This window comes from Sinocyclocheilus grahami, unplaced genomic scaffold, assembly GCF_001515645.1.
Source record: "Sinocyclocheilus grahami isolate Dianchi unplaced genomic scaffold, SAMN03320097.WGS_v1.1 scaffold844.1, whole genome shotgun sequence".
NCBI classification, from domain to species: domain Eukaryota; kingdom Metazoa; phylum Chordata; class Actinopteri; order Cypriniformes; family Cyprinidae; genus Sinocyclocheilus; species Sinocyclocheilus grahami.
Window position 1 is genome coordinate 36,217 of NW_015506023.1, and position 66,553 is coordinate 102,769.

At 35.6% G+C, this 66,553-nt stretch overlaps 1 protein-coding gene, 1 long non-coding RNA gene and 1 pseudogene across 4 annotated transcripts; 1 reads left to right on the forward strand and 2 right to left on the reverse strand.

Annotated features, from left to right (window-relative positions):
- Positions 1 to 4,547: 4,547 nt before the first annotated feature.
- On the reverse strand, positions 4,548 to 7,980 carry bcl10 (BCL10 immune signaling adaptor). Of its 2 annotated transcripts, none has more exons than XM_016247603.1 (3): positions 7,718 to 7,980; positions 6,507 to 6,795; positions 4,548 to 5,338 (listed from the first exon to the last, which is right to left on the reverse strand). In XM_016247603.1, the coding sequence occupies exons 1-3, from the start codon at positions 7,766 to 7,768 to the stop codon at positions 4,944 to 4,946; spliced, it is 735 nt and encodes a 244-aa protein (XP_016103089.1). In that variant the 5' UTR covers positions 7,769 to 7,980; the 3' UTR covers positions 4,548 to 4,943. The 2 variants fall into 2 exon arrangements, with proteins under 2 accessions (XP_016103089.1, XP_016103088.1); XM_016247602.1 differs by having other exon boundaries at positions 4,548 to 5,341; positions 7,718 to 7,979.
- A 2,887-nt stretch (positions 7,981 to 10,867) lies between these two features.
- LOC107562844 (exosome complex component RRP41-like) lies at positions 10,868 to 12,462 on the reverse strand (annotated as a pseudogene).
- Positions 12,463 to 30,295: 17,833 nt separating this feature from the next.
- LOC107562855 (uncharacterized) lies at positions 30,296 to 50,142 on the forward strand. Of its 2 annotated transcripts, XR_001606038.1 has the most exons (4): positions 30,296 to 30,961; positions 36,623 to 36,668; positions 48,803 to 49,006; positions 49,765 to 50,142. It is a non-coding gene; the product is annotated as an uncharacterized lncRNA (long non-coding RNA). The 2 variants fall into 2 exon arrangements; XR_001606037.1 differs by lacking the exon at positions 36,623 to 36,668.
- The last annotated feature ends 16,411 nt before the right edge of the window (positions 50,143 to 66,553 follow it).

Here is a 66,553-nt window from a genome sequence, read left to right on the forward strand (position 1 = left end):
CCCCAGAACTTCTATCACAAAAGTCTTTGGTTTTTCATCTTAATGTGACAGATGTTTACTATTTAGAAAAGTGTGCACAATATCTGTTTCACTTCTGTCATCCTTACCAATAATCACATTAGATTGTGCAGCGGTATTATGATGTTGTACCTGTCTCTACACTGTAAACAATGACCGTGAATTTAACGGTAAAAGACTGTAAAAATGCTACAGTAAAAACCTTTTAAACGGTTAACGGTAAATTCCCCTACTGTATATACGGTGAAAAACTCTATTGGACATTACATGTCATTTTTATGGTAGTATACCGTTTTTGGAAGTGAAAATTTACAGTGAATAACCGTAAATTGACATTCCCAGAATTCCCTGCATTACATTTCAAATTTGATGTTTTTTTGTTGAAATAACTATGTATCAAAGGTCTCATTGGCTGGTAAAACACAAGCATGTCGATATAAGACTTGACAGATGGAAAGAGTTTTGTAGCTTTAGATACTAAAATAACAATCAGAGAATGAATCAGATGCAAACCGTAAAAGAGATTAAGTCATGCCACCCATATGAAACGTAATATTTACTACCACACATAGTGTTGTGATTGTTATTAAACATGTCCCTATGGAATAAAATAGATGTGACATAGTATGATGGGTATGTGTGTGTGTGTGTATAAATTCTCAAGGCATGGAAAGTGTTTACTAGTGTATCATCTACAATTTAAAAACTGCTTCTATTTTGCACTTTTTTTTTTTTTTCAAATCACATATGATATTATCAGGCTATCAACATAACGATTTAAGAGATCATGGAAAAATTTGCATCCATTTTGAGCAAATCTTAACTTGGAGATCCATGTTATCCATGATTTCAGAATATTCCAACGTCACGTTTGCAGTCGTAGGAGACGAGGTGTGGATTCAAGCTCAGAAAATCCTAAATTTTTCTGCTTATTTTCATATTCCAGTACTCACTGTACATATATAAATATGCACTGAAAAAACTGAAACAATGTCATTTATTTAAAGTGCATTTTTATATCGGTCGAATCAGATAATAATGGAAGATCATGGTTTTCGGTTTAAACCTGTTTTGTTTCGTTTGTCTAAAAGCAAATAAAACTCTTCCTAGAAAAATTAAAAGAAACAATTTTGTTTAAATACTGTAGTATTACACCAGAGTGTTGATGTGCAGCAGAACACATACTGGCTAGTTTTACAGACTGCAGAAATTACTGTAGGTTGGTTGGTTTATTTATGATTAGGTTTTATGATTTATGATTAGGTAAGTACATAAGTTAAGTTTATCTTAAGTAAAAATTCTACTGCCATGTTACTAATTTAGCTTTTGTCTATAGTGAAATTAAAAAGGCAATATATATAAGAAATATTTCAGTTTTCCACAAACTGAGGGTCCATGTGTGATCTGTGGCATGCCAAGTGATTATTTGGAGCACTACACGAAAAAGGCTTTCCGTCAGACATTTGTGCCAACTCACTCTGAAATCAGGACAGGGGACTGACTCAGCACTTAACACAGAAAGGGCTTTTCTATGTTTTGAGGAACTGAAGCTGTTGCCAAGCAGTTCTTCAAAACTGGTAGAACCAGAGCTCATCCTCAAATTGAATTATCTATCAGTGATGCTGAAAGTTCTATCAGATAATTCACATTTTTTAAAATCGCCCCGCGCTGTACAGTACATCAGATAACATGCAAACATTTCTCAGCAGGTTGTGCAGCATTCACTTCATTTGTCTGTCACTCTTTGTGGGTGTGGATGTAAAGTATTAAAATGCTGCAATAACTACATGATGTCCCATCTTTAAATAAGAGATACATAATTGTGTTATTTGTAGACATTTTGTAATAGTGAGTGGAGTCAACAAAGCTGAGAATAGGGCTTTTCACACTTGAATTATTACATTTGAATGATTGTTTCATTACCCCAGGTAAAATGCAGTGCTAACCCACTTCAGAATTAGGCCTACAAGTGTGAAACGTGCCTTTACCCGGGGTTAAAAGCGGGGTTTAGAGCGCCCATATCCCCAGGTTAAGTGCAGGGTGAAAAGCCCTGCAATTTTAAACTCGTCTTGCTCTTCAACTCATCAATGAAACGTGCAGTGTTGTGGGTAATGCATTACAAGTAACGCTAGTTACGTAATCAGATTACTTTTTTCAAGTAACTAGTAAAGTAACGCATTACTTTTTAATTTACAAGAGAATATCTGAGTTACTTTTTCAAATAAATAACGCAAGTTGACAGCTCTCCTGTCCCCATGTTGAGAGAAATCAGAAGATGCTACTGTAGTTCTAAAATAAATATGAATATGCATTAATTCATCTCACTCACAAAAAAAAACAAAGCACACAGATTCAATATTCCTCAAAATGAACAAAAATAATGTAACTCAGAATATGACGCAAACCTGCAATAATTAAATGTTAAACAACACAAATATCCTTTATGTATTTAATCCCATTCTATTAAGCAATGTCTTTGCTTCTGACCTTCGATGATCCAGTTCAACCGTACTAATAAGCACAAATTACTCTAGACACACATTTGTGTCTTTGTTTATTGCTGAAGTGTTGAAATGTATTCTTCTGCATTCTACTGTACGGACGTAAATGTACTTTCCCTTCAGCCTGAGGCTTATTCATTTCACTTTTGGTGTGAAAGGCTTTTATATCTGGCAGAAATATAATTTTTTTATTTTAAAAACAATTAAGCAAGCCCTGTCGTAAAAATAGTAACGTAACGCATTACTTTCCATAAAAAGTAACTAACATAATTAGTAACTTTTTTATGGCGTAATGCAATATTGTAATGCATTACTTTTAAAAGTAACTTTCCCCAACACTGGAAACGTGTTGTTTTTCAAACATGATGCTGAGATGTCACGAGCGTGGCTACCGGCGAAAACAATTTTCAAATTTCCAAACTAACAGTTTCATAAAATTGTGTTGACAGTCCATAAAAAAAAACTGGAATCTGGTTCTTTCTTTGCTTATTGTAGGTAGCGTTTAAGGTGTTTCAACACATTTTAGCATTTGTGTAAAATAAGTGAACAAATTTAAGTTTATATACGTTTGTGTGACTGTCAGAATGAAACATGAGATTTATATAATGTCCTTGAAGGAGGAGTAAAGTCAATTAATATACCTGCACAGATCAGTCAGTCATAATTCTCTTCATATTTGAAATCCCCATGTTGTTATTGTGTGGAATCAAATTATCAAATGAAGCTTTTACACTTAATAGGTGGAGTACTTCACATGTGAATTACTTGCACTTAACCGTAACCCTGCCATACTCCTAAACCTAACAATATTTCAAACTCATTAGCAGTAAAAATGGGAATTTTCCAGAACATACAGCTACACAGTAAATCCATAGCTGTGTATGTATTTCATGTTAGTTAAAGCCACCTAATAAAGTGTGACCAATTATCCTTTTATACTATAAGCTGACGAACTGTAACTAGGCCTATATATGAATATGTAACTGTTTAACAAAATATAAACACAATGTATGCACACGTATCATTATCATAATGACGTAATTTAATACTCTTAACACCAATACTCCATTTCCTCTTTTTAAAGGAATAAAGGAATACAAAAATAAAACTCAAATTATTACTTAACCTCATGATTTTTCTAATTTCTTCATAAAACAAAATAAAGTATAGCATAATATTCAGACTGCCCTTCTTCACAGAGTGAAAGTGAAACTGATCTAGAATGAAACTGAGGTAACAATTTGCACTCAGTTTGTTTGAGTAGATTTAATCCCATGTAAAATCCACCCAAGGCTGTCTACATTTAACAGCTGTAACACAGTAAATAAGGTGAAGTCTACCTAACATTTGTCAATACGTTACACAAGTATTTACTTATAAAAGTGAGTAATATGAACTCTTGATTTTTACTGCACGCTTAAAACATTGTCTGTAGTCAGCATAGCAAGTGTTTGCAGTGAACATGTGAGAAGTAACTCTGCACTGATGTCATTGAGTGGAACAACCTACTATAAACTTAAATCATGGATCCACCCACAACTTAACCACAAGCTCTGCTCTTCGGCACAATGGTAACCACAAAAACACAATTTAGAAACTCTTTAAATGTCAAACACAACAGCATTAAACACCAACAGGGTTTTTTTCCTTTACTCACAATAACACATTTGACTCTTCTATCAAATAAGCAACATTTACCGTCCTGATCCAGGCCTGTATGCAAAACAAAAAAAGTAAAACTTTACTTAAAGCATTATAAATGTATTAATTATGCAATGTAATGCACCTTACAATGCATTGTAGGATCTCATGAATAATCGTAACCACAGTTATAATACACTATAACACTTATCTATTCGTTGTTACACACTGAAAAAAATGATTCATTGAATTTACAAAATTTTTTGAATTCCAGTCCATTTATTTTAGCTACATTTAAATAAACACATTTAGTTCAAATGTGTTTACTTAAATGTATCTAAAATAAATTGATTGCAACCACTTACCTTCAAAAAATGTAGTAAATTCAATGAATCATTTTTTCCAGTGCACCTTTAGAAAATCGAATGCATTACAACACGACAAACAAACCTTCAAATATTATAATGCATTTCAGCTTTGATCACAATTATTTATAATGCATTACAATGTACATCATAAATAGCTTTGTAATGCATCATGCATGTACCTTCATAATGCTTCAAGTAAAGTGTTACCAACTTGTACATATTTAAGTAGATTGCATACAGCTAAAGTAAGCAGAAACATGTTCAGCAAGTGTGTTGCTTTGACTCATTTGAATTTAATTACATTTTTTTACAGTGTGACAATGCTTGTGAGAGACATTTGAAAGACTATTGTTTTGGAAAATGTTCTGAATCTCTCACATTGATGGAATGCAGGCGATTGTGTTGAAAGTTTGCGCTACGACATGTGCGAAGAACGTGAGCGCAGCGGCTGGAAATTAGCATCCCCGCTACTTCCTGTGCTTCCACAAACAGCAGCATCTAGATCCTGGACGTCCATATCGGGCTCCTCGGGTAGCGGCGGAGCTCCGGGGTCTCCAGGTTTAGGCAGGCTTGATGAGATGGTGGAGGACACATTCATGCTGCCAGTCCCTCCGCAGACCGACAGAGCCTCGTTCACTCGACTCGAGCCGTAACGCAGGTTAAAGGATCCCGTAGCCACAGAGGACGACCGACTTCCTTCCCCTTCGGGCTGATAACATATAGTGGAGTACTTGTCATAGTCCGAGTCCATTTTGGAGAAGTCATTGGTTGCTCCTTTTGTGATTGAATGACCTGAGTTAGCTGAGGACCCTGCTGCAATACATGAAAATATTAGAAAAGAAAACCCCATTGATTAACCACTTCTGCTTCACTATATGGCCAGAAAATCTAGGGCAGATAGTCTTTTTTAAGCCATGGTTCAGCAGCATCAGCTCATCTTTTTAAGCTTATAAAAGTCATTTCTAAATACCGCAAAGCTCACACTCTCAGTGTGAATGCTGTATTAATACAGAAGGAATATTTGGTCTTGTTTACATCTGGATATTAAAATATGATTTGGTTGATCCGATCTCAAATGTTAAATACAGGTGTGTAAATGGGGTCCAAAACTTTTTGAGATTTTTGGGTTCAGACAGACGGTTTACGTCTCTGCAACACGTGGTCGGTTTCATTTGAACAATAATCTTAGCCATTTGTCAGTGGATGTTTACTCTCAAGTCTTAAAGGAAATGAAATAAATAAATAATCAAGTAAATCAGATTTCATGATATGACCCCTTTAAATAATATGTGACCCTGTCTTAAGTCGCTGGGGTGTAGCAATAGTCAAAAATACATTGTATGGGTCAAAATTATTGATTTTTCTTTTATGCCAAAAATCATTAGGATATTAAGTAAAGATCATGTTCCATGAAGATATTTTGTAAATGTCCTACAGTCAATATATCAAAATGTAATTTTTGGTTAGTAATATGCATTGCTAAGAACTTCATTTGAACAACTTTAAAGATGATTTTCTCAATATTTAGATTTTTTTGCACCCTCAGATTCCAGATTTTCAAATAGTTGTATCTCGGCCAAATATTTTATTATCCTAACAAACCATACAGCAATGGAAAGCTTTAAAAATTGACACTTAAGACTGGTTTTGTGGTCCAGGGTCATATATATGACATACAGTATATATCACAAATAATATATCACACTTTAGTTTGGAGACCAATTCTCACTATTAACTAACTAGTAGTCTTTTGCCTCTAAAAACTCCTGATTTGCTGCCTATTTCATAGTTAGTAAGGTAATTGTTAAGTTTAGGTATGGGGTTAGGGATCTAGAATATAGTCATGCAGAATTACACATCAATATGTGTGTTATAAGTACTAATAAACAGCCAAAATGCTAGTAATATGCATGCGAATAAACAACGTGTTAATAGCGAGAATTGGTCCCTAAACTAAAGTGCTACCATTCTTTTTTACCTTTTAAAGCTTCCAGTCGCTCGTTTTTCACGCGCTGCACCTCATCCGTGATCTTTGCGATGATAAAGTTGAGCGTTCGGCCCCATTTGATGGACTCGATAAGCATGTCTAAACCCCGTGGGTTTTCTGCGAGGATATCCAGCAGCTTGCTAGTGCGTCTCCCTCTCGTGGTTCTGCAGCTGATCTCTTCTGTGTCCTCTCTGGTCAGGATCTTCTTCGAGCGCAAGTAATCAAAGTGCCTCTCTGCGATGATCTTATCCACCAGGTACGGCCGTAACCTGTCTATGGCCTACAGTGAAAAAGAAAAACCGAAGGGAAATATTTAAAGGATGATATTCATGAAGTAATATTTTCTGAGACAAACAAACGTAAGTGTGAGGGGAACAGGGTCACATCACAGGAGCGTGAACAGTCTGTCAGAAATCATAGCACGTCAGCTGTCTTAACCGCGGCTTGTGTACTGCATCATCACTGTGTCTGTCACGCGACTCTGTTGCCCTTTCGGGCTTGAACTGATGATAAAACTAACGACATTATTAACTGTCTTGATATTTATTTTGAAAGCTGACGCTCGCGATTATGGTAAGGGCGTTACATGCTTGCGGTGTTCGGCCAATCACAATGCACCGGGTCAGCTGGCCAATCAGAGCAGACTGCGCTTGTCAAAGGAGGGACTTTGTAAGAAGCGTTTGAGAGAGGCGGGGCATAGAGGACCTACAATAATGCACAGCATTTGAAAAATAATGTGTTTTTTTGAACATTAAAGCATGTCAACATATTCTGTTACACCAAATAATGATCTTTAAAATAGCATCATGACCCCTTTAAAAAAATAATAATAATAATGTAATGTCCATTTCAAGGAATGCAGGGTCTGAAGGGGTTAATAAACTAATCTAGTATTTTAACAGACTGTAAGTTTTGTTTATTTAACAGTATATTACATAACATATCATTTAAAAGACCTTAATAGTCATATCTACGTAGTTCAGATGACATAAAGCCCTTTCTGACAATATTATGTATTTATTTATTTTTTAAAGAGAAGCAGGAACAATACCCACTAGTCTCTCGTCTATGGGTTTATGGCTCACTAGTGAACTGCCTCTGTTTTCACTTCCACCTCGATACAGCGAAGTCTCTGGCGAACATGCTCACACACTCCCGGCGTCTCGATCTGTTTAACCCAGCTTCACACACAAGACACTTACTTCCTTCTTTATATCGGCCATTTCGTCCTCCGTCAGGTGAGCAACATCCATCCTGCTGTCTGCTTTTCACCTTTTGTGAGTTTTCTACTAATTCCGGTCAGAAAAAAAGCGACTACCAGCTCAACATTAAAGACGGGAAAAGCATGAAAAGACTAGACTTTTATAACCATGCGATGGCGAAGCCCGAGCTGTCTAATAGTGCTCCTAAAGTTCAGGGGAACTACCGGATCTCCAACTTCCTTATTTGATGCACTCTGACGTCACAATGCAGCGCATCATTCTTTCTCATCTAATAAAGTTGTTGAAGTCTCTCTCAAAATGATCCGTGATTGTAACAATAGTGTTCCCCCCAGTTGCTCCTCTCAGTCTGAAGAAACAATCACTCGTGTGTTTTGGGACTGTGCTTATTCTAAAGTGTTCTGGGTTGACTTTTCCAATTTTGTTAAAAAAGATTTATATCCAAACTTTTTATATCCAGTGTTTTTTGGTTACTCTTTGAATCTAGACCCTTCTCGCTGTAAATGTATTATTAATCTATTGCCATATCTTGCTAAATTTGACATCCATAAGTGTGCATTTTCAAAGAAAACTCCCTACTTTTTATTTTCAGGAAAGATTTTGATGTGTATGTAAACTCTTTAAGAAACTCTAATAATTCTATTGCATGTAAGACTCTTTCATGGTGTAAGTCTTATAAGCTAGTATGCTTTGGAGTATTGTTTGTAACCCTTATTGTCTTTTGTTCTGACTTGTCTTTGTAATTGTATTTGTTGTTCTTCTATTGCATAATAAAATAAATACAAATAAATATTTCGAATAATATTGTAACATCAACATCTGCATTTCTTGTGTGTTTTTTGCACATCATGAGGCACTGGAGCATTTCTTTGACACGGTTTGGCACACTTCTCCTTATTCCTTTTTATAACTTAATGATTCATTATGATTTATTTACATACTCGCTATAGGGCAGTTAGGTTACACTTTATTTAGTTACATTTTATTTTAAGGTGTCCTTGTTACAGTGTAATTATACATTTAAATACTGAGTAATATTAATTACCTACATGTACTTACTATATAGTTAGGATTTGGGTTTGGCTTAGGGTTACTAGCATAATTAATTGTTATTATAATAGTAAGTATGCAACAACACCTTAAAATAAAGTGTTACCCTTTCTTTGTTACAGTGTAATTATATAAGTACCGAGTTAAAGACTCAGTAACAAATTGTACTTACTATAGGGTTTGCTTTAGGATAAGTTGTTTGTAATTATGCATATTGCATTGTTATTACTATAGTAAGTAAATGTAACACTAAGTTGTTCGCCTTTGTTACACAAGTAAAAGTAGCAGACCAAAACTTACTAAAGATTCAGTCTTGGGGTAACACAAAAGGTATAGAATATAGAATCAGAAACTAATAAAGAAATATCTACAAAATCATCAATTCACCAGGAATGTCAATAATGTCTTTATCATTTACACACATTGTTCATTGTCTCGTTCAACATTCATTATTTTTACTTTGAGAAATGACAAAAAAATGATACATTGCTATTAATATTGCTGTATTTATTTTTAACAGCATAGCACACATGTTATGGCGCGTTATTGTAATTATAATTGCACCGTATAAACTATGTTTAGTTGAACTAAGCATAGTTGCTTAAGCGTTTATGCAAATTTGATGCAATAGTTCAGAAATGACACAATGTAAAAATCATTGACCTACAAACAGACGCTGTTGGGCTCCTCCTGCTGGGCTGTGAGTTACTGCAAGTTTGGGTTTTTTACCTTCACCATCATCTCATTGGCTGCTGTTGCAATCAATCAATCTCCATATCATGTCTAATCTTACTAATAGCACTAATAATAATTTCAGAATTGTAATATCCTATTCATCACTAGCTTGTTACTCATTAGTGGCTCTTGTGGTAGTGTTGGGGTGCGAATTATTTTATCATTCCTTGAACATGGCTAACTTGGTTTATCTGGATAGTGAAGATTTTAGAATTATGATTTCTGAAATGTTCAGGAAGTATATCTGCAAGTATTCAAGGACTTGTATCCAAGTGTGGTTAAATAGGATAATTACAGATTAGCACCTTATTGTCATATGCATGAACTTGTTTGTCCAATATGGTTAATATCATGCTTTATATTAGCTTTTCATTGATGCACTAAACAAATCTGGATTGCTATTGTTTGCATTGGTTTTTGCTTATATATTTGAGCAAACATGCACCTAATTGAATTCATAGTTACCTATGATGACACATGAACTTTTTAAATAATCACTTAGGACAGGGATTTTCAGACTTTTTTTGTCAGCCGAAGTACCCTGAGATTTCAAGAAAACATTTGCATGTTTACTTCAAAACATTAATTTTTTTATCAGAATTATTTTACATAGCTATCGTTCTTAGAGATAAAATTGTATGAAAGTTTCATATCACGATTATAGTGACCAAAAGGATCACAGTTATCAATATTATCACAATCAGTTCAAGACGTACTCAGACACACACTGAAATTATGTTGAAAACCAATGGATTTTAAACCAATATAAAATGTTGGTTTGGTGACTTACAACATATCATGATATCTATTAATATACTACATGTTCAAATAAAGTTTTGACAAAAAAAAGTTTTACAAAATAACAAACGTCACATTTCAGTTTTTTGAAGAAAAGGATGAGCCAAAATGATACATTACAGGCATTTTATCTGCTCCATAAACAATTCTACATAGGCTACTTTATTATTGAAGTGTTGAGATTTTTAGAGTGCACTATAGTTTATTTTCCATCTACCAGTTAAGATTTACTAAACTAAATTTTGGTCCTGTTTTCTCATTGGTCTGAACAAAAACAGCAGTCAGGCTGAATAAAAGCGTAAATCCACTGTCTGACAGCAGGTGGCGCTGACGGAACATCAGAATTTTTTTCTTTAGTTAATTTTATAATAAATAAAAAGAAAACAAATAGATAGAATACAAAAAGATTAGAGAAGCTAGTGTTTTTTTAATAGCTTTTCATAAACTCAAAAATCCCCTGAAACTTCCTCTCGAACCTTAGGATATGTTTATTCACAAACAGACAATTTGTAATTTTTACAAACAGACTTGCACATAAACTACTGGCAGTACACAATAGATGTGGAATAAATGTTTATATTTTATTAGTGTACAGAGGTACACAAAAGGAAAAACTGTTGTCAGCTGTTTAGAAGCATACCAAAACCTTTTTAATAAAACTGGAGATCTTTATTATTACAAAACGCAGATTTTCTGTAGATATTCTATATGGCGTGATTTTGTTGTTGCTCAAATCTTTCAGCTAAATGTAGGCTTCAGTTCTACAATGGGAGCACAGTCTGTTTCAGTGAGTTAATTTTCCCATCAAAGCCGCTCTCCTTCTCAATCTCTGGTCAGAACGAAAACCTCTTTGAGATGCTGACGCACAACGCCATCCAGGACTTTACTGAGACCTTTACACGCCGTCATGGCTGCCTATATTACAGCGTCCAAGTGGTCCTGGTGGAGCCGGGCGTCCATCTGCAGTAGGGCGATGTTTCTGCTGTGGGCAGCAGGGTCAGCGCCAGAGACGTTCCTCCTCCGCTCTCCTCAGCGTGGCACAGATCGGCCAGCGGCGTGTCCTCCACAAAGCCGGCAGTACAGGCGCACACATAGTCACGCATGGGAATACCAGCGTCCACCAGAGCCAGAGTAGCAGCATTCACACAAGCACTGTAGTTCCCACCGTCTGCCTGCAGAATCTACAGCACAGGACGAGAGACAGGGATAACGTGATGTGATCTGTACACTGTATTTTGAGTAGCTCTGGAAAGAGAGCATCTGTTAAGAAATGTCTTTACAAGTTCTATTTGATTTGTCAATCGCATTCATCTTTTAAACTAAAAAATTTATCAAAAAAACTAATTTGGAAGATAAACTCTGGGATATACATAAACCACTTTGCATTTTTGTGGGCAGTGCTCCTGTAGTTAATGAGCGGTGAAGTAAGGTATTATAAATCAATAAAGACTCTATGGATAAATTGTGGAGACCACAGTGGGCCGGTTCTTGTAGGAAAAAACTTTTGTGTGCTTTGTGTGTCCTTAGATATATTTTTGTTTTTGATCATTTTGGTAACATTTTTTAGTACATTTTGTTAATGCAAACAGCATACATTTGGTAATATTTAACCCTCATTTTCTTTAAGAATCTATTTTACACTAAAAGTGCAAAAAATAGTTACACTCTGGACATTAAGGAAAAGTGCACAAGAAATGATAATGCATCAAAATTAATGTTGTTGCTAATCACTGACATATCCAAGACCTTAATAACTCCCAAAAATTCTGCTTAGCATTGAAAAATAATTGATGTATTGTGTTTTTCATAAAAAAAACAAAAGTGGCATTATGTAAACAAACTGGCATTTAAAGGATTACAATTCTGAAAATGAATGAATTTTTGGTAGTTATGATTAGGACTGATGTTGGTAAAAATCTATGTCAGTGATAGTGGAATAAAATATTAATATATAATATCCAGTTACTAAAGGTTAGTAAAGTTGGACACACACAATTAGCACTTCTAGATTAGACAGACAGATGATGGATGGATGAATAGATGTATGGATAGATAGACAGCTTAACGTAGATGTCGATTTGTGATCGTGGGTAGAACTCGGTGAGCACCGCAGCTTCAAAGGTCTGTTTGAGATGAAGGCTCATCTCGCTGGACTTGCGGTCTCCGTGTGGACGTCTCTTCCTCTCAACCGTGCTGATCTAACAGTTAATGACCACGCAATCATGCAGCGATTTACTGCGAGAGCCTCACGTCTACAGGGAGGTGGAAAGCTTTGTTATGATACAATAAACACAGAGGATAGTATGGATAAATGACACAAAACACAAGGTTTTTTAAAGGTGTCTGGATCAGAATTTGTTTTTGAGTAACTGTTGACACACTGTCCTACACAATAGATGCAATCAAACCAACAAAAGAGCAATCATTTATAAGTGCTGTGACAAGTCCTGATTAGTCTAACGTACAAGTTATTATTATATTAATAATAATTAAAAAGAGATAGAATAGAGAGTAGGGCTGCACGATAAATCGTGCATATATATATATATATATGGTGACTGTGATTTCACCAAGTACAACATGTTCCTGGATCAACATCCTTGTTGACCCTGGAACAACATTCCAATCAACCAATCAGAATTGAGGGATAACTTTTCAGGAAATGTCAGTTTTAGGCTTACGGTCAGGATTAGGAGCTTCTACACCCTTGTTAATCAGCTATCATTTTTGAGCCAGGATGAATATATATATATATATATATATATATATATATATATATATATATATATATATATATGAACGTGGTTTTGCGCAGCTTGTCAGTGAACAACGGCTCTGTGTAGTAAATGCTGCTCCATGTGAAAGCACACACGTGATGGAGATTTACTGCTGATTGAAGAAGCGGCTTTACTGACAAGATGCGCATTAAATATTGCATGCGATTTATCGTGCAGCACTAATAGAGAGTGCTGCTGTTAGAGGGTCAAGTTTTATTTAATAAATAAAAAGAAAACAGGTAGACTAGATAGAATAGAAATATAATAGAAAGTGCTGGTGTTAGAGGGTCAATTTTCTAATAAATACAAAGAAAATGGGTAGACAGAATAGAAATATAATAGAGAGTGATGTGTTAGAAGGTCAAGTTTTTTAATAAATAAAAAGAAAACAGGAATATAGAATAGAAATAAAATAGAGAGTGATGTGTTAGAAGGTCAAACTTATTTTTTTATAAATAAATAAAAAGAAAACAGGTAGTTAGAATAGAAATATAATAGAGTGCTGGTGTTAGAGCGTCAAGTTTTTATATAAATAAAAAAACAAGTAGATAGAATAGAAATAAAATAGAGAGTGGTGTGTTAGAAGGTCAAGTTTATTTTTTTATAAATAAATAAAAAGAAAACAGGTAGACTAGATAGAATAGAAATACAATAGAGTGTCTTGGTGTTAGAGGGTAAATTTTCTAATAAATAAAAAGAAAATGGGTAGATAGAAATATAATAGAGTGTGCTGGTGTTAGAGGCTCAAGTTTTTTAAATAAATAAAAATAAAACAGGAAGATAGAATAGAAATAAAATAAAGAGTGGTGTGTTAGACGGTCAAGTTTATTTTTTATAAATAAATAAAAAGAAAACAGGAAGATAGAATAGAAATAAAATAAAGAGTGGTGTGTTAGACGGTCAAGTTTATTTTTTATAAATAAATAAAAATAAAACAGGAAGATAGAATAGAAATAGAATAGAGAGTGCTGGTGTTAGAGGGTCAAGTTTATTTTTTATAAATAAATAAAAAGAAAACAGGAAGATAGAATAGACGTAGAATAGAGTGCTGGTGTTAGAGCGTTAAAGTGTAGATGGAAGAGATTTGAACATAATTCACCAAAAATCACACAATGAAAAATAGTAAATAGCAACCACTGCAAATACCATATTATAAGAGTATTACGACAAAATTATGAGTTTACAAAACACATTAAACCAAAACAAATATGGGAACATATGATTAATAAAAAACCATCTGTATTTAAAAATACAATATTGTAAGCAATAATTAAAACTTAAGACTGAAAAATGTTAGGCTCATTTTGAGAACAGAATATAGTACGTGCTTTCTGCACATGTAATTTTTTTCATATCTGGTAAGCGTGGTAAGATACGTGTTTGTTAAATAAATGCAGTTCTATAGTACACACGAACTTCAGCTGATATGTTCGTATCGATCAGTGATGCGCTCACCTCACCACATCCAGCGCTTTAGTGCTGCCCTGCTCCTCATGTGCGCCTCATGTGCGCCTCTCCGGCCACTCTCTAGACCAGGGATCCTCAAATCTGGCCCACGAGATCCACTTTCCTGCAGAGTTTAGCTCTAACCCTAATCAAACACACCTGAGCATACTAATCAGTGTTTTCAGGCTCATTAGAAAATCACAGGTAGGTGAGTTTGATCAGGGTTGGAGCTAAACTCTGCAGCGCATTGGCCCTCCAGGGCAAGACTTGAGGAGCCCTGCTCTAGATGGTATCCCTGGTCTGACAGCAACTCGAGCCCCGCCATTGATCGCTACTCGTTCTAGAAACCAGAAACACGCGTGGACTTCTCAGATCTTCTTGCGTTGTTGATTTCGTCTCCGAATGTAAACAGCTCCGCCTGCTGGGCTCCGCTAATGTACGGGACTACAAGAGCCCATGGTGAGAGAACAAGGTTAAAACACTGCAAAAAATGCTTTTCTTACTTAGATTTTTTGTCTTGTTTCCTGCCAAAATATCTGAAAATTCTGAAATCAAGAATCTAGACAAGTAAAAATTATTGTCTTGTTTTCAGAAAAAAAACCAAGTCGAAATTAAGTGAGTTTTTGCTTAGAACAAGCACAATAATCTGCCAATGGGGTAAGCAAAATAATCTCATTTCAAACAGAAAACGACAATAATTTTTACTTGTCTAGAAAATCCTTCTTGATTTAATAAGATATTTTGGCTGGAAACAAGACAAAAAATCTAAGTAAGCATGTTTTGCAGTGAAGCCATGTGCTCACAAGAAAACATATTTATTGTATATTTAAATTTGGCCCATGGCATCAATTAATGTGTTCCCAACAACTTCATTATTCATTATGGTTCTAAAGAATACCTAAACCATTGTAAATGTTGAGGTATTGATGAGGCATCTTTCATTTTGGTAGTTGTAGTCCATTTCAGTTCTGTCAGATAACATGCTCTGCCTGAGGACGGTTTGCTTTCATGACAGAATCAGAATCAGAATCAGAAAGAGCTTTATTGCCAGGAATGTTTACACATACGAGGAATTTGTTTTGGTGACAGAAGCTTCCACAGTGTAACAGAATGACAGTGACACAGATAATTAAAACAGGATAAGTAAATAGGAAATAGAAATATACAAAAAATATTACAAAAACAATATACAAAGTAGAAAAGTGGGGACATGGGGTAATGTCCTGAAAAGTCACCTTCTCCTTGTAAGACCTGTCATACCTTTGTCATTATACACATTTATGTCCTCATTTGTCACAAAAACGCATACACAGACACACACACACACACACACACACAGACACGCACACACACTCCCACACACACACACAGACACACACACACACACAAATACCCAAATGTAATAACAGTTGCTTCCCTGGCATGATGCAGTTGTCGTTAGGATGCTGAAACTAATAATTTAGCCCAAGCTAATGAGGTGATCAGAGCTGCTGCTGATGATGGAATCACAACATGATAATTTAATATTGTGCATGATTATTAATATGATTAGAAATTATGCTAATTTTTGAGTGACTCCTAAAAATATTGACAATTGTCATTAATCATCCAAAACTAAAATTAAATTATTGGTAATATATATATATTTTTTCTAAATCAGAAGACACAATTACCAGTTAAGCTGTGCTTAGGATTTTTAAGACAAATAAACATTATCAGTTATTATAATATATGCACTCTCCGATGTTGACAGCTGATTTGAAGTCAATAAATGATGCTTTAAAAGTAAAATAAGTTCTTACTTGCTTACTTATCGTTTGCTTTTTTAAAAGAAGATATAAACCCGTTACCTAAACATACAATTTATTATTTTTTTTTATTGTACATTTTTTTTAAGTCTTTGTACAAACTGCCTTCTATTTACTTTACCCACACATTTTCTCTGCTATTTGTCTTGAAGCCTGTTTCTTCAGCATGTTTGTATGTATATCATAACAACATGTTTGGTTGGAAGAAGTCTGTCTGTTGCTCGCACAAGAAGGCGTATTGTTTCTGTCAGTGTAATGATTTGTGTAGCAGTGACTTGTAGAATATTCAACATTGTTATCTCTCAAGCAAGCTTGACAGAAGATTTGACAGTAATCTCGGTAAATGGGATATAGAATTTTGTGACATCCTTGCTGTGGTCATTTGGTTTAGCATCTTGCTTACATTACTCTGTTTATTTAGTTTTTTGTCTCGGTTGTGTTTTTGTGTACTGCCCGCTACAATCACGCTATTGACAGCAGTATTTACATGAAACCTGAACGTTTTGTAGATTTACCTAGTAAGCAATGCAGCACAGAGATTGAGGAGTGGCTGCTGACAAATAGATTATGTCACACGAATAATAGAGCGGCTGCTGCCTGGAAATTATACAGCATGCAGACGTGTAACGATACAGAAGGACAGGAACAAGCTGCCAGGGACGCCTCACATTCTGGGACTGTCCCCATACAAGACGGGATCAGTGTCAAGAAAAATTTGACTCACAATTATTGTGTTATGGTCACCATCTCCATGGCCTGCAGCTGTGCTCCACATCCCATCGCAATGAGCCATTTGATTGTGTTTATGCAAATGTTTCGAGGGCCAATTTTTAAAACTGACACCTTAACTTTTAAAAGTGTCATTATAGTTTGCTAATCTCCCATTAGCTTAGAGAAACCCGTTCGAGCAAGTATAAGAATTCAGTTTCAAATGTTCTGGCTTCCTGAGAACTTTGGCTTAAGAATAAACATGTAAAATCAGATTGTACAGATTAAAAACACCCACACTTCTATAACTACTGTTTCACACTGCCTTAATGATGATGTGAAATGTGGAGTGAAAACATTTCACCGCAGCAGCAAAAAATTAAAAGGACAAAAAAAAAAAAAAGAATGAAAAAGGGTACATCAGTTATAATAACTACAGAACTATATATATTTTTAATTCTCGTAAGACATTTTAATATTACAATATAAAATGCACATTGGCAAGTATAAGCACCATTAAGAATTCTTTTTATATGAAAATGTCAAAGGAAGAGCATATTGCTTTTTCAGTTTTTAGATTTTGATATTACTTCTACACACATTTTCACCATCTTCTAAAGTACTGTAAAAAAGAGACTTGCATTTGTGAATATGGAATTTGCATAAAAGTTTAATACAGTTTATAACGAAAGCAGCATAATTTGAGTAGCGATTCTCAATATAATAACCTACAATCACATGTTTACAGGATAAATGAAATGTTTTTAAAATACTGTCAACAATAACACCTTTTTTTCCAAAAACGCAAATTGTTTCAGTGGAACTTTCAAAGCCCTTTATTTCAATATCACTCTTAAATTTTGTAGAAATTGTCTGGTGTAGACTATGAAATATTTTGAATGTGATTTCCTTTGAGGCAGCGACCAAACTAGAGTCCAGTTTACATTATTAAAGAGATTGTTCAAGTAACAAATAACAGAGTAGAGATATTCTCTTTCTAGAACAAGGACAATATTGTATAGTAGTGAGACATTTAGATGCTGTTTTTTTCTGCTGGTATAATCAGTATTGCCATGCTTTAAAGTCATTGTAAACAGAAGTTGTAATAGAAATAACTGAGAGAGTGCAACATGACCATTAGGTTTGAGCCCCACACTTTTCAGCTCTCCAAAGCTGATCTTTTCGGAATGGAGTTGTCTCTTTCCACGCATGCTATTCTACACAAATGGACAGAAACAGCCAGAATACGTCAACAGCTCCGCTTTGGAGCCATTAACGACGGCCTGAGTGCAGATGATTTTTAATATATTTTTTGCTTTGTTTTGTGCAGGTTGCTTAAACAGTGCCGTAAGAAAATAGCTGAGCTGACACGTGTACATTCATCTAGCATATGCATGTGTGTATTACAGCCTCGGTGACTGCATTCATTCCAACAATTCGATTTAACCTTGACAACGATCTGTTGTGGAATAAAATAGACTACTGTACGTCCGTTATCCTTTCTAATGTTTCATCAGGGGACTGTTCAGAATCACCAGTCATCTTATCTTTTATTCTCTTTGTTTTACTGCACGTCAAAAGATGAGGACAAATATCCTTGACCCTGTGTGCAGCTTGTTAGAATATTAGATATGGCATATTTGTAGTTTTAATATTCAGTTTGCATGATGAGTTTTAGACGATAATAATGTAAAGGAGGTGGTCGGGGGGAATGGTGGTTTTACAAGGAAATGCTTTTTTTTTTTTTCAACAGATGGGGCGCCATCCCGTCACAGCCTCCCTCAATTTGTGTACTGTAGCCTATAGACCAATTCTGTATTAATGGTACACAGTATTTTAATGACCCAGTTGCATTTTTACATAGAATAAGAATTTATTTTTGTAAACTCACATTTTGTAAATCATATTGAACAAGAAATTAGACTAATAATCACCTCCTATACGTGATGCTCTTCATTGCAAAGTTTGGGATTAGCAAGATTTTTGTTTATTTGTTTGATTTTGAAAGAAGAAATACACTTTATTTTAAGGTGTCCTTGTTACAGTGTAATTATGTGCCATTTAAGTACTGAGTAATATTAATTAACCACATGTACTTACTGTATGGTTAGGGTTAGGATTAGGTTTACTTGCATGTAACTATGCATAATTAATTGTTATTATAATAGTAAGTACATGTAACGTGTAACAAGAACACCTTAAAATAAAGTGTTACCGAAGATTCTTATGTTATACAAACCATATTCATTTGAAAAATTATAAGCTACATTTTTAATCAGCTTGACCTGCTACCTATGAATGTGCAGTGTTTAGTGTGCTATGCTAGCAGGATTCTGCACATAAAGCTGTGTAGTGATTACAGCAAACTATAGATTTCAGTCCCTGGAGCACATTCACTTACAATCAGGGGCTTGGGATCACGCTTGGCTAAATCTAGTGAAAATGTGTTTTTAAAGGGGTCATGAATTGTGAAATCTAATTTGGCCTTATCTTTTGACATATAACAGGTCATTTATGATGCATTTATGGGTGCAGGTCCTGGGCTGATTCTTAGTCCCAGTTCATCCTTGGCTAAGACTGTCAGACCTGATTCTGTTCTTGGTCCTCGAAGGACACGTTCTAAAAGTGTGTTTAAAAGGAAAGGCAATAAGGTGGATTTATGGCTGTGGTGATGCCATATGAATCTAGAGTGCCTTACACACAGTGCCAGTAATGTTGTATAGTGTTACTGGGAATCTCTTCCACCTGCAGCATATGTTACGCTTGGCATAGTCTCTCGTAGCCAGAACTTCAGACTGACGGCAGAAGGCCTGGCAATATGGAGATAGAATTGTTGCATAATTCCAAATAAACAAATTATAATCCACAAATAAATGTAAAGAGATTAACAAAAAATGTAACATATTGACAAATAAATAGAATGAGATCCACAAATAAAAAGGTTTCACAAATATGAATTAAATTCACAAATTGCAAATAAAATCTTTTTATGTCCCAAACACAAATGTGCACCCCTGTAAGTATAACCCGATTGAATATCTACTGGGTCTGAGCTCATACGTACAAAGTTTTATTTATAATAGTATTTGGAGTCTGGGGTTCGGGGTCTCACACTAAACACAGAAAAAAAATGTGTTTATGTGTTTGTCAAACAAAAAAAGTGTTTATGAAATGTGTCTGCACTTGTATGCAATTCAGATCTCAATTCAGTCACTAACTGCTTGAATAAGGCACATACACAGAAATCAGTTTTAACCTTTAGTATTTGTATTCCCTGCTTCTGGCCAAAGTGGAGTAAAAGATTTGAAAGACTTAGAGTGGCATCTGGACTTGAATTACAGCCAGAAGAGAACCAAGTGAATACTCTCATTTATACAATGGGCGATGAGGCAGAGGCCTGCTAGGATGGCAGAGAAACAGACAGCATCAGATAAGTCCACTCCATGCAAGAGGTGTGGGAAAACTCCATCTCACAGCAAATTTCACTGCCCAGCAAAACCTTTGTAGGAAAAAAGGGCATTATGCTAAAGTTTGCAGGTCCAGAGGCATAAGTGAAGTGAATACGAGTCATGATGAACACGAGAGTGGCATAGCATTCTTAGGCACCGTCAGTACAGAGCAGAAGTGAATGATTCAGATGTGCTGTTTAAAGTGGACACAGGAGCAGATGTCACTGTGGCTTCAGAAGAGCTGTTCAAGGAGGAAAACTTCGATAAATTACAGAAAACTTAAAAGATACTATTGGGACCAGGTCAAGACTCACTGCAGGTTAAGGGTAGGTGCGCAGTAAAAAATCAGCACAGAAAGTAAAATCACGACCCAAGATATGTATGTGATCTCAGGATTGAAAATGGCTCTACTAGGGAGGCCAGCAAGCCATGCTCTAGGGATTATAGCGAGAATTGACAGTGAATCTCGATAGTCTTGAGTCAGTTAAAAGACAGTTCCCCGAATTATTTCAGGGTCTCGGGAAAATGCAAGGAGAGTATGAGATATCTCTAAAGCCAGATGCCAAGCCCTTTTCACTGTCAACTCCTCGTCGCATTCCACTGCCCCTAATGTCAAAAGTGAAACAGGAATTGGAACACATGGAGAATCAAAGCATGATTACCAGAGTAAAACAACCAACTGGTGCGCAGGAATGGTTGTTGTTCCAAAACCCAGTGGCGCAGTACGCACATATGTGGACCTAACAAAGCTCAACAACGCGGTAAATAGGGAAAGATAAATTGTTCCTTCGGTGGAACACTCTCTGGGTCAGCTCAAAGGAGCCAAAGTCTTTTGGAAATTGGACGCCAATTCAGCATTTTGGCAGATCCCTCTGTCACAGAATTCAGGCTCCCTCACAACCTTTATTACCCCTTTTACAAGGTTCTGCTTCAACCTCTGCTTTTTGGGATATCTTTAGCCCCAGAACATTTCCAAAGGAGAATGCCACAGATGCTGAAGGGTCTAGAGGGTGTTCTGTGCCACATGGTAAATATATTAGTGTTCGGAGCATCCCAGATAGAACATGACCAACGTATCTTCGCGGTGCTGCAAAGACTGCAAAAGGGCGGAGTGACTCAATCAGAAATGCGAATTCTCTAAGAGGAGTGTAGAGTTCCTTGGACAGATACTTGATATGTCAGGAGTTCATGCCGATCCTGAAAAGGTGCGGGCGATCACACATATGAGCGAACCAACAAACACGAGTGAAATGCGGAGATTCATGGGAATGATAAATCACCAGATCAGGAAGCTGATCCAGTTTTACAGCCGGTGAAGAAATACCCTCTAGAGCGCTGGCCGACCAAAAGCAAGAGTTGAAATCATGGTGCAGCCATACTTCCAATTTGCAGGGGAGTTAACGGTAGAAAACAGACTGTTGTTAAAAGGCTGTTGACTGGTAATTACGAAATCTGGTGGCGTGATATCTTGGAAAAAATGCACATCGCACACCAAGGCGTTGCTAAGTGTCGAGAACGTGCTAAGCAATCACTTTGGTGGCCAGGTCTCAGTGCACAGCTTCAGAAAAAGGTGCAGAAATGTGACATTTTGCAATCCATCGGAAGAAATTCAAAGAGACATTGATTCCCACTGAATTCCCTGAGAGACTTTGGACAAAGGTTGGAGGAGATCTATTTCAGTGGAGGGATGATCAATACCTGCTGGTGATTTACTATTTTTCCTGGTTTGTGGAAATAGCAACAACTGCCACATGTGTAGTAACCCATCTCAAAAGTATGTTTGCTCATAATGGAATTCTTACTGAAGTGATGTCAGATAATGGCCCACAGTTCAGTGCAGAATACTTTAATAAATTCACTAAAGAGTGGGGTTTCTCTCACACAACGTCCAGTCCCAGATATCCACAAGCCAATGGGGAAGCTGAAAGGCCAGTGAGGACTGTGAAGGGTTTTCTTAGCAAAGCAGCAGATACATGCCTTGCTCTTATGGAGTATCAGGCAACACCATTAGCCAATGAAATCGTCTGTAAGAAGAAGAAAGGGTTAGGAGAGAGAAACAAGGAAAGCAATTTAATAAAAGACACAGGGCACATGATATACCACATTTACATCCAGTAGAGCCTGTGTGGATCAGTGACACTAGAGAAAAAGTGACTGTGATTACTACAGCAGAGACTCCCATATCTTACCTTGGGGATTCACCTAAGGGTCTTCTTCGTCGAAACCGGAGTCACCTAGTGCCTACACCAGTAGCACCGCCAGCAGGAACCTCAAGATATAGACCGGCACCTGAACTGGAAAACAAGGCTTCTGTAGTGGGACCAGATGTTTTGTGTTCAGATAATATTCCAATACTTCTCAACACTCCTGAGAAAAGATATCCTTCTAGGGAAAGGAAACCCCCAAAGGACCTGAAGGACTTTGTACATAGTTAGCAGGTGCTATTGGAAAAACTGAGTGATTTGCTACTGGGCAGAATCTACCCCACCCCTCTTAGTTAAAAACTGTTCTGTTCGTGTGGATGTAATGTGTATTGAAAGGTATAGGTAGTGGTTAGGTAGTCTATGTATAAAGGTATAGGTAGTGGTTATGGTGGTAATATAAAGGAGATAAAAGATTTGTGGTATTGTAGAAACCCCCACCCCTGAACGCAATCGCAAACGGACCGAGGGGGGGTCTCGCTCCCTACCTCAGTTAGGGCCCCTGAGTCAGCTTGGGATTTTGGCTATATTGCCCATCTAAGTCATTCATCCCACTATCAACAGGCACGTCATGTAGGCTACACTTCTTGTATTTGGTTTGGGCACAACACAAGGTGTCACTGTGTCCTCAAAGCTTACAACTCGCCTACTCTTGCTCCATTACTATTCCTGAGGTAAAACAGCCCTCCTCATTACCCTGCGGACAAAGAAATATATAAATAAATAAATTTGAAAATAAATCAATGTGTAAATAAATAAATATAGAAATAAATACGTAAATAAATAGATAAATGTGGAAATAAATAAAAGTGGAAATAGAAAAATTAAAAGTAGAAACAAATACATAAGGAAATAAAAGTATATTTTTTACTTTTCTCTGAAAATTAATTTTTAGATTTATTTATTTAGTTTTTAATTTCTTTGTATAATTATTTATTTGTTTATTTATTTCTAATTTTGTCAGGTTTGGCATTCCATATACTCCAGCTACGACACAGATCCAGTCATAGGTCTAAATATTACTTTGATTATGAGTACATTTATTTCACACATACATTTTTATTAAAGATAAGCTCTTTATACATTACATTAAGTTAAACAAGTCTGGGAAACTTATGTCATTGTTTTGCCATAATAATTCAATATGTTTATAATGGATTTTCATATTTTAAGAGTGAATGTCAGTGACAAAGGTAAAATAATAAAATATACATAAAAGTGGAATGTATATACTGTACGTGGAAATTCAAATAGAGCTTATTAGGCTCTGAGAAAGAAAAACAAAATCGAAGAAACTTCCATCCATCCATTTTCTGAACTTAAGAGAGAACTTGCTCGTCTGTGCAGCCAAACACAGAACAGTTAGCATGTTTTGCTCAAACTATCGCCATGGCATTAGAGCTGCTACACCGTTGTAGCTTGCAAAATCAAAATGACGGCGCCGTGAGTGTAAATTTACAGATTAAGGGGCGGTAATATTATAAGGAGATCCCTTTGCCACGTCACAGAGGGAGCGAAATCAGACGCGCTCGTTTTCTCAGACGCTTGCAGAAAAAGGCTTACCAAAACAAAGTTACTGGGTTCATCTTTTTCACGTTTCCTTATTTGGTAGATGCACCGGAGACCTGATTATAGCACTTAAACCTGGAAAAGTCAGATTTCTCATCTTTGCTGCACAGAACAGCCAACTTAATTTGCCCCTCAAACCAAAACACACATTGCTGTGGGCATTTTGTATTTAGCAAATCATGCTGGTTGCATTCTAAATAAGAACAAAGATAGACCTTTAAAGCAAGGTTTGGCTGGGTAACAATCCAGCTTTTGTTGCAGCAGTCAGGAGCTCAGCGATGAGCGTCCCAGGAGCGCAGAGCGAGAGGTAAGATTGCAGCGTCCCGAGCGTTTTCATTGGTGTACACGTTCTCCAGTCCTCGGTCTGCGTCTGGCATTTTACCCACAGCACATCCTGTAGGAGAAGAAGCCTGGTTTGAAGCAGGGGCTCTGCGGCCACATCAAACAATGGCTTTTTGTTGTAAACAAAGACAGGGCAGGCTGCCTGGGGCCCCGTCTCCCTCTCATGCTTTTACCCCACACACCAGCCATTCCCCCTGTGCTCTCTGTTTCTCTGCTTCTAGCCCTCTGGATGGCGTCCAGCCTGCTTCCCCATATGCTACAAGTCCCAACTGTCTGTCAAACAGATTCACACTGGCTTTCCCTTTTATTTGTATATGCATAAGCCCAAAAAAATTATCCAACCAAGAGAAGTGCGTAGGGGTGGTGGGGGAAATCAGGGGAGAATTTAGCAAATGCAACAAAGAACTAAAACGGTGTTCAAAACTTTATTTTACAATATAGCTATTCTATTTAACTGGTTTGTGCATTTGTACATCAGTAACAAAACAGGTTTGTTTGAATCACGTTTGCTGAGACCATTTGTCGTATTTTTAAATATTGATTAACCCTTAATGCATTTTTAAGCTCTTAATGCATTCATATACGGTTTTTACATTCTGGGTCAATTGCAGTGACAACTTAATATTCTTCGAAATCCATATTGTATCTAACTTTAGTGTTACTATAGTTAAACCATGCATGGTAACTACAAATTAACCACGGCTTTGCTACACTAACTATTTAACCATGATATTTGTAGTAAAACTGGTTGTACAAATGGTAGTAGCGTGCATAAAAGTCACATCCTTTTGATTTTACATAAAAACCAGTCTTTACTGACTTTCATTGACAACTTAAGAAGACAGGGAAGTCTTGTTTTTTTTTTAGAAGTTTGATTACAAGCTGTTCACACATTGGCAATAAAAAAAGCAATTAATACGTGAAAATACTTACATATAGCCCCTTTAAGGAAAATCAATACAATTTCAAACAAATTGAAACATGGGGCAAATTAAATGTTTGTGTGAGATTATAATATGCTTTGCCTTAATGGATAAAATATAGTATTATAATCATACCCTAAATTGCAGAATGACTCATATTCAGCATAAATTATTTTTAAAATGCAGTGCCTGTGCACTTTCAGTGGACCATCATATTCATTAGAGCTGTAATCTGTTTAAGTCTCGATGTTGTTTCAAGTGAAAATATCAGCACAAATATATCTATGTACACAGTGTTGTGGACACTAGTAGCGATTCAGAAAAGATGAATCACTGTCTGGTTTCATTAGTGTTGAACGCTGCATCACTGTTTTCAGCCTCTCGTAGACCTATGAGCAGAGACGACTTCAGCAGCAAAGAATGTGATTCATTTAGAAGTGGGTTATGAAAGCTAGTTTGTGGGTGGAGTGCATGCCATGTGCTTTGTCTCCCACTAAAAGGCACCGAAATGTGTTTCATTAAAAAAAAAAAGTCTTGATGGAGAGTCAACCGTGCATCTTTTTTACCCCATCTAACGAGTGACTCATTTACCACAGATATATTTTGCCATAGTTCTTCTCCAGCGCTCTCTTATTAGCGGTGTGACACTTTCTGAAAAGTTCTCCGTTCTTTTTGAGGTTTTCCCAACATGGAGAACAATATGTCTAAAAGGGAAACACATGTACGAATGGAGAGAGTACAAAGACGAGGCTGATGAGAACATTGAAGCCTGTGCATGTGAATGGAAAACAGATATTTGCCTGCTGGAATTCTTCTTTAGCTGAACTGAAATGCATATACACATAAAAAATGCAACCAGTTTCAATGTAGTATCAGTGCATTTATTTTATTTAGCCGGTTGTTTATAGTGACAGATAAGATGTTTTTCAAAATGATAAAAAACAAAAAAACACATTTTATATGAATGTGACACGTTCTTAAAAGTGATATTTTTTTCTTTCTTAACAAATGTTGGATTTATAAGTTTATGGGAGAAAGAAAAAAAAATCTGTTTTATTTGTTTGTTTGGTTATAACATAAAATTAAGTAAAATTAAATACTTTTACCTTGAATACATATGCACACGTCTTAATTATTATTATTTTAAATCATTTTTTAAGTTTACCACTTGAAAACTGTGTCATGAAATGTTTAATTGTCAATGCATACACAGATGAATGTGAACCCAATTGCAGGGATATATTTTAAATATATGCTAAATAAATGTTAAAAGCAGCTCAATTAAATATATATATTTTTTTACTTGAAAAAATATTTAGTTTCATCCTTCATACATCTAGGCTAAATGCAAATGTGGATGGAATAGCCTACTAGAGATCAAAACTAGATTTATAATGATTTAATAATGTTTCTTTTTTATATATATATTGCGATTTATATTTGGAAATTGTAAAGTATATGCTCCTTGCTGATTTCAAATGATCTATATGTTCACATGTGCAAGACAAAAATGTGCTATTTTTTTACTTGAAAATATATTTAGTTTCATCCTTCATACATCTAGGCTAAATGCAAATGTGGATGGAATAGCCTACTAGAGATCAAAACTAGATTTATAATGATTTAATAATGTTTCTTTTTTATATATATATTGCGATTTATATTTGGAAATTGTAAAGTATATGCTCCTTGCTGATTTCATTGCTGATGTGCAAGACAAAAATGTGCTCAAGTGTGACATATGTGAATGTATTTTCTTGGACTGAAATATGTCAAATATGTGGAGGGCAAAATATATTTTTAAATACTTTAAAATATATATATATTTATGTTTTTTAAATATATTTTTAGAAATACACAAATATAGAAAATATATGGCAGAAAATATATTTGCATAAAATTATTTCGAAACATTTTGGCAAAACATATTTTGACCATTTTCTGTATATTTTGACATATATTTTAATATATGAAGAGAGAAAAAAATGATATATATATATATATTATTGTATATTCATTTGTTTGAAAATAAAAATCCTGAAAAAGTACATGCATTTCACATTCTGTTGCTAATTAATTTGCTTATAGAGTATTTTGCATTTTATACTATTACCAGAGTATATCAAATTTAGTTTTTTCAAATGTTCTAATTGTGCAACTGTGGATTACATTACAGTGGATACAAAATGTGTGTGTGTGTGTGTGTGTATATATATATATATAATGAATAGAAAATTCATATATCATGCAAATAAGAGTTTGCATTGCACATTACACAAGAAAACTATGTAGAATGAATGTCATCATCTCTTTGCATTTCTTTCTTATTGTTTAATCTACTGCTTAAAGACACACACACACACATCTATTTTTTTTCCTCAAATTGCAATGTTTCACCTGTTTTCACTTATTCTGCTATTCTTTATGCCTATTAATATGTGAGAGCCCAGCTCTAATCCACTTGCTTTGCATCTCGTGAATCTGACCCAAATTCATTGCTTCCCTTGTGTGCCTCCTTTCCTTTTTTAAAATATTATTAATATTGACGTGTAAGAGACCCTACTGACCTGCCTATATTCTTGCGATGAAAAAAAAAAAGATGGAAATCAATCTTTTTTTTCTGAAGCAGTGCGTAACTTTATTTATGTAAGCGCAGTATACTCTTAAAAATAAAGGTGCTTCAAAGGTTCTTCAAGCGATGCCGTAGAAGAACCATTTTTGGTTCCACAAAGAAGCATTCAGTCAAAGGTTCTTTAAAGAACCATCTCTTTCTTACCTTTTTATAATCTGAAGAACCTTCTTTCGCCACAAAGAACCTTTTGTGAAGCAGAAAGGTTCTTCAGATGTTAAAGGTTCTTTATGGAACCATTTAGACAGAAAGGTTCTTCTATGGCATCGTGAAGCACCTTTATTTTTAAGAGTGTATAGCAAAATGAGAAAATCTGTTGTTCCTTCAGATATACAGTATGCTGGTGAGGAAATGAAGATGGTGCCTTGAAACAAATCTCTTTACTTTTCTCATGCTCTCTTTGCAGCTGAGTTTGGGTGTACAATGGTAAAGTGATTACACGATTGAAATGTGTTTGTAATAATTGTCTGTAATGTTAAGATGTTCAAAAAGGCAATACTGTAATCAGGGTTATTAGAGTTAAATAAAACTAAAATTAAAACCATAAAAATATTTGTATTGCTTGAAGTCAAATAAACATGAACTGAAATCAACTAAAGTATAAAATAATTGTATTTATTAAACAGTTCTCATTTTAATTTAGTTTAACTCAATGCATTAAAATAACTAAAATGAAATGAAATTACATAGACAAAAACGACTAAAACTGACAAAAACATACAACAAAATTACTAAAACTTTAATTAAAATTAAAATGAAAACTTATATATAAATATATATATTTGTAACTGATTACATATAATCACATGTAATCTGGATTGTGTAATCAGATTCCAAAAAGTATGTACTTGTAATTACATTTTAAAATACTAATAATGTTACTTTTTATTAGATTACATGATTACAAACCCCTGCGGTTCAATCTCAAACCCCAGTTTGGGAATGGAATAGATTTTCTTGCGAGTTTGATCAATCAAAAAAAAAATAAAAAATAATAATAATAATAATAATAACTAACTAAATAAATAAATATGAATAAAAGAATAAAATAAAATAAAAGTAGCCCGAAAACATCACCTAATGTGTAATCATCCAATAGATCACGTTACAAACTACAATTAGTAATCAGTAACGGATTAAGTCATGTAAATAATACTTTGACTTTGAATTAAAACCAGTCCATTTGGATGCTAATGCTTGAGCCTTTAGGTGACAGCATGGGTTTTTGTAATGAAAAACGGTCCGCAAACTGTAACTAACTAGGACTGCAGTAGCTGTATTGAAAAAGTTTCAATTACTGTTGCTACAGTTCGTTTGGTAAAATACAATGTACAATGGTAAAGTGATTACACGATTGAAATATGTTTGTAATAATTGTCTGTAATGTTAAGATGTTCAAAAAGGCAATACTGTAATCAGGGTTATTAGAGTTAAATAAAACTAAAATTAAAACCATAAAAATATTTGTATTGCTTGAAGTCAAATAAACATGAACTGAAATCAACTAAAGTATAAAATAATTGTATTTATTAAACAGTTCTCATTTTAATTTAGTTTAACTCAATGCATTAAAATAACTAAAATGAAATGAAATTACATAGACAAAAACGACTAAAACTGACAAAAACATACAACAAAATTACTAAAACTTTAATTAAAATTAAAATGAAAACTTATATATAAATATATATATTTGTAACTGATTACATATAATCACATGTAATCTGGATTGTGTAATCAGATTCCAAAAAGTATGTACTTGTAATTACATTTTAAAATACTAATAATGTTACTTTTTATTAGATTACATGATTACAAACCCCTGCGGTTCAATCTCAAACCCCAGTTTGGGAATGGAATAGATTTTCTTGCGAGTTTGATCAATCAAAAAAAAAATAAAAAATAATAATAATAATAATAATAACTAACTAAATAAATAAATATGAATAAAAGAATAAAATAAAATAAAAGTAGCCCGAAAACATCACCTAATGTGTAATCATCCAATAGATCACGTTACAAACTACAATTAGTAATCAGTAACGGATTACAATGTGTAACCTAACTAAGCAGCACTGTATATAAAGTATCTGGACAAGGCTCAGAACGCAGAGCAGTGCTTTGGAGGAAGTACGCGTTTATATCAGCGTCCCAAGGCAAACTTTTGGCAGTGTTTGAACAGTTGTTGAGAAGAGAGGCTTCCTTGAGGTTTATGGCCCCTTGCATGGGTTTGACTTTGTAGGCCAGGTGCCGCTCCGCTCCGCGTTGAACCCCAGCGCGTGTTTTCCAGCGCGCCTCTGCAGTGAGACACGCAGCCGGCTCGACGCGCAAGCCGTCTTTCTGCTCCTGGATCGAGCTTCACTTCCCGCAGTAATACGAAACGAGTGGAATTGCACTCAAGTTTTTTGAAAACGACTGAGTGTGCGGAAAGTCCCGTCCCGGTCCCGCAAACGGGCGCTCAGAGGTAAACGGGTCGGGCCATCGCGGCGACGAAGAGGCGCGGGACTCTGATTTAAACGCGCATTCATTGCGCTCTGCCCGAAACCGAGTGTTGCATGGAGCGGGACAACCCCAGCTGTTGGAAACGACGAAATGCTCCTTTTTAATGTGCCCTGGGTGCTCGCTTTTCTCAGCTTTCCATATTCGTAGGCCTAATGTGGGTTTGTGGACTGCGCGGATCTGCGATCTACCTGAGCGCGCGATGAAAGTCTTTGTGCGCTGATTTAGAGGTGACTTAGAAACCCTCGCTTTTTATTGCGTCAGTAGATCTGCTGGGACTGTTCCTCAATCTGTGAGTATCATTCACACTATCCATATCGACATTTTACGCACTACGCGTCTGAATACCGTGGTTTTTTTCCCCCTCTCTCTTTTGCATTTCTACACATCCACAGACTCGGGTGTTAAAACACTGGGACAGGAGGATCAAGATCTCACTTAGTACTTTTTGAAGATGTAATTAAAGGGTTGAAAGCATGCAGGGTCGCCTAATTGTGCGTGCATTGTTTTCAGTAATGTAAAAACGGGGCAGTTTATCTTTGAAATACTTTTTTTTTTTTTTTTTCTTTGAAAAGAACAGGATGAAGGCCAGATGGGATTTCGGTAGGGGGCAATACATCATGCTTATCTGTCGTGCAGTTATCTCTATAGGACAAATGCAGAGACCAGTGCAATACAATGAAAATTTATGGGGCAAAAACACTAGCATAGCACAGAATAGTATCGCAAACTATAGCTAAAAGCCCACTTTAATTTTCCATTCTGGCTTTTGTGACTCACAATATGTGTGTGTGTGATTTGGCATATTACAATATTTTATTTATATATTGAAATAAATAAAATATTGTAGTATGCTATTTTGGGACAAGCCCTTTTTCAATAAAATTGCACAAAATAAATTTCAGTTGATTTTGTTTGCCTTTTGAAGGTCGATGCACTGCAGCTAAATTAAGATCATTTTACTGCACATGCATTATTAACCATGCTATGAGCTGCTCATGTCACAGTTATCTCCTGAGAAACACACTCATGGAGCTCGCGTTTGTCATTTGAATCTATGCAGAGCATTTGATGGTGTATCTTCTGCTGTTTGCCACATACAGGCAATAACACAATCAAATGCAAAGATTTGTAATGGAAACGAAGCATTTTCACATTTTGCCTCGATATATTACGTAACTTAAAAAAATACTTATGCAAGCTTCAGTTTGGATCTTAAACAGCAACACAGTTGTCACATTTGAATTCGGATTAGGTGTTCACAGAGGACGTTCAAAAACAGTACAATAGAGCACAGCTAAATAAACCTGAAAGCAAGCTCTCATGTACAACATGATGTGACACATGAGCACAAACAATAAAAAAAAAAACTGAATGCATTTGACTTTAATTAGCCTACCTAATTTGGCAAGTATGCAGATAACCTAAAGATATATAAATAAATAAAGGACTCATCCGCATGGAAACCCCTGCAGTTTACGTTTGAAATGTATGAAATGTTCAGCCTCATATCTGTATTATGAGTCATTGTTTAGTTCATTTGAATGCAGAGAGTGAACTCACATGAACAAATGCGCAGTTGTGGCGCGCTCCATTTGTTGTGCATGTCTTTAGAGGAAGTGCCATCTCAGCTCACATCAACTGTCTGTGATTTCTAGCGCTTCGTTTCCAAGCGTGCATTTACATAACAAAGTGCTTGCTAAAGACTTGAACCAGCATCACCACCACCACCACCCACTCTCAAAGTATGGCTAAACTGAGGCGCACAGTTAGTCTTAGATCTTAGAAATGTAAGCGTTTTGCCATTTATACTACACTTTAAAAAAAACAAAGACCGGTTCTTTATTGGCGTCTACACTCTAAAAATGCTGGGTTACATACAAACCAGTGCTGGGTAAAATAGGGACAAACCCAGCAAGTGGGTTGTTTTGACCCAGCGGTTGGGTTACTACCCAGATTTTTTCAAGTAACTAGTAAAGTAACGCATTACTTTTTAATTTACAAGAGAATATCTGAGTTACTTTTTCAAATAAATAACGCAAGTTACTTTTTTTTTTCCCAATTTATTGACTGACAGCTCTCCTGTCCTCATGCTGAGAGAAATCAGAAGATGCTAGTGTAGTTCTAAAATAAATATGAATATGCATTAATTCATCTCACTCACAAAAAACAACAACACATATTCAGTATTCCTCAAAATTAATAAAAATAATGGAACTCAGAATATGACGCAAACCTGCAATAATTAAATGTTAAACAACACAAATATATTTTATGTATTTAATCCCATTCTATTAACCAATGTCTTTGCTTCTGACCTTCGATGATCCAGTTCAACCGTACTAATAAGCACAAATTACTCTAGACACACATTTGTGTCTTTTTTTTTATTGCTGAAGTGTGTTGAAATGTCTTCTTCTGCATTCTACTGTACGGACGTACATTTACTTTCCCTTCAGCCTGAGGCTTATTCATTTCACTTTTGGTGTGAAAAGGCTTTTATATTTGCCAAAAATATAATTTTTTTTTTTGTAATAAAAAAACAAACAAGCAAGCCCTGTCCATATTTAAAAAGTAACGCAAAAGTAACGTAACGCAATACTTTCCATAAAAAGTAACTAAGTAACTTTTTTTTATGGAGTAACGCAATATTATAATGCATTACTTTTAAAAGTAACTTTCCCCAACACTGCTCGTAGAGCTGTTACAGGTACAGGTTAGACCGTAACCACACTTTTCATCAGTATAGTCAGCTCAAATGTATTTGTTTAGCACCTTTCACAATGCACATCATTTCAAAGCAGCTTCGCAGAAACTCAAGATGCTAATGTTTATAAGATCTTCATGCCTTATAGTTGTCTTTAGCACATTTTGCAGTGATAAAAGCAATCAGGCAGTATACCATTTGCTATTAGACATTACTGTCATCCAAAAAGAAACGAAATGACTGATTGTTGAAGATTCTTACACTTTTATTAAAAGAAATCCTGTATGATTTGACAGTTGTTGGTGGAAACTTTGGTTACCAAGGAGACAACAGTGATCTGAGAAATGTGTACGGTTTTATCAATATAGACTGTTTTAATCGCAGGAGTTGACCTAATTGATTCCCTTTCGGCAGTCCACCGGGATGATTAGACTATTGATTAGATGTTTTGATCTTGATCATGCTCTGTAACACACGTAATGAGTTGTGGCACGCATTGAATGTAGTTTCACACTCTGAAAGAAAGCTGTTGTCGGAGTCGATAACATTGTGGGGTGTTTCTCCCACACTTTGCATTTTGTTCAAGTCTCTGCTTGTGGTCCTTTTCTTGATCCCATCCCACTGCACTGTCAAAATAATGCTAAAGAAAGCCAATGCTTTGAACATGGACATTCAGAAGAAAACTGCATTGCAAAGAGCATTCAGCTATATCGTATTACACCACTGGTTTCTTTAACCGCTATTCACCGACTCCATCCGCCAAAAGACTTTGTCTGTCGAAAGCAATAATGGCTCAAGAACTTGGGGCGAAAGGCAGAAGAGGTTAGTACTCGGAGCTGGTGGAGAAAAAAATGGTATGGAGCCGTCTGCAATGAGGAACGATGCATCTGGAAAAATTCAGTTGATGCACTTCATGCATATGGAATGTTGATAATTTTTTAATGCTTCTCATATTACGTACATAGATCATTAGTTTACAATCATTAGGGTTATGAGCTGACAAACGTGTGAGTGAGGATTTCTTGACCTAACTTGCCACATGTCTGTGAGTCCTGTCCTCGTACATGTGTTCACAGCAACCTTTGACTGCGCTGAAGTAATTAACAGTTTCCCCACAGCGCTTTTTGAATTTGTTTCACTCCTTAAAGTCACAAGTCTAGTCGATGAATGCATGGAGACTGATCTCTAGTTTGCTAAAGTTCCCACAAAAATGATGCTCAAGTGCTTTGTGTATCTTATTTCTGCCGTCCTAGAAAGTCTTGTGTCTTTCTCGCGTTACTGCTTAAACTTAAAAGCTGCCGCTATTATGTGCTGTCAAAATAAAAATAATTCTAAAATGTGATTTTTATGGTTCACTCTCAGAAGGCAAGGTACAAACGCTGTCACTGGGGCGATTGGCCTTTTCAAAAGATGCTATGTACCTTTAAGGAACCGATATGCAACATTTAGCGTTAAATAAGGTACAAATTTGTACCATTTAAAAAGGATACCACCTCAGTGACAGCTTTTGTACCTTCTTTCCAGAGTGTAGTTGCTAATACTAGTACGTAGTATGTATGACTAACTACTTTTTCTTTAATGCACTAAAATTACAGTTCTGGTTAATCCGTACACATTAGGAAGTATATTAGAGAGCAAATTGCAAACGAAACCAGAACTGTATGCATTAATCTTGTGGTGTATTCTGTAAATGACGGACCCAGAAAAACTTTTACAATTTTTATCACAAATACTTTTAAAGATTTGTTTATAGAGATGTATGTACAAAATCTTGAGTTTTATAACATGCTTGTTTTTATTATAGTGCATGTTGAGTGTTTAATCTGCTGTGTAATAGCTGATATGTCGATACATTTTAATGCAACAAGCAACCGTTCTGAAAACGACAAAACATACTGAAATGTGAACATAACTTAAAGAAAGTGTATGAGTTCAGACTGTCTTATCCCTATTTTGGATGTATATTACAATTTAATGCTTTTGAAAATGTACAAAAATATAGCAATATTTTCCCATTAGGTTTAAGCAGATGACGTGAAATAAAAATGTAATATTTACAAATTAAAGGATATGAGAATTAATCCATACTTATGTCAGGAATAGACATTATAGAGAATATCAGTAGCCAAAGTGCTTTGACCTCCACGAGAAGTCTATAAAGGAAATAAAAAAAGGTAAAGAAAAGCCAAGTTGTAATGGTGTGTTTGTATGTGCCAGCGTTTTTATCCATGCAAGTTCAAGTCACTTTCTGCAGAAAAATGAATTCATAATATAGCTAAATAACCAAAGGGAGCATGAAAGCTTACTTTGCATTTACCAATGCATACTGTGAATGAAAATATACACCTACCAATAGCTTCTGCAGATCTTCACAAATCTTACTTTGCTTGTGCAAATACTTTTGCAATCTTGTAACTTTCATAAAAAAAAAAAAATTGTAAGAGTCTTTTTTGTAAGGAGCTGAAAAACCCAGAGCTTTTTGAGTGACAATGATGAGAACTATTGATCATCTAACAACTTTTATTTTGTGAACAAAGGCAATTAAAATAGAGTTTTCAAAGACAGCTCTGTCAAAACCCTCTCGTCTTGATTATTAGACTGCTTTGTATTCCAAGAGGCAGAACAAATCTCTACAGGTCAGATTTCTTACAAAAAAGAAGGCGCGCTAGTGTCCGCTGCGTTCCTGTCGCTGTGTTCAGCTGGTGAGGTGTGCTGGAATGCCACAGATTCCTCTGAAAACACAAACCGCTTGCATGGCCATCGTCACTCATCGATTCACTAATGAAGGCTAAAATGTTGGAGAGGAAAAAGTGCATGTTCCTGTAGAAGTGTTTCTCAGCAGATAATCTGTGTGAAAAGAGATGGCAGAAATGCTCGCTGCACAGATGACTGTCAGACGATGAGTGTGCATGAATGTTTTTGTTCAGTGCTTTAATTCTAGATTCATTCAAGATTTTTTTTATTTGTCACATACTCAGTTATATATATATATATATATATATATGGTACATAACCAGTAGTGAAATGTAAGTTAGGTCCGCTCCATAGTTTGTGCAATTTTAGACAAGTATAAGACCAGACGTTGAGAAGAGTTGACGTGATTTTGGTGACGCTGGAATTGAAAATAATACACTTGTTTGGACTTTTTTGGAAAGACACTGAATGGAAATGTGAGACTTTGAATGGCACATGTATCTCTAAATGAAATTTGGATGGGACTTTTAATGAAAGTCATTTGTGCTCTAGATGGATGGATGCAGGGACTAAAATTAACACCTGCCAAGCACCAAATGTGAGTAAAAATCAGCGTGGGTGAGTAAATGAAACCGTGTTACTCGCCAGTTGGCCGGTAACTTTTAAAAATCAATTCTAACAGTTCTTGAGATGATATGGTTTAGTGTTATTATTATATATGATGTGATATAAATATGTACTGCACTGTGATCTTTTCACATGAGCTGTTCATGTGCAATTTTTTTGCACATGTGTCTCGATCGCAGTAAATGTAATTCTACAAACTTTAAATTATTTGTTATTAAATATTTTGTAGTTCAGTAGTGTTAGTGATATTTATTGATTTAAATTTTTTATAATAAAATTGATTAACTAATTATTGCAAAAAAGATCTGCCTGTTTTTATTTTTATGATATTTTTTTTATGAAACAACGCACATAGTTTCATGGCTGGTAAAAAAAAAAGGTAGGTCCTGGAATAACACAATAAAACTTAGATTGTCTCATTAGTCATCTTTAATCTCATTTATTATCAGTACAGTACAATAAACCTAAATGGAATTTGTACATGTGTGTATGTTTCTGAAGCTGTGCATGCATAAAACCCTTTGTTACATGCCGTTACTATGTTAACTTTGTACGCTTCAGTGGTGCTAAAGCGACGGTTCATACAAATATCTGTGAATCCTAATAAACCATGTTAGTGAAATGAGCTTGGTGGATTACAGAGAAATGCAAGCGTAAAACCAAGCTTCGCAACCGCACCCTTTTTCTCCATCATAATCCTGACATTTAAAGTCATGCACAAAGACACTGTGCATGTTAAGTGAAGTGTTAGCAGCTGTGTTGCACACCTAATGTAAGTGTTGGTGAACGGGACACATTAGCAGCGTTTGAGAGAAGAGTGTTTTAAACACACAGGTGTGAGTGATGGATGGCAGCGAGAGGCCTTCTGTTCTGTATGAAGTGCTGTGTTGGAGCGGTGGATAGCAGGCTGATGAATGGTTAAAGGTCTTGTAGCTCCATCTATCAGGGACTAGCATTGACCTGTGAGACTCTCCGGCGGCCCCGGGCTCCTGCACCAGAAGAAACGTCTGCATTAACATACATCGAGACCACAGGCTCTTCAGAGGCTAACGAGATCATATATTTGTGCTCCTCTGTGGGAATTTCTAATTAATTTGATTGTTTTAGCTGAGAGGAAGTGCACGCAGATATTGGCAGGGAATGTTGCATATATTGTGTGTGTGTTGGTCAAGATAGTACTAGAGTCAGCTGTCTTGAAGTACAAGTAGGGCTGGGCTCTATGGCCAATTTTTTTTCTCGCCATATCATACTATATATTGATATTTATCAGGATATTCATTTACCTTTAAAGGGACGGTTCACCCAAGAATGAAAATTGTCATCATTTGCTGACCCTAGTTGTTCAAACCTGTGTGAGTTTCTTTCTTCTGTTGAACACAAAAGAAGATATTTTGAAGAATGTTGGAAACCAAACAGTTGATGTGTCCTGTGTATTTTTTTCCCCCCATACTATGGAAGTCAATGGCTACCGTCTATATTCTATATACACCCCTTAGGGGTAAAAAGGTACAAAAGTGTACCCTCCGAGTGACCGCTTTTGTACTTTTTATTTTATTTATTTTTTTTTCCTGAGAGTGTTGAACAAAATTAGCTGCATTTAATGTTTTCATTGCAACTTCCCCCCCAACCACCCCCCGCCCCCAGATATTTGCCCCTTATGCTTTTCCATTTCCCTAAATTGATGATGAAATCAAAGGTGCCCTCTATTTCTTTATGGATGTGAACATGAACAGATGCAGAAAGCCACATGGCTGTGGTGTTTAATTCTTTCCCTCCCTCTTGATTGGCACTGATTCGTTCCATTTTAAACAGGCGTGTGAATAAAGAGGCATGACCGTCCTGCTATAGATGCGATGCTAAAGCGAGTGTGTTGATCATCCAGGCGAGCAGGAGCATGGTTGCTGATTGCTCAGGGTTTTAATTATGGAAATCAGGAGCTCTTAAGAGTGCTCAAATCTTTGAGCTATTTGTTAATGGTGAAAGTCATAAAAATTATACATTGAGTTTTGTTGCACTGCAGCCAGAGATTTGTTTAACACTTGTGGTCGTATACAGTAACATTTAACATGCATGGAATTGAAAAACAATTTCTGCATTATAAGTACAGACAGCACATTTTATTGGCATTTATAATGTCAAATTAATACATAACAAAAACGGGTAGCCTTTAAAAAGTAACAAATGTTCATTTGCTGTGAAAAAAAAAAACTCTTATTTTTTTGTCCCCCATTGCCAGTAGGTTATCACTGCACAAATCTAAGACATTCTTTTTCGCGTTTAGACCGGTTTAGACAGCGTTTCCCCACAATTTTATCAATAAAATTGCTTAATCGCTGAAGAGCTACATTATCTTTCTCAACAAGGAGCTGGAAACATCATCGTTTCTAAAGCAATTAAAGCTACAGCTTCACTGTTAATAAAGAAACGCGGCAAAACAGTGGTAATTCATACATGCACAGCCCCCCCCCCCCCCCCCCCCCCCCCAAATAAATGTGGGCTTATAGGGTCACTTCCATTATTTACTGTTGCAGGCGAGGAGTATTTCTTGTTTTGTGTGTTGTGATGTTTTAAAGACCTTCATTAACTGTCAAGATGTTGAGAACAAATTAATACATTTACGCTTCCCCCCCCCCCTATTTTTGTAAAACTGCTTTAAACATCCCTCAGGAAGCTTTTTTGTTGTTGTATGCATTATAAAATTGGTTTAAAATATAGGTTGTGTGCTTTATCACTGCCACCTATTATTGGTTGTCGACTGACACTGCAAAGGCCGATATATCGGCCGATATTTGGCATTTTGTAGTTATCGGCATCGGCCGATAATGGAAGCGAAACTTTTATGCTTCCTTTTTATTATTATTTTTTTTAATCTCAACTTGTGAATTTCTCTAATTCTATAATAGAATTACGGAATCAAAAAGTTGCATCTAAAAAAAATCTCTTCATTTTAAATTTTTATAATTTTTGTAAATATATTATGTAAAATAAATATAAATTTTATTTCAGCAATTGTTATGCATGTATTTTAACTATTTGTAAATTAAATAGTAGGATATCATATGTATCGGCCACAGATATCGGCAATCAAAAAATCCATATCAGCTTTTAGCATTGCTACATGCCATATTAACACATTTTTATGCTATTTTACACACTTACGAAGCGAGATTAATTAAAAGGTCTCCTAGGCAGTTTTTTTTCCCATTTAGCTGTTCTGTGTTTTTTTTTTTTTTTCTCTCCAGAAAACACATCATCATCTTGTATTGCTGAAGCAGAAAAAGCTCTTGAAGCGGCAGGTACTTGGGTTGGGTTCACCGTGCCACTCTTCAGTTGAAAAACCTTAAGTCAGACATTTTTATTACTTTGCAAGTTAATTTAATCAGTCTTGGTCACACTCATGGGTATCTTAGGAAATAATGAACTATACTAAATGTTAGAGTTTTCAGCTCAGCTCTACTTTTCTGTAGTGTAGAGAAAGCGCATGGTTGCCAGGTTGGGAAGATTAAGTAAACCACTGGGCAAAAAAATGTGTCTGTTTAAGAGAAAAGCTCTGATTGGAGGATTTGAACTCTTGACATCTACCATGAAAGCTTGTGGAGGCTTGTACCCAATGCAAGATAATGCAAATGCCAAATTAAAATGAAGCGTTTTCAATATAAATAACCAACAGGCAAACATCGCAGACAATTATTAAGCTTAGTAAATCGAGAGAAGCAGAAATCGCGATTAAAATGCGATTCATTGTGCAGCCCGACTAAACAAATGGATCTGCTCTAAAGTCTAAAGATGAATAGTGCTGATCGCTTCCTTTTTTATTTTTATTTTTTTTCTCAAAACACAAACCTTGTTCCCATCTTGTCCTCTTCACCTAAGGCTGGTTATAATGCTCTTTTCCTGAGCTGTCACAGGCTATGCTAACAACCAAATAGTTATCTTGGAAAACACTAATAATGACTGTGAAATATTTAATAATTTGTTTTTGACTGGGACCCGCAGCATTGCCTTGTTCTTTCTGCGGTAACTAAGGGAAGCTGCACGGATACAAGAAGGAATTGTGTTCTGGGGGACAGAAGAGGGAAAAGCAGGAGTGGAGGATTGGGAGCAGAAAATGAATTCGAGTCTTGCCATCCAGCAGAGGCTTTTCTTTTGTCCATTTGTCATGAAAGTTATTTTCTTTCTTTTTGAATTTCAACTCAATAGATATAAATCTAGTGAAGTTGTGGTGACTGCACTTTTGTTATGCTTTTCTTTGGCATTTATGAACGGAACATTGGTAAAAGAGCAAAGTAACTGAAGTACATTTGAAAGAGTAGTGTCTTCATTATTAGTGTGAAATGTAATGCATTGCTTATTCATGTTAAGAAAGATGGATGTTAAGAAAGTTTTGGTTACACTTTACAAAGAGGTTTTTTTTTGTCAACATTAGTTATCATGAACTAGCGAAAGCTTCTAAAGCATTTATCATTCTTAGTTTGTTAAAGGGATGGTTCACCCAAAACTGAAGATTTGCTGTTAATTTACTCAGCCTCAGGCCATCCAAGAGGTGACTGTTTTTCTTCAGTAGAACCGTAAAGAAGATTTTTAGCTAAAACCGTGCTCCTTGGTGATTCAGAAAATGCAAGTCAATGGCTACCGTCACTGTGAGAGTCAAAAAAAACATATCGGACAACACAAAATGAATACCCGTGACTCCTGAACATATATATATTGAGGTCTTATGAAGCAGAACGATCTCTCTGTGTAAGAAACTAAATATTATTTACAACATTATTACCTCCAGAGCCTCAGGCAAACGGTCCAGAGTGATGAATCCCGAACGAATCATTCTTTTGAACCGGTTCATCGGACTGAACAGTCTGAATCAGTTCGGGGCTCAAGCAGCACAGATCTACAAGTTACTCAATTAAAAGTCTCTTTTGGATGCCTGACAGTCACTCGAATTGGAAACAAGCCAAAATACCGGCATATAAACGGTTCTAGAAATAGTTTAGACTCGAACCACTTTTTATGGTTTGTCATGGGTTATGTAAAAAGGTGGGTTGATTAAAATTAATTTATTCACTTTATATGCTATGGACATGTAAAACATCCATGTTTCACATCATTATTGGGTGCTTTAATAATATTGTGTATGCGTGATGTCGTTGCGTGCGTTGCGATGATTGCGTAAACGAACTGGTGAATCTGTTATTTGAACCAGTTCATTGAAACGAACTCTCCGAAAGAACCAGTTCGCCAAAAAGAATCACATTTCCCCATTTGTCTGAGGCTCGGATTACAGGTAATAATGTTGTAAATAATGTTCAATTTCTTGCACCGACTGATCGTTTCACTTCATAAGACCTCAATATATCGTCAAGACAAGAGCGAGACACGTACTGTATAGATTCCATAGTTGCACACAAATGGCTTAATACAATTGGAAACAATTCAATGCCTTTGCCAAAAATCACTGATGTTCACCTGCTAAAGTGGAGCTGGGGATTCATAATGTATGAGTGAGTAAGAGTAAATTTAAAGGGCCACTGTAACAAGTGTCTAAAGCGGATTGGAAAGCATCAGATCAAGGTTGAATAATGTGGTCCATCTGAGCTAACGCAATGCTTGATATATATTACAAAAGAAACAATACAGTTAGAATCCAAACGCTATATCACCAGTGTGAAAGCACTTAAATTTGTGCTGAATAAGACGGGTCAGCTCATAAATTTGGATTAAGTCTGCTTTGTGTTCTGTTCGCGATCTGCTTACACAGTTTCCCACGAACCGAGCAATATTTCATGAGTTATTCCACTGGAATGCACATCTCTCATTTGTCTTCCACAATCCTCACTCACATCTCACCAGCTGTGTTTTTGGAGGGGATTTATTTATATGTTTATTTTCTTCCTTTCATTCACTTTTGAACCCAGTATTAGCATTGTTTAGTGTGGTAAAGTAGAAAAACGCCATGGAATCGGTACCTTTTTACTTGCCAACACAACAAAGCATGATCAAATAATGTCTGAACAAAAACTGAGCAAAGAACTGTGAGCTTTTCAGAGCTTGAGAGTGTAATAAATGCACAACTGATGGCTCTACTAATGCTGAGATGTAGTACTGATTATTGTATATTATTTGCTGTATAAAGGTTCTCTGCTGAGCCCGTTGTATGAAACCGTTGAATATTGACGTATGCACATTTCTACATCAAAGATCACATCTATAAATGAGGTTAAAATAACAGAATTTCTCTGCAGCAGGCGCAGTTTTGAGCTATTTTGCCACATGTGGCATCTGTTTTTAAATATGTTTGTGTTGTCATGACATTTTTCTTCAGTGTATCTTTTCTTCTATATTTATTGATGGCATATTTGATTGTTTCACTTGTTTGAACACTATCAATAACTTTGATATTTTAATAACAGAAGCTGTCAGTGAGGTGGTACCTATGCCTTATTTACCCCTAAAAGATGCATGTTAGTACCATATTGGTGCGTTTTGAAAGGGTGCCGCCCCGTGACAGCTTTTGTACTTATTTATTTATTTTTTTTCTCTCCCTGTGTAGGACCGGAAAAGATGCATGTTAGTACCATATTGGTGCGTTTTGAAAGGGTGCCGCCCCGTGACCGCTTTTGTACTTATTTTTTATTTTTTTTCTCTCCCTGTGTAGGACCGCTTTTTGTAATAAAATAAAACATTTGCTTACTTGCAGATCAATACTCTAATCTTTTTTTTTATTGACTAATGCTGGCTAGTTGACAACATAAATATAATGATGTCAGGCTGATATTTAATCTATTTTTGTTCTTAAAACCTAAAACGAGTACTTATGGTAGGCTTATACATAAATAATATTTCATTTTACTCAAGGGTGTTAAAATACAAAAAGCTTTAATACATAAAGGAGACATTTTATTCTGAGGAAAATAGAGATGCACATTTTTTTGGTAAATTCTTCTAACCAGTAAACCAGGTATTATTAAATGGTTAACCTACAAACAATAAATCAGGGTAAATGTATAGACTTTTCTTTATAAAAATTAAAGCAAATGCCATCTGTCAAACAAATAAAAAATGCATTATAAATAAATGAATAAAAGCTGTGTAATTGTTAGCTGTCTATATAAACCACAGTCAAGTGACTGAATGTGTTGGGCATGCTGATCAAAATCACATTGATCTTTTGAATTAGTTGTGATTAATTTTAGAAATCCATGATTGATAGAGAAAGGGATTTCAAAAATATCTTGAATAGAATCTGTGTTCTATCAAATGTGAAGTTATCTTGTGAATCTTATGACAGTTGGGTTACTTTTTGACACTTTTATAATCCTCTTTGGAAAAAAAAAATACAGCTTTATGTCTTTAATTAGCTGCGTTTGAGCTAAATTTTGGATGCAGCTTTCCATCTCATTTGTGCCTGTTTCACTTGCTATGCTTGCATGTATGCATTCTTTATTTTCTCCCATCTTGGTCCTGGCAATTGAAAATAAATTAACATTCCAGCTCTTTTATGTTCTGCTTCTTTAAGCCTGTCAAGAATACTTGGAGACGAACCCTGAGAGGTCAAGCGACACTCACTAGTTGTCAATCATCCTGGTTGACCCGCCCACCCTTTTCTTTTGCTTTTCCATTCTTTTCTTCCCACGTTCATTCAGTTCCTCCCTGTCTTAGAAACTCTCAGGTAGCTCTGGGATGATTGTCACACTCACAAACAGAGCCATATTTGATCTCAAGTCCTCCAGGCTGCCAAAAATAAAAGGAATGGTTTAATTTTCATTTGATTACATTTTAAGAGTAAATTTTATTTTTCCTATGCCTTTGTATTATTACCACCACTTTTGATGAATACATTTTTATTAAATAATAAATCCAGAAAAATTAAAGCACACAACACAGAATTTAAGAAAAATATTTAACATTTCATAGTGCCTTATTATCATAAACAAGTAATAAACTATTAAGTTGTTAATGTTTTAAAGCTTCAATTGATTAGACATGCTGTTTGATTATTAAAATTTAATTAAACCATTAAAATTGAACCCCAAAAATTAAAATAGAAGAAAAATAGTGGAATTTGAAGAAAAAATAAAATGTATTTCATAGTGCCCTAAAAATTCATTTTTTGCTATTCTTTTAATAAATTGCTGATTTGATCTAATCACTTGCACTTGCGAGTTAATGTATTCCTCTTATCGGCAAGACATATGAGCATAATTTTTCATATTGGGCCAATGCCGATATTTACATTTTCTTTTTTAAATTCATCATCGGCCGATTCCGATAATATCGTGCATCCCTAGTATGGAATCAAATGCTTGATATTGTCTCACTGTGCATGTTTCTAGTATTTCAGATCTCTCCTTCATGGAGAAGTAAATAAAAATTCAAGCCTCAGTCAGGAATGGCGCAAAGCTCTCTAAAGCTATATAATCCTTTTATTTCAAGTCAGAACAAATCCAGTCTGAAATCTGCCAAACAAAGTGGTGTTTATGGGGATGAGAATGGTGGGCTCCTGCGATTTAAGCCTCCAGACATACAGTGAGCATGTTTCTCAGCGGTGTGAGCGTTTGAGCGCGATGATGAAGAGAAATAAAGCATGTTTATCCCAGTCTATCAGCGTCTTCAGTCTCAGCAGGCTGAGGGATTTTTATATATCCGATATATCGGCTGATATCTGCCATTTCTCAAATATCGGCATCGGCCGATAAGTTTTTCTGTTTGGCCGATGTGTTCGAGGCGGGACTTTTACTGTGACGGCGCCGAGAACGGCTGCGGCAGCGCCTGAGCACACAGTGCTCACATTCTCCCTCTTGTTCGCTGTTGTCATCCAGTTCTGTCTAATATGGGTAGAAGTCTATCTAATAATCAGATAGAACTGTTAAACAAAGGAATTAAATTAAAGGTGTTCTGTGACGGTCGGTCCTATGGTCCGTGTGAATTGAATACGGACCGGAGGAGAGTTCAGCTTCACTGGAAGACGCGTGATCGTCAAACTTTAAACTCGTGACTGATTTCAAATTATGCTGCGCTTTATGCATTTGCCCACTGTCATATTCATGTCATTTTCACTGTGTGCTGTGTGTAAAATGAGTGTTACTTTGGCTTTATTTGAAAAAATATGATTCCCAATGCACACAAACGTCCCAGAATACTCAGTGCCCTGTTGGTTACAGTGTTTACTTCCATTTTAATTATATTTTTATTAAATATTTATTTATTTATTTGTGAAAAATATTTATAATCCATTTTCAAATTTCTTAAATATGAATTAAAATAAATAATTATAGTTATAGTAATTATAATAATAATTATAGTAGTGGTTTATAGTTTAATAAGATTAGAATAATAGTATTTTTCTCACACACACCTATTTTGCTTCAGAAGACATTGATTCATCATCGCGTGGATTACCATCATATTCATTTTGTGTGGTTTTTTTAAGCGTCAACTTTGAGGAACCCATGCACTTGCATTTTATGGACTAACAGAGATGGATTATTTTTTCCAAAAATCTCAGTTTGTGTTCATCTGAAGAAAGAAAGTCATACATTTGTGGTGATTTAGATGAGGAGAGAATTCGTTTTTGGCAATTCTCTGGGTGCTTCAGAATTTGCGGTGTTGTTTTTCGGTGTTCAATGTGCCCTTGCTAATTATTTAACAATAAATGCATTTAATTAAGTACAAGCGTTTGATTTCTAAAACCACACTGCTTCGGCATGCCAAGTGTGACATTGCACAAAATTGTTTTTGTTCTACACGGATGTCTGATCTGATGCTAAATGCATCTGCAAGAACATTTTGTGCTATGAAACATAATTAAATTTAGTCTACTGTATGGAACGTTTTGTTCAGACTTTTTCTGTCTCTTTTCAGCAGAGCTGTGAATATGGCACAGTGTTTATATTTGGGTTCATTATAAAATAATCAGTGCACTTGATGATGAAGGAGCTTTGATGAAGCACTCTTCAAAGTGCACCATTGCACAGGATTCCTACCTGCGTTATAAATGCTGAGCCAGTGCATTGTAAGTTTGTAAGTTGATGAAGTATCTTCTGCAATTTTAAAATAACTTAAAAGAAATACCAATTTAAAAAACTGTTTATATATGAATATATTGTAAAATGTAATTTATCCTGTGATGGAAAGCATCATTACGCCAGTCTTCAGTGCCACATGATCCTTCACAAATCATTCTAATAATAATTGGTGCTTAATTATTAATAATGCTTCTTATTATAATCAATGTAAAAACAATTTTTGCTGCTTAATATTTTTGTGGAAACGTAACCTTTTTTTTTTTTTTTTTTTTTTCAGAATTCTTTGACAAATAGAAGTTTTAAAAAATATATATATAAATCTTTTGTAACGTTCAAAATGTCCTTTCTGTCCCTTTTGTTCAATTTAATGCGTCATTGTTGAGTTAAAGTATTATTATTTTTAGTCTTATCCCAAACTTTTGAATGGTAGTGCATCACAGTTTCCACTAAAATATTGGGCTGCACATCTGTTTTCAACATTGATAATAATCAGAAATGTTTCTTGAGCAGCAGATCAGCATATTATACTGATTTCTGAAGATCATGTGACACTGAAGACTGGAGTAATGATGCTGAAAATACAGCTTTGATCACAGAAATTACATTTTTAACGTATATTCCCATAGAAAACAACTGAAGACTGGAGGAATGATGCTGAAAATACAGCTTTGATCACAGAAATTACATTTTTAACGTATATTCACATAGAAAACAGCTATTTTAAACTGTAATAATATTTCACAATATTGCTGTTTTTACATCAAATGTATTCAGCCTTGACAACTTCTTTTGAAACATGTGCAGATAAGATATGATTCTGCAGTAGGGCATTTCAGTAACACAACCTTTTCTTTTAAAATGGTGACCGAGTCACAACAACCGAGTACTTTGGCTATGAGTTTTGCAAATCTGTGCACATTTTTGTTCAAAAATCTGGCTTGTAATTGACATCGATTTACACTCTCCCAGCCTGATGTTTTGAAACATTTGATTTGATATGAGATGGCTGCTTTCATCTTGCATAAAGAAAAATAGCTTTTGTTGAATTGGTTGACAAAGTGAGGACTGCACAGTATTTCTGTAAGCCATATTGGTTTTTGGCTGCTAATAAAGGTTTTTCTGTATCACTGATGTTGGCTATTTAATTTTGCTCAGACCCCAGATTTCACATGTAGTTTTATCTTTGCAGTCATCTAATGCTCACTCGTGAAGTGGCTTGATGAATGCAGTTTTTCTCAATGTGTTGATGCATTTCCAACTGAAACAAGAAGTCAGGGTGGTATTGAAGATCTTGTTCCTTTTTTTTAATTTTTTTTTTTTAATAAATATCCAGTTGCATTTCATTTACAGTTAGAGCCAGGCAAATCTGCATTTGATAGCTTGTGACAGCCACTGTTGTATTCAAATGGATTCCCTCTTTAGGTTTGATATAAAACTGGTATTGTGGCTTTATGTGATCATCAGACACTTGTATGTGCCATTATAATATTAACATTTTATGAAAATCAAGCTCAAATGAAGTTACAAGGTTTTTGACCAGCGAATGCCAGAGATCTGTGTTTGTCCGTCATTAACGGCTGCATTTTCATCAACTTACAGGTTATAAAGTTTATTGTAGCTATATGGTTGCACAGTTTTTTGTTGCTGTTGAATACATTTGGCCAAAATCTCATGGTATAAAAGATGAAGTGCTATGCACAGGACAGTATATTAGCTACAACTTCTCTTCGAACTCGCTCTTCAAACACACGCACACAAAAACATTCACTTTTATAGACCGTGTTTCCGGAGTAAAGAAAACGCTGTACTTATTCAAACATCAGTTCTTTATTTATCCTTGCATTGTGAATAAGCAGAGATCGGAGTTACGAGGTTTCGCTGAGAGTCTGAGGATCCGATGGCGTTACGAGGTTTAGTCACAAGCTCTTTTGAGCCATCAATCCCATTACCAACACATCGGTCTGATTACAAACCTAGCTACTCGGTGTTTTCAGATTTTACAACTTGATGTACAAGCGATATGATTTCTGTTTTGGTGATCCCAATTCACAGTGCTAATTATTTGTCTTTAATGTGCTTTCAGACGGAGCATGAATGGTGAAAGGTGGAGAGCGGCATATTGCTGATGTCTGCGTGGCCTGCATACTGTCTAGATCCTCTTTACAATCTGAACTATTGTCCAGCATCTGGAGACGCTCTTGAATAACCAACATGGCTACTTCACTGTGGAAACGTCCCTTGGTGCATGGGCTTGTGTTAGCCGTGATTTTTATACAAACTTCAGAAGGTAAGACCCTCTGCAATGATGATGGCATTTTTAGAGATATTGTACAGCTGTATTCAGTGAATGTGGAACACTTTCCAGCACAACGTGTTAATGGAGGCTATGGAGACTCTGCTGTAAAACGGCTCTGAAAGACAGTAGTGTCATTTTTTTTTAGCTCACGTCCGTTCAGATTAATAACAATGTCAAGTTCATCTGTTTGAAATATTGGCGTTTTTGGTTTTAGCTTGCAAATTGAATACGTTCTGCTTTGATTCTTCGATGTGTTATTTCATAGTCCTGCGCAGTCGATCCTGAAATTGTAGACATGTCTGTTGAGTGCATGAACTCAATTGGCAATCAGAGTTAAGTTAGTCAGAATTCACTCAAAACGCCAGAGATCTGTGCTCTCGTGGATCCTCTCATTATAACAACGAGGTTTGAACATGATGTAAATAATTAATTTTGCAGTGTAGGTCAAGTCATGTTTCACAGCAAAATCAAAAATGTGTTTTTCATGAGGGATAAGTGAAGTTATTAGCGCCTCGGTAGCTTGCTTTACTTTGAAAACCTTTTTAGTGTAATGAAAAGAACATGTCAAGTACATTTTTTAAGAATACATCAAGTGTGTTTTTGCTCTACAGAATTTAATGGCCTAAATAACAAAACAAAAAGCAATCGCATACTCTCTTTTGAATAAGTAATTACGACTGTTAAAAAGTATGTTCTGTGTTGTATGAATGTAATCCGGCTGTACTACATTCCTCATGTTGTCATTGCAGTGATCTACCTGCGTCACTTTGCTGTCCTTCACAAATCCTCTCCCATGGCCTCATGGGATAGTAAAGTGTCCTTTGGATTAGGACCGTAACCATCATAGACATTGAGGAGGACAAGCCCCCCCCCCAATAACTACTAATGGCCAGACTACCCAATATCTGAAAGTCTTGCACTGATCTGCTGAACTCCATTACGCAGCACGCTGTTTTTAGGATGACAAAAAGTGTCATTTTTAGGCTGGTCACAGTATCAGAGCGTGACTTCCAGCGCAAAGCATCAGTTTAATGTTGAAAGAGATTTGACAAGGTTTTTGAAGTTGCAAATCATTTTAATACTAGTCAACTGTTTTATGATAGAAATGTTAAATGGCTGACAGCTATATCCAGTGATGCAAACTACTAATATGGCCATTTTGAGAGAGAGATGAAAGTTGCGTGTGAGTGACCTGCATCAGCGTGTCTGTCTCTACAAACTGTGAGTTTAGTTACTTTAGTTGATTTTACCCCCTTGTTGCTGAGAAATATAAAGTAGTGATTCCGTATAGAAGCTATTTTATTAATAAAAGTCAGCTTTGACAAGAAGTTTCTGTGCTCCTGGATGTTTCTGTGTGTGCGCTGTGCGATCTCCGATCTGTGTGTTTGTGTGTGCGCTCACACGTCAGTTAAAGGATTAGTTCACTCCAGAATAAATAAATATTTCCTGATAATTTACTCAACCCCATGTCATCCAAGATGTCAGTCTTTCTTTCTTCAGTCGAAAAGAAATTACGTTTTTTTTTAGGAAAACATCTCAGGACTTTTCTCCATTTATAATGGACTTCAATGGGGATCAATGGGTTGAAGGTCCAAATTGCAGTTTCAATGCAGCTTCAAAGGGCTCTACACGATCCCAGCCGAGGAATAAGGCTCTTATCTAGTGATCTGCCAGCGTCAGTTGCATCACTTAGCTGTTCTTCACAAATCCTCTCCCATGGCCTCATGGGATAGTAAAGTGACATGATTACGCAGTTCAGTATCTTGCCTACTGTTTTATGAATACTGTGCATTTGGACATAGTACTATATTCATGCCTACTATATAGTACGGGGGTGGCGAACGTCAGTCCTGGAGAGCCGCAGCCCTGCAGAGTTTTGCTTCAACCCTAATCAAACACACCTGAACAAGCTAATAATGGTCTGAAGGGTTACTAGGAAGCTACAGGCAGGTGAGGTTTTATTAGGGTCAGGCAGGTGAGTTTTAATTAGGGTTGGAGCTGAACTCTGCAGGGCTGCGGCTCTCCAGGACCGGAGTTCGCCACCGCTGATATAGTAGGAAGGTATGCATATTCGGATGCAACCAATGTGTTGGTTTTCTTTCTGATTTTAAGGTGAAAACGGCCAAAAAATGTGGTTCTTGGCACTTCACGATCCAGTTGCCCCCCTTTCTCCCCATCATGTCCTGCTCTTACTCTATTTTGCTGCACTATATTATGAATAAAGCTGGCAAAGCCAAAAATGAAAAGCTACAGAATCCAGTGCGTGTTGATGTTTGCATTGCAATTGAGATAATTCACTGGATTTGCTGATTTGACCAACTCTGAGAGAGTATGCAAAAAAAAAAAAAAAGTGTTAACTGTATTGTGCATATTGTCCAATGGAATAACAGTCCTGATGAGGCTGATTTGGTGAGGCTGATTGTGTGTGAAATGCTTGTCTTGTTTTGTTTGAGCGTTTAGCTCATGTCTGAATCATGCATATGTGACAATTATGAATTATCAGTGCATTGCCATGGGAAAAATGTTCACAAGCACACCAGAGATATGATTTATCCATCTGACACACAGCTTTGCCTCAATTTCAGTCATCCATGGAACAAGAAAAGCCATATCTCCAGCCACAAAAGCTGGCCAGAAATAATATTTCTCAGAACAACACGTATTTGCTTTTATGATCCGGATTTTAATGTGTCTTGGTAAATTCATTTACGTTGCTTCTCCAGAAATGTATTGCATGTCGCAGGTCTTTTAGTGAAGGCTCTACTAACTACTACTACTTTTGGCAGTTGGAGGATTTATTTTCCCCTCAAGATGAGTTCAGAAGAATTTTTCTTTCCCTTAAATGCGCCACTTTGATCAGCCGACACATAATCAATTTTTAGGTTTTGATTTTGGTTTATCTTTTATAACTTTGTGAATTGGGAGGTTTGGCTCTGCACTCAGATCTTTGTACATCACTGTTTGTTTTCATCTTGCATTCATCTTTGAGCAGCGTGGCGCGTATTTCTGTGAGTTTCTTGTGTTCTGAATGACTTCTGGAAATACGAGATGATTAAAAAAAACAGCAAATTTTTTTTCAAAATGTTCCACACCATTAACCTCAGCTGAGTGTGCATTTGATTTATCTGTTGAGTACTCAAATAGACAAATTTGGCGCAATTAAGACCACAGCGTTTTACTACGGGAAAGAGTAATCATAAAGGGTCATGATCCTGCGGAAATTTTCCTTGATTTTTTGACATGTAAGAGGTCTTTGTACCAGTACATGCTTTTTTATTTACCAACCAAAAAATTGGTAAAAAAAAAAATTTACACCCATCATTTTTAAACACATTTTTAATTACATTTTAACTTTCCTATTTTTCCTTCAAAAAAGGCATATTTGATTTTTTTTTTCTTCTCTGTGGTATTAAACTTCTCATATGCCACTGTTATTAGTAATACAACTTTTAATGCCAACTGACAAATATAACACAGACAAATTCATAAAATGTATGAACACACATAAGAAAAGAGAGAAAGTAGGGATTTTCTTTTCTTTTCTTTTTATTTATTTATGTTTATACATCTATTTAAATGTATTTTTTGGGCTATCAAGTGTCAGTCACTCTCAGTGCCAACTGGCAGGAAAACATTGTAAATTCTAACATTGTTTTTTTACAATAAAGTGCAGACAATTCTTAAAACTATTTCCACAAAAGCTATTTTTTTAAGCGTTGCAGTTCTGTGTGACGATCCTGAACTTCAGACTGAGGCTGTCGACTTGTGTTATTGTTCTCATCTGAGCTATTCTTCAAAGTGTCTGAAATTCGCGGTCTTTTACTTGATATTAAACAGCGCTCCATCGAACGCTAATGCACACTGTACAGCGTGCCCAGGGTTGCCAGGTCCCAGAAAAATTTCCAGCCCAAAGCCTTACTCAAAACCTGCCCAAAAGGATTGAAAACTAACCCAATTTTTGCCCTGTCCAATCACAGCTGACAGCTGCTTTATTCCATTAATGCCCTTTAAAATAATAATTTTGATTTTATTTATTCTAGGCCTGTGTTTTGAATCTTAGCAAGGCAAGTTTATATATAGTATGTGCATATTAAATTATTTTATTTTACCCTTTCTTTCATTTGAATTTTAAGCACTTTTCAAGATAAAATTAAAAGGGCTGGGTGATATGACCAGAAATATTATGACAATATATATATTTTTTCCATATCATAGCAATATTTATCACAATATTCATTTACCATTATTATGGAAATAAATGCTTTGAGAATGCATGTAAACATAACTTTTTATTTTATTTTATTTTTTTTTATTCTTTCAAGCCAACGTTTAATTTAGGGCCCCATAAAATTCACTTTATTTTCTCCTAAATTGTGTTTTCCATTTTATTTATTTTCTGATTTATGATATATTACAAATTTATCATGAAAAATTCTGTCTAATGAAATTGGTAATAATATAATAAACATATAACAATTAATTTACAACAAAAACATTGCATTTTTATTTTTGTCAAGTAAGATGATGCACGACAAAACTCTGTTTAATATTAAAACATGGATGAAAAATATTTGGGTTGAATGATATTCCTTACAAGTAATAGTATTAGCCTATTATTTTGAGATGCACATTATGCTAAAGCATTGTAGCTAATATATTTCTGTAAAAATGTATTCACGTTTTTGTTATTATAAAAGTAGCCCAAAACACCACAACCCATGGCTCTGCAATTTTTCCCGTGAACTGTATTTTTAAAATAGCTATAGCTACCAATTATATTACTTTATTTTATCATTGATTCTTTAACTGTGAAATATTATAACTGCGTCATGGAAACACTGAGCACACCTAATTGACCCCTTCCCCATAATGTCAATTGTTTATAGGCCACATATTAGGCACTTTTTTTTTTCTTTTTAATGTTTATTTTTCAATGTTAATGAAAGTGACACTGGGAGTTAAAAACCGGAATATCATTAGGAAAGTTTTTGACAGGGCTATAGCCCTATCAAGTGCCGCCACTGGCCTAAATATATATTTTTAAAGTTTTTGACACTAATTTAACTTCGCAGACAATTTATAAACATGTAACATTTTTTGAAATGGCTATATCTCAGCAGTCAAGATATTTGTTTGTTGATAATGTTGTGCCGTGTCGTCTACCACAGCTGCATTCATGGTGAGAAACAAGTGAAAAAAATAGAAAAAAATAAATAACTAAACTACATATAAACAACATTTAAGAAAGTTTGTCTTTGACAAAAAAATAAATAAAAATTTGAGAGTCTTGAGTTTATTTTGAGTTTTGTTCCTTTAATAAAACCTTTGCATTTATTAGAAATCTCTTCTGGGTTAAAACAGACCCAAATGCATTATGAGGGTTAATTATATGTATCCCTAGTATGTTTTTATTTATTTATTTGATACAATTCTGCAGAATGGGATTTTGAGTTCATTTTAGGGCTGTCAAAATGACTGAAAAACTAAATTCGAATTTTCTACTTAAATATGATCAAAATTGGAATTATATTCAAATTTAAATGCAATAATTTCAGTTAGGGGGAAAAAAAGCTTTTGGCTTCTCTCCCGACGCGAGTGCAAAGCTGATAGATGTCCCTCTAGAAAATGAGATAAATATGCGTTCTGTGTGAACGGCTTGGTTTCAGTTTTGACATAAACAACATCTTCTCCGCATCTTCTCCATCTATCAGCCTATTAATCGAATGCAACGTTTTTGCATTCGAATGTGGATTTTTTTTTTTAATTCGACGAATATTCGAAATTCGCATTTTTTTTTTTTTGACAGCCCTAGTTCATTTGGTTTTCAAATGGTTTGTTCCAGTTAGTAGAGCTGGGAAAATATGCATCTACAGTGTTTGTCAGCAGCAGGGAGAGAAGAGCGCTAGTGAACGGATTGTGTTTTGAGTGGAAAGACACGAGGTTACTACCAGTGAGGGCTAAAACTGTCTCTCTTAAATAGACAAAGTCAGACAGCGTTCCATATCATTTTGAATGATTTGGGATCTTTTTACAAGTGTGCACGTAATTTGGGCTACTTATCGAACTGACTCAGTTTAACTACAGTAAGCCTGAATGAACCATTCATTATAAAGCCATCTCATTTCCCGGAACACGTCCAGTAATTGTAAATTCTTCCTTTGTGTTATGATGAGCCTTATTATAGATTACTGCTGTAATCCTTTGAGGGTTATGAATATCTGCTTCATTATGATTACGCTCTCTGCTGGAAAAACCCGCTTTACCTGCCATTGCCTTTGATGCAGCTGGCCGAAAGCTCATTTAGCCTATTAATATAATACATTAATCAGGATTATTTGTGATTGATCACGCCTAACAATACAGTTTGTGATCATAAAGATTGAATACACATTGAATATTCAAGTATTACTACTACTAATGCTCCTACTAAATAGATTGTTCTATTTTCAGTAGCCAATCAGCATTATATTTTGAAAACCATAATTTTAACATTGAATAGGTATAAAGTGCAAATTTTAGACTAGTGTTTTTGTTCATAATTTATTAACTTTTACAGAGCATTATCACGTTTATAACAGCTTTTAATTTAAATTAACTTCACAAATGTTACATAAACCCGCCAAAACGTCACATTTGGCTTTTATTTTTGCCTTTTATTTAGGGAAAATAACTCTAGATTGTGTCTCTGTATTTGAATGAATTTTAATGCTAAATAAGTAAAGATCTCTAGTTAAAAACTCTTAGTGTTAACAGTTTTATGTGAGCATTGATCGACTCAATACAACATAATTATCCACATCAGCATAATTTCAGGGCAGTGCACTTCAATAATCTTTATTTACAACTTTGAAAATTTATTTTTTTTACAGTGTAATTCTTTGTCCATGGAAGCAGAGATGTGTTTCAGATGATTTTGTGGCTAAATGAGCCTTCATTTGAGATTGTGAGGCCAGTGTTGGTCTGTTTTTATCGGTGTACATGACAGACGGAGGGAACGATCACAAGCTGAATTCCAGCAAACCAAGGCTGGACCTCAAACCGTACATGAGCTCCTCCCTGGACAGTGTATTATATCACTGTAAGCTTCAGCAAAATCCTTTCCTGATTTCCGAGGCCCGATTCCTTTCTCACAGCATGCAGTCCTTCTCTGGCAGTCTTGAAAAGAGGCCTGCCATATTTTTATATTCCAATATGACAGGCCAAATAAAAAATGACTAAGGAGACATTGGCTTCTGAGAGGACACTCTTAAAAAAAAAAAAAAAGAGCAAATTGCTTGAAGTGCTTCAGATGATTGAGTACCTAGCTTTCTTTACAGTTATAAGTCTTCCATTCTTTCCTTGTTGCAAATATAATTTTTTAAAGATCATTTTAAATCGTCTTTTCATTGCTAAATCTGAATTTTAAACTACCAGTGTTTTCAGTTAAAAACCAAAGCTGAAGCATGTCACACGCGGTCAGTGCTGGATGGAAGTACCTGAAAGCCACACTTAAGTAAAAGTATACCAGAAAATGACTTTGGTAGAAGTTGAAGTCACTGTTTAGAATATTGCTTGAGTAAAGGTTTTAGGCCTGCTTTCACAGACAGGGCTTGGACTAAGCCAGGATTAAGCCAAAGTTCAATTAGGGCATTTAAGTAATTTTTAAGGAAGTGCCTTAGAAAAAGCATAACTTGTGTGCGTCTTGAGACAAAAGAAAGGCACTGATATATTTTAAGATCAGTCAGTGGAAGTTTCTTTCAGTTGAAACGGCTCAGACTTACATTTTAGTCTGGGACTAGGCTTAAGCCTTGTCTGTGAAACCGGGGGTTAAAGTATGTGCTATTTATTGTACTATTGTAAGTATGAAAAGTGTTTTTTTTTTTTTTTAATTTTATATAATAAACTTAAAGGGGTCATAGGATGCCCATTTTCCACAAGTTTATATGATTCTTTAGGGTCTTAATGAAAAGTCTGTAACATGGTTTGGTTAAAATTTCTCAATGGTAGTGTAAAAAACACCTTTTTTACCCTGTCAAGCCGTTTAGACACCAGTCCAGTCTGTGCTGAAACGCTACTGTCAATCAAACTATCGTGGGAGGGGCCTGTCTGTGTGACGGCTTCTGAGATCATAAACATTTAAAACATTTAACCAGATTTAAAAATCTTATAGGGTGGTTGTGTACACACACTGCCAACACACATTTCAGTTCAAACAACTTGTATACGTGCATGTAGCATCCTATGACCCCTTTAAATATGGAAAGTAAAAGTACATGTAAATTCAAAATAGAAAGGGAGCAAATTAAATATTAAAAATTGTTCTATACCCAGTTTGAGCAGCAAGATGTGTTCAGTCTTAACTCTTTCTTCCGTTTTGTATATTTGGTTTAGCATAAGAGCCACTTTATCTGGTACGAAGACTCTTTCATTGCAACATAAGCAAATATGGAATCTGCATCTGAAGTGGCATTTAGATTCATTTACACAGACTGTTTAATGCATCTCAGAGGGGACATGGATGCATTTAACCAGCAGTTATTATAAATGCATAATATTTTGTTTTAAAATGTAAAATGTTGAATATTGATATTTGAAAAAATTTAAAACATGAAAAGATACTTGAAATGTGAAACCAAAACGGCCAGTAGGTGGCAGCAAGTCAATGTTAATGAGCGAGTCATTGAGATTAAACCGATTCATTCAAAAGGTTGATTCATTCAGGAATGAAACATTTGACTGTGTAATGAGTCACTGAATCATTTGTTCAACAAACTGATTCATTTAATAAGGAAACACCATCCTGTGTGTCGCTCAGCAGCACAGAACAGTGCTATTTGGAGCTATTTTCATTGGCGAAATACATCAAAAGCAGGCATCTAAAATATAAGTAGCATGTATTACATGTGCAAAGTTGATTTAATGCAGTCTGTGTTCTTCTGACTTTATTTAGTAGTAAGTAACGAATATGCTTCGGGGAATTGTATCGGAGTTGAAGTATACATTTTAATTAGGAAATATAGTGGTAAAAGTGAAAGTTGACAGAAATATTAAAACTCAAGTAAAGTACAGATTCTCCCAAAAAACACTTAAGTATTATTATTACTTTTTTACATTAAACCACTGCATCAGGTATAGAGTTGTTGGTAGTGGAGTGTGTTCACATCGTTTAGATTCTGAGAGTTTCTTCACATTCTTATTTTCCATCTAATCACTACACTGCATTATGCATGAGGTTAGATAAGTGTCATGAAATGAGTTTCAGCACTGTTCGTTCACCTCTGTGTTGTCCTTCCCATCTCATAACCTAATTCATATTTGCAAAAAAAAAAAAAAAACAATTTGAAAATGCACAACCAACGCTGGGCTAAAACAACCCAATTTGGATTCATTTTGGTGCGTGAACTCCGATTCAAACCCAATACTTGTTTGGGTTAAATCAACTACAGTTTAAAAATGACACTACTGCTGGGTTAAAATCAACCCAAAATGGGGTGGAAGTTAAAATCACTTTAACGCACGCAGAATAACTACAGTAACAACACAGGCAAAAAGTAATAATCAAAAGGTGAAGATTAATTGATAAGCAACACCTCGAAATAGACAAATGTAGGCAAAAGTGAAAATGTGTACATGTAATGGCGAATCAACAGTTATACAACTTATACAGTTAAACAAAATAGCTTTTTTTACAAGATCGATGAACATTGTTTAGTAAATACGGAATTACGTACGATTAAATGCCGTTTCACACTGAGCACGATGCAATAAAGCGAAGCGAATCAAAGACGAACGGTGCAATCACACTGAACATGAAACGATTGATCGCTTTCGGCTAATTCACGCCTGGACAACAGGTGTCGCTGACCGAGAATGCATTTTACACCTGCACACTAGGTGGCGCAACTCGCCACTCAGCTGATCATCCTATCGTCTTTGACCTCTGAGAAAAAGAATCACTTAAATGTTGGCACAAAGACTGTTAAGAAGCCAGGCCCGGCTCTATGGGGGTGCTAAGCCTCAAAACGAAAGCTAAAGCACACTCAGTTGAGGCTGTAACAATAGGATATTCGTGAAACCGATTTGGCAAAGTGCGTATTTGTGTTCGCACTCAGTGGAGCATCAATGGTTTCTATTTACGACATGTCTTTGCAGCATTAAGCAATGTACCCAATCACAGTTTTCAAAACTGCTTTCTGTGCTATAGCGCCACCAATCTCGCCCTTTTGTGCAACAGCAGCGCATAAGTGATCTAAAGCTCAAATCTAATTGGATGGCTTTTCATCACGGGGCGACAGGGAAAAAATCGACACACTGGTCGAAAAAAACCACGCTTTGTTGCAGTGCGATTGATCGTGCCTGCTGTGAATAGCTCCATAGGGATCTGTTGTTTTATTCATGAACGTCATCGCGTTGTACATTCGCGTCGATTAGTTGTGCTTAGTGTGAAAGACCCTTTGGCCAATTTTTTTCAGTACCGCCAAACCCTCAGACTGAGCGACACCAAGAAACACGCAAACTTAAAAGACTGTAATAAACCCTGAAAGTCAGGAATAAACTGTGTATGGACCCTTTTCACAAGACTGCGATGACGCGTTTCAACGGTCTTCGGCATCACAAATCACAAGTTTTTTATATTTAGATTTTTTTTTAACTATGCAAATGTGTCAATAAAGTGGACCAAAATGCGTTCCAAAAAGGCATACACTTGGTGTTGGTGAGAAACGTTTGCTGTGAGCCGAGCTGCTTTAAGACCATGAAACACTGAAAAGGAAAAATAATAATAAATTAGTAAAGTTTTGTCGAGCAGCAGAACATAGGATATATTGTGCAACGAGATTGACTATGCCGGCTTGAGCCCAATACAAACATTAGGAAGATGCATGAGAAAAGCTACTTTTCCAGCCACTGACCAGAATTCCTGATAAAATTCCAAGTCGAATCCAGGGGAACAGGATCACAGCCAATTACAATCCAGCTAGAACTGTTGCCATGGCAACGCATGGAACTTTGCATGTAATGTATTATGTATGGCACAGGATTCGCCCTTTAACATGAATTAAGTTAAAAGAAAGCGTGAGATAAAGAGCCACACGCTTTGGCAGGCCGTTACTGCTTTCCCAGCTTTGATGTAAATCTCCACTGCTGCTGGCGGAAGGTGAGTTTGAGAAACTGTGCTGGTGTGTGTGGAAATAAATGGTGACTGTAGAGAGCCAGGGAGTGCGACAACATGTTTCAGTCCGCAGAGCAGACAACATAAAGCAGACGCGTCCTACAGAAAGCCTGTTTACTTTGCACTATTCATCTCTGCATGTCTTTCCAAAGAACAACAAAAGCTCATTATCAGAATAAAGTTAGTTTCTCTGCCAGTCAGATGACATCCATGCAGGCTGACGTCCAAAAGTCTTGCCCGCATTGCTTTCGAGTATGTCGTTTCACTCAGGAATGCATCACATTAGTCAGGGATATTGAACAGTCGGCTGGTCGTTTTGCGAAACAAACCCTGAGGCTCGAGTCTGAGCTCAATATCTCAAGACCACCACAAAATTGACACTCTTAAGTCAGCCAGCTTATTAATGCATTACTTATGACTGTCTCTGCATGTGATACTGGATACAAAAAAATGATATATAGCCATAAATGCATAAATCTTACACAAACACCAATGCATTCTCTTGATACTGCCAGTTGAAATACCTCGTGCGCTTTTCTTAAAGTTTAAGTGTTTATACTGTAATATTTACTGTTGGGCAAGTATTAGTTTTTCCTAAAAGTATTGGGTTTGCAGCATAAGTGGACATATATATATTGTATGTACTTCTCCAATAATGACAATAATAATAATACAAATTGCTAAAATTAAATTTTTAAAGGAATATTACAAAGTATCTCTCAATTCTTCTTCCATGTTTGTTTAAACGGTAAACCTCCGTTGTGCAGCATTTTGTTTGTTTGCCAGAAAAAAATGTAAATTGTATAAATTTACATTTAAGATTTTTTTATGCATTCATTTGATTAATGCCATTTTGATAGTAAATGTGCATTATATCATTAAAAAAAAAACTGAATCCAGAAAAATTGAAATCAATATCACAGAATTTCTGAAAAAATGTAATATCTCATAGGGCACTGTTATTGTTCAAATACATTAATTTTATTAAATTGCTAAAGGTTTATGAATTCAGTTGATTACACATCATTTTTATTATTACAAGGGAAATTTAATGTTAACCTTTACAACAAAATCCAGAACAATTTAGGGGGAAAAAATGAAGGAAGAATTATACAAAATGGTAACTCTTTACAATAAGATTCCATTTGTTAAAATTAGTTAACAAAAACTAACAATGAAAAATATTTATAAAACCTTTATTAATCTGAGTTAATGTTAATTCTAACATTTACTAATACATTATTCAAATCAAAAGTTGTATCTTTTAATATTGTTTAATGGTTCACCGCTAACATGAACTAATAAGGATCACTAATCTGAACGAAGATGAAAAATACTGTACAAATGTATTAGTCATTTTTACTTAATAGTATTAAATGCATCAACTATTGAAACTTTATTGTAAAGTGTTACTAACAAAATTCATAGGACCCTGAGACTCTATTATTGTGTCTTACCAGTAAAAATGTAACATTGTTATTATAATAATGCTTAAATAAGTAGAATCAGAACTCTGCATTCAGCTGTTTTCAGATGCATTGCCGTGCCTGAGCTGGGTAATTAGTGTTGAGCTGCTGCGTGAGTGTGCTGGTGCATGACTGAGCCATGAGTGCATGGCATTATGAGAGAGCATCATGTTTTAAGCAGCAGTCTGTGACAGGCTGACCGGAGAGCAGAAAACAAGACTGCCAGCCGGCATCTTTTTTAGGGCAAGATATCTTTTAATATTGTTTAATGGTTCACCGCTAACATGAACTAATAGGGATCACTAATCTGAACGAAGATGAAAAATACTGTACAAATGTATTAGTCATTTTTACTTAATAGTATTAAATGCATCAACTAATGATAACTATTGAAACTTTATTGTAAAGTGTTACTAACAAAATTCATAGGACCCTGAGACTCTATTATTGTGTCTTACCAGTAAAAATGTAACATTGTTATTATAATAATGCTTAAATAAGTAGAATCAGAACTCTGCATTCAGCTGTTTTCAGATGCATTGCAGTGCCTGAGCTGGGTAATTAGTGTTGAGCTGCTGCGTGAGTGTGCTGGTGCATGACTGAGCCATGAGTGCATGGCATTATGAGAGAGCATCATGTTTTAAGCAGCAGTCTGTGACAGGCTGACCGGAGAGCAGAAAACAAGACTGCCAGCCGGCATCTTTTTTAGGGCAAGCCATTAAAAAAAACAGTCTTACAATGACCTAAATAAGGACACCAGCAATCAAACCATCAAATTTCAGCAGCTAATAATTATTGACCCCGTCACCCAATTAGAACACAGTGCATTTGCATTTGTCTGTACGAAGTATTTCCTGTAACCGGTTTACCAATCAGATGCATTTTCAGCACAGATTTTAAAAAGGTCTTTTATTTCCTTTTTGACAAATTAAGGCCTTAAACGGTCTTAAACTGCAGCTGTGATTCTTAAATTCATAAAATCATGGCATTAAATGTTGCAAAAAAAAAAAAAAGTCTTCCTCAGTATCTTTCTCCCACTTAAATCAAGATACTTTTACCTTAGAAGCAAAATGACGATATGAAACCTCGTTTTCTGAGAAATGGAACAGAATTATGCTTAAAACAAGAAGGAATATTTGTTAACGGGGTTTGAAAATGACAAAAATAATGAAGATCAGCACTGTTTTATTTGCAGTGTCATCAGAATATACAGTAAAAGTTATTTCAGTATTTTGTGTAAAGTAAAAACTTTTAAATGTAAAGCAATGGAAATCGGTTGAAAGTTGTGTTTTCGAACTTTGATGCACTGCATATACAAGACATTTACATTTAGAGACCAAATTGTTTTGTGTTTCTTTTAAATTGTGTTCTTGGTTTAAACAAGGTCTTAAATACACCTTTATAAAACCTACAGAAACCCTGAATTAGGGACGCACAATTCATTAAAACATGACAATTAACTAATTGTGCAGGTGTAGATTAAAATACAAAAAAATCTACTTGTTCTATTTACCATGTTTTACACTGTTTGTGCAGCGTGGAGCATTGTCACTGCCTGCTGAATGTGAATTGGATGTGTGAGAGAGATGCAAATCCTGGAGTGGATCCGGAGCAACACGTTCAGTGCTCAGAGTCTCAGTCTGTGAGGGCAAAGAGACACATTTCTACCCTCCTGTCTGAATCTCTCTATAAAATACACCTCATACTGCCAGGATTTCCACTCACAAATACTTGAGTAAAGATATGCAGCGAAGGCTTTGAGGACGTTTATTGAAATGAATGCTGTGTGTTTCAAGGTTTGCTTTATGTTCGAAGTATAAAAGCGGAGCGTGTGATGGGATGAGTGCTGTGTGTTGTGGCACACTGACAAACATTTGACACTTTGTGTGCGCTTTGACGTAATTCAGCTGCATCAGTGCATGCATTATTGACAAGCACAGAAGTCATGGATCGTCTAGAGACCTTCATGGGGAAAAAAAGCTCAGCAAAATCACAAATAGTCTCCAGCACCATTTTTTGTCGTGGCCCATGATTGAGTTATCCAAACGCAAGGTCCACACTTTATAAAAGGTGATATACAAAGACAATGTAAGGTTCTGAGGGTTTCAGTCTCTAAATAAAACCCATCAAAACAGCAAACTTAAGTTAAAATTTACAGTGTGCTGTATGTAGTGCAATTGATAAAAATCAGACAAATCCACAAAAACCTGCCAGCGGGGGGCGTGGCAGAGTCTTAACTTTGATAAAGAATATCTCTTTGGGTTTGAGACTTTAGTCTTTGCAACTTCAGGGATCTTATCTATGCACAATCAGCTTGTAACACTCGCATCATATGATACCTTTAAATTACAGCAGCCAGTGACTTATTAGTCCGACTTATTAGTTATTATTTCTTTATTTTGATTCATTGAACTTTTCTGGACGTCCCAATAGTGCCTGGTCTTATAATTGGTGCTTGCACTGAAGATGTAGGCATGAACAGTGTTTGTTAAAATTTTTTCTCACAAAGGTGGAGTCGATGACGGCTCATTGAATCATATGGTAACAGGTTATACACACTTAGAGGACAGTCCCAATGTAAAGCACAGCAAATTTGGCCTTTAACACCACCAACGTTTAATACTGCACTTATATCTCTGCTCGCAAATATTAAAGCATGTGGTCTAAAAACCATATTGTGCAGCGTCACATTAAGAAAACGCCTCTTTTTATATTTTGGTCATTAATATCATATACTTTGTCCTCACACACTTCACAATGTTCCCTGCGTCTTAGGGAAATATGACCAACCATATGGTCATAACCATAGCTACTGCATGGCAGTCGTTAATAATCATATCTTATGATGAGTTTTAGGGGGGCGTGGCAGAGTCTTAACTTTGATAAAGAATATCTCTTTGGGTTTGAGACTTTAGTCTTTGCAACTTCAGGGATCTTATCTATGCACAATCAGCTTGTAACACTCGCATCATATGATACCTTTAAATTACAGCAGCCAGTGACTTATTAGTCCGACTTATTAGTTATTATTTCTTTATTTTGATTCATTGAACTTTTCTGGACGTCCCAATAGTGCCTGGTCTTATAATTGGTGCTTGCACTGAAGATGTAGGCATGAACAGTGTTTGTTAAATTTTTTCTCACAAAGGTGGAGTCGATGACGGCTCATTGAATCATATGGTAACAGGTTATACACACTTAGAGGACAGTCCCAATGTAAAGCACAGCAAATTTGGCCTTTAACACCACCAACGTTTAATACTGCACTTATATCTCTGCTCGAAAATTTTAAAGCATGTGGTCTAAAACCGTATTGTGCAGCGTCACATTAATATCTCAAATGTGGCACGGCAAAAGAAAACGCCTCTTTTTATATTTTGGTCATTAATATCATATACTTTGTCCTCACACACTTCACAATGTTCCCTGCGTCTTAGGGAAATATGACCAACCATATGGTCATAACCGTAGCTACTGCATGGCAGTCGTTAATAATCATACCTTATGATGGAACATCATTAGGGTTTGAAATACTCAAGACCTTCCCCAAAATGAACCATATGCTTTTGCTTTCAGGACGGCCTAAATTTGACGTTTAATTTCTTCTTTTGAACAAGGAGGTCATATACTTGAAATGGCAGAGCCTATTATAGAGTAAATATCCTCTCTTTATATTAGTGGCTCTCTGAAGATGTTCTTGTTTGACTGAATGTGTGAACTCACACACAGATTGGTGAAAGCATGTGAAGTATCTCAAGCAAACCAGATATTGTTGCATTCAGTTCACATTTATTTGTGTAGCGGTTTTCACAATGCGTGTCGTTTCTAGACAGCTTTACGGAAAATGAATGTTTCTACAGTTTATTCCCCTAGCAAGTACAGTTTTCTCACACACTTTTACTGCATATAAATCCATTTCATGGAATTCTGCAAATTTTCTCCTAAAAACAGGTCATTTTAATAGCCAACACTATTTTTAGGCCGTAGATGTTTTTTGGCATTTGGTTGTTACTGGGTATTCATGTTTCTAGGTTTCACGTTGTACGTTCATGTGAGCTGTTATAATAACAGGCTTGTCTCACTCTTATAGCTGATTGTACCACATAGTTTGTCCTGAACAGACTTTTTGGTCCATATAACAGTAAGATTAACCATAATGCATTTGAGTACATTTTGATCCAGAAGAGATGCATAAAAAATTCTTAAAAGAAAAGCATAGTTTTTAGTAAGGGAGCAAAACTTTGCAAATGCTTTGAGACCTTCAAAATATATATATTTTTTAATTCCATTCATTCCAATGGGGTTGATACTGTAATTCTCAGATTATATGTTCTTATAAAGATTTCATGCAATTATATATTTAAAATTTGAATACACGCGCACACACAGACAGACACACGCCCCTAGCAAGTACAGTTTTCTCACACACTTTTACTGCATATAAATCCATTTCATGGAATTCTGCAAATGTTCTCCTAAAAACAGGTCATTTTAATAGCCAACACTATTTTTAGGCCGTAGATATTTTTTGGCATTTGGTTGTTACTGGGTATTCATGTTTCTAGGTTTCACGTTGTACATTCATGTGAGCTGTTATAATAACAGGCTTGTCTCACTCTTATAGCTGATTGTTCCACATAGTTTGTCCTGAACATACTTTTTGGACCATATAACAGTAAGATTAACCATAATGCATTTGAGTACATTTTGATCAAGAAGAGATGCATAAAAAATTCTTAAAAGAAAAGCATAGTTTTTAGTAAGGGAGCAAAACTTTGCAAATGCTTTGAGACCTTCAAAATATATATATATTTTTAATTCCATTCATTCCAATGGGGTTGATACTGTAATTCTCAGATTATATGTTCTTATAAAGATTTCATGCAATTATATATTTAAAATTTGAATACATGCGCACACACA

Bases quoted from the DNA above. Each gene is read 5' to 3' on its own strand.
- bcl10 (XM_016247602.1), bottom strand. From the start codon at position 7,768: ATGGATGTTGCTCACCTGACGGAGGACGAAATGGCCGATATAAAGAAG. The intron at 6,796-7,717 runs GTAAGTGTCTTG...TTTTCACTGTAG, and splicing joins TGGCCGATATAAAGAAGGAA to GCCATAGACAGGTTACGGCC. The intron at 5,342-6,506 runs GTAAAAAAGAAT...CATGTATTGCAG, and splicing joins GCGACTGGAAGCTTTAAAAG to CAGGGTCCTCAGCTAACTCA.